The 71,784-nt window shown below is 44.0% G+C and overlaps 1 protein-coding gene and 1 pseudogene across 3 annotated transcripts; one reads left to right on the forward strand and one right to left on the reverse strand.

Moving 5' to 3' along the window:
• Positions 1-4,751: 4,751 nt before the first annotated feature.
• On the reverse strand, positions 4,752-28,397 carry LOC124247200 (FUN14 domain-containing protein 2-like; annotated as a pseudogene).
• A 15,092-nt stretch (positions 28,398-43,489) lies between these two features.
• Positions 43,490-55,539, forward strand: LOC124246504 (asialoglycoprotein receptor 2-like). 3 transcript variants are annotated; one of them, XM_046674677.1, is made up of 9 exons: positions 43,490-43,787; positions 43,978-44,284; positions 48,639-48,758; positions 48,970-49,065; positions 49,717-49,788; positions 49,949-50,035; positions 50,124-50,269; positions 54,820-54,926; positions 55,142-55,539. In XM_046674677.1, the coding sequence occupies exons 2-9, from the start codon at positions 44,161-44,163 to the stop codon at positions 55,296-55,298; spliced, it is 909 nt and encodes a 302-aa protein (XP_046530633.1). In that variant the 5' UTR covers positions 43,490-43,787; positions 43,978-44,160; the 3' UTR covers positions 55,299-55,539. The 3 variants fall into 3 exon arrangements, with proteins under 3 accessions (XP_046530633.1, XP_046530634.1, XP_046530635.1); XM_046674678.1 differs by having other exon boundaries at positions 44,002-44,284; XM_046674679.1 differs by having other exon boundaries at positions 44,070-44,284.
• The last annotated feature ends 16,245 nt before the right edge of the window (positions 55,540-71,784 follow it).

The following is a 71,784-nucleotide window of genomic DNA, read 5'->3' on the forward strand; positions in this document are numbered from 1 at the left end:
TTAAGTAAAAAATTCAGGATGCAAACTAATATATACAATACAGTCCCATCCGTGTAGCGCCCCACCCCCGCAATTGCTACATGTTTCCTTAACTCACACCAGTGATGGTGCTTTTCTCTCGTATATGCATCCTGTTTCCCTCCATGAGTTCTCTCCGTGTTTAAAGACTTTTGCATCAAAAATTCCCCAGTTGACCCCCTGGCACCTCTCCAGCCACTGTCCTCTCTCCCTTATTGCCTCAAGTTAACTGTGCTTTGGGCAATAAGAGGAGGGACCATGGCCTGGATTTGGGGGGAGGCAGACCCGGGAGGGCTGTGGTATTGTGGAGGAGTTACAAGCTTGTCAGAGGTATTAAGGGAGGGGCAGGGTGCCAAAGGCTGGAGAATTCAGGAATATTTGGGTTACAGCCTGACACGTGTCTGTGTGTGTGCCTCCGTGAGGCGACACAGGGCATGGCTCTTGACTACAGGCCAGATTGGCCTCAGCTCTGATCGACAGGCGTGTGGCGGGGGTGTTATGTTTCTTGGCAGGAGGGAAACCAATTGGCTCAAGTGATTCTCCTATAAAAATCGATGGTCTCCGAATCAGAATCCCACAGGAGGCCTGTCTTAGTTTATTTCCCAAAAGCAGCACCTGAGAGAAAGGGTTGAGAGGGAGGGAGTTTTCTCTGGACCTGATTCTAGGAAGCCGGAGTGAAGGAGTCGGGAGTGAGATGGGGAAAGGGAAAGACCAGCAGGGATGTATTGCCAAGGTTGCCACACACTTTGGGGGCTTGCCAGCATCTCCTAAGTGTACAGAATGGTCATTCTAAAGGAGGTCACCTAAAGGGCTGGCTGCAGCATTTCTCCATAGCTCTCATACCCCGTGGGAGTTAACTCCCCAGTACCTCCGGGCTGGACTTGTGCTGGCTGGGCTGGCTCCTAGTGGTGCTAGAGAAGACGCTGGAGAAGAAGGTATGGCTCGTGCTTGAGGTGGGACGCTGTCAGCAGGAGGAGCTGTCTGAGCTCGCATAGCACTGTCCACCTCTGTTGTGGCTGAAATTGGAGGTGGTCAAGGGCATGTGATGTGGGGCCCCAGAGGCGTCTGCTACAAGCCCCAAATCTAAACTCCACAAGGAAGAGTGAAGATGCACAATAGCGACCAATACATAAAACACTTAGGCATGAACTTAGGAAATGTGCAAGATGTGTATGAAAACAGCTGTAAAACTCTAATGAAGCTCATACAAAGGCTTGAACATAGCCAACTCATTCTTGGCTAGGGAGTCTGAAACCGAGGATGAAGAGGTTAAGAAGTCTTCCCTGGGCTAGAGGAAGAGAACAAAAACTTCAAGATAAGCTTTGCTAACTGCAGCTGTGCATATTCAGCAGAATCAACTGTTGTTTAAAACTGACCAGGTCTGTCAGTCCCTCCTTAGCATAGGAGTGAGCTGTCGTTTCCAGGAAGTCGAGGTCTGGGCATCAAGATTCAGCCTCACAAGGCCAAACGCAGGCTGCATGTGAAAACTAATCAGAAAAGTCCAGACAGTCAAAGGAAAAGAAATTCAGTCTTCAAGGCCAAACGCGGGCTGGTGGGAAGGTGCCAACCAGCAAGGCCACATGCTCCCCGTCCCCTACCTGAAACCCCAGCACATGGTCCCCCTTCCTTACCTAAAACCCAAGATAAAAATCCCTACTTTTTTCCCTTCAGGGAGGTGGGTCTGAGTTCCAGCTCCCATCTCGTCGTCTGGCTGCCTTTCGATAATGGTAAACCTCTTTCCTTGCTACATCCTGCTGTTTCAGTTTTTTTCTTTATTGGCCCTACTACGCAGCGGGCAGACAAACATGTGTTTGGATTCAATAACAAGCCCCCATAGTGCAATGATTTCAGTTTTTCCCAGATTAACGTAAATTCAAGGTTATCCAAATCAAAATTTCTATACAATGTTTTTTTTTTTTTTGAATTTGGCAACATGAGTCTAAATTGATTTGGAAGAATAAAGTGTGAGAATAACCAGTAGAAAAATTTTAAAACAACGACTATCAGGGAACTTGTCCTTTCAGATATTAAAATATACTATAAAGCAAATAAGTAAAACACACTTGCCACTGGCATAGGAATGGACAGATGAATCAATGACATAGAATAGACTCCAGAAACGGATCCAGGGAATTAGTTGGGGCTGTTTTGGTTGTAAGTGACAGAAATACGATGGGAGCCAGCTTAAGCGAAGAAGGGAGTTTATCAGAAGGGATGTGGACTATCTTGTGGGATCTCTGGGCTGGGGTGCAGCTGGGCCTCATGAATCAAAATGGCGACTAGCACTCTGTAGGGGACCCAGGAAATTCTCTCTGTATCACCTCTGCTTCTTTCAGAGCGTCTGCCTCATTCTTCTTTCTTACTCAGACCAGCTTCTCTGCTCTTCAGTTGACATCCTTACAACACTCCTGAATTTTATAGCTTACGTTCTTAATCCCCCTTATTTCTTTCCCCCTAGACTCCCAGGGAAGACACTGATTGGCTTTCTTTGGGTCAGCTGACTAACACTGTGCCAATAAACTGGAGCCAAGGGCAGAGTCATGTCATGGTGGCTGCTGTGGTGACCACATAGAAAGGAGGGAGAGTGTTCACAGAAGTGTGGTGATTGGGGGTTGGAGGTGAGGGTGGGCAAACCATACGATAGGAACAATAGATATCTATTGCACCCAAGTACATATAGGAATTTGGTAGATAGTTGTGACATAATAAGAAATATATATATTGGTCCCTGTCCCCAGTTCCTGACACAGAGCTCCTAAAACCCTTGTAATTTCCTGAGTGATGGGAGTCATAGGAGCATCTTACACAGAGCTCCTAAATCCTTTGGCATTTCCTTGGTGAGAAGAGCATCTTTTGTTCTAATGAGGTGACTCTTGGTGGGCTCTGGATAGCTTCAGAATCGGGGCTGGTCACCAGAGAGACCACGCCTTGATTAGAAGCTTGGAACTTTCAGCCCCGCCCCCCATCTTCCATGGATGGGAGAGGGGGTGGAGATTAAGTTAATAATAGATCATGCCTACATAGTGAAGCCTCCATAAAAATCCCTAAACTACAGGATTCGGGGAGATTCTGGGTTGGTAAACACATCCACACGCAGGAGAGTGGTCACCCCAACTCCACAGGGACAGAAGCTCCTGCACTTGGGAACTTTCTAGACCTCACCTTATGTATCTCTTCATCTGGCTGTTTGTCTGTATCCCTTATCATATCCTTTATGGTAAACCAGTAAATGAATTAAGTATTTCCCTGAGTTCTGTGAGCCGTTATGACAAATTATTGAATTTGAGAAGGGGTTGTGGGAACCCAAGGTTTATAGCTGGTTGGTCAGAAGTGCAGGTGACAATCTGGGACTTGAAATGGCATCTGAAGTGGGGGGTAATTTTGTGGCACTGAGCCCTTAATCTGTGGGGTCTGCACTAACGCCAGGTAACTAGTGTCCTAATTGAATTGTAGGACACCCTGTTGGTGTGTGCAAAGTTGGAGAATTGGTTGTTATGGGAAAAAACTCCACACGTTCTGTGTCAGAAGTGTTGTGAATAGAGGAAAGGAGTTTTCTTTTAACAACTAAGGAGGAGTTTCAAATCAGAGGAGAAAAGATGCAGTAAATGGTGGTGGGACTGTTGCCATCCAGTTCACTGACGTCATCACTTAAAAAAAAATTTGACGATGGAATAGTTTATTTCTTATGTGCTATCCGTCTCGATTCTGAATGCCTGGAATGCTACTTCTCAAAAATGGGTTCAAGTGTTACATTTCATACTAACGGGATAAAAAAATAGTAGAATTGGTACAGAAGAGCTATGGCTGCCCCTAATGTTTTGAAAAGAGGTGAAAAAAACTTCAAATTTCGAAGCTTAAATCATTTTCTATGGAATAAAAACCCAAGAGCTTCTTCCCTCCCCTGAAGTCACATGTTTTACCATAAGTAAACTCTTTTGGAATAACCGTGGAATGCATTCCACCTGTCTGGGGGAAAACACCCCGTGGATAACATCTTAATGCCCCTAAATGATTCACTAAGTCTGACGATCGGATGGTATATTGCTGTCAGTTGGTTTCCCTAAAAACCTTCCACCAAATACAAGATCTTCAGAGCAGCACACACCTGTAGCATAAATGCACGCTATATTCAGACTTTTCAGCATAGTGCTTATGTTGCCATTTTGGTCAGGATAATAATAACAGGTATAAATAGCTCCCCTTCTGTAATCTAAAACCACCTGAAAAGGAAAGTAGACCTCAAGATACCAAAATATTTCATACTTCAAGGCAAATAAATGCATTCTGTTCCTCTCCATGCAGCACACAACAACCAGGTGTCTATGCACTTGCTATTTCTTTTCCAAATCAGCAGTTTGGGACAGCCTTTGAGGATCTGCTCAACCTCCCCCGGTGAGCCATCTTGCAGCAGTTTTGCTCAGTATTTTATGTAGGGGGAGATTAGCCAAGTGAGGAGCAACCTGGGAGAAGAACTGAACGTCTGTCGTCTCTTCCATCACCATCAAGCTCACGTCAGGGCCATGTGAGCTAACCCGTACCGACAGGTGCCTATGGAAAGCCATTCGGCTTCTCCACTGTGGGGAGGAAGGCTCGGGAGAAGAGGAGGGGGAGACACTCAACGTCTCATGATGGAGCAGAGAGGCTCCTGGTCAGAAGGAACAACCCACATGTTCTGATGAAAGATGGGTTGAGAAAAAACCCACTCGGGAACATTGGAAGTAGAAGTGTCCTCCTTAGGATGCCATACCAAGCAGAAAGCCTCTGAAAACCCCCCCGGTCGCTGGAACATTCTTCTTCACGAATGATGCCACCTGCTCAGTTTTTCTTTTGACTTCAGTAGATATCTGGCTGCTCTCAGGGATTTTCAGCTTTTCCTCGGCTTCCTTCAGATCCTTCTCTACTCACTGCCAGTAACCTTTGATGCACCCAGCATGTTCTCCTTTACAAACTAAAGGAGAAAAATAATCTACTTCCCACAGCTATTGCAGCCAACTCTCCAACCTCCTGGAAAATGAAACCCGCATGCCAACCATGGACACCTCCCACCAATGGTGGGACCGCCACGCTGGACTCTTCTGCAGAGGGCCCAGCTTCCTGCATGAACATGACTGCTTTCTAGCAAATTCTACAAGGTCCAGTGGTTCAAAAGTTTCCTCAAGGTTTCCTTGACTGGACACTGCCATTTGGGCGAGCTCATCTCTCGAGGACATCACAGGGGCTCCTGTGGCCCTTTCACTCTTTTGTGACAGTGAGTGCCATGTTCTCACTGCCCTTCTCAGCAAAATCGAGGTAATTATAATTAAAATTATAATTATAATCCTTTTATACCATGAATTCCCTTGCCCCTCTTTCCCTGTCTTTCTCGCCAGGCAAAACCTCAACCCTGGTTAGATTCTTTTTCCCTCTTACTCTATTCCTGTATGTCAGCAGCTGAGGATGGCCACACCATAGGAAATAACACCAGTTACAACAAAACGCCACCACATGATGGTCTGTCTGACTTTAAAATTGTGACCAGTTTCAAGGGAAGCCCCAGCACTGCCCGGCATTCCTACAGATTCTAGTCATCAATCCTCTCCCCGTCTCTCCGAAATCCTTACCTTCTCCTCTCTTGATCGTGCCTCACTTTCAGCCCATGACCTCGCTTCCCATTTCACTGAGAAAATGGCAGCAATCTGATGAGAGCTCTCCTCTTGCTCTGTGGTGGAGGCCGCCTGGATGTTCACGAACCCCATCTCCTCTGAGGACACATGGGGACTTCACTTCCCAGCCTCCTTTGCAGGTGGGTTGGGCAATGGACTGGGGTCTGTCCTGCACTGCTTCTGAAGCAGTGTGCATCTCGGCCTGGCCATCACGTGTCATACCTGGTCCTTCTCATTCTTTCTCTCTGCTCCTCAGCTAGCCAGGTGGGAGGGATGCTGAGGAAGTCTCTGAGGAGGCCCTGATGGACAGCAGAGCTGGGGATGGAAGGAGCCTGGACTCCTGTGTGACTCCATGAAGAAACTTGTCCTGCGTTGGACTGTGATGTGAGTGAGAAATACACTTTGTGGTGTTAAACCACCAAGATTTGGTGTCATCCCACAACTAGAAGGACCTGCAACTAAGATATACAACTGCGTACAGGGGGGGCTTGGGGCGATAAAGCAGAAAAAAAAAAAAAACCAAAAAAACCAAAAAAAGATTGGCAACAGTTGTTAGCCCAGGTGCCAATCTTTAAAAAAAAAAAAAGATTTGGTGTCACAGCAGCTAAGTAGACTCATTCACTGTCCCACCTTCAGGTACACCAAACCACCGTGCTTCCATCTACACCCGTGCACCTCGCCTTCCATCCTGCTACAGGGGCCTGCTCTCTGCTCCTGTCACAGGCCGTGGAGCCTACACCCACGCACTTATTCCCACTTACCTCTCCTCTGCACACACGAGTTCTCTGTCCCTTCTGAACCATCTTAGATGCCCACTCTGTCCGACATGCACGACTTCTGTGACGTCCTGGCTTCTTTGCCTCCTTTCAGAGCAAAACTCTTTAAGAGATGCCCTTTGCATTGTCTTCACTTCCTGACTTCATATCCTGTTTTTTTTTTTTGTTTAATTAAAAACTTAATATTATGAGATATTTCAAATCTACCGAAAAATGTAGAGAAAAAGATTTTAAAAACCCAACAATTCACGACCTCTATACCCAGCATCTAGCTTTCATAGATCTTACTATTTGACCATATGTTTGCTTTTTTTTCTGAAGATTAGCCCTGAGCTAACATCTGTGCCAATCTTCCTCTATTCTTTTTCCTTCTTCTCCCCAAAGCCCCCCAGTACATAGTTGTGTATTTTAGTTGTGGGTCCTTCTAGTTGTGGCATGTGGGACGCCGCCTCAGCGTGGCTTGATGAGCGGTGCCATGTTTGTGCCCAGGATCTGAACCAGTGAAACCCCGGGCCACTGAAGCAGAGCGTGTGAACTTAACTACTCGGCCATGGGGCTGGCCCCCGTATGTATTTTTAAAGAGAGACACACACACTTAACGACACCCTTGTACCCCTCTCCAATTGCACCCTGTCCCTTTCGCTCCCTAGGTAACAACCACCCTGAAGTTAATGAATGTGGTTCTCTAGTTTTTGTATTTTAATTTTTTACGTAGTTGCCCATTACCAATGGCTAGCATTACTTTGTGTGTCTCTGAACTTAAAATAAATAATATCCTCCTTATAAATCATTCTACAAATTGCTTTTATTCACCAACATTTTGTTTGTGAGATTTATCCATGTTGATGTGTGTAGATATATCTTCACTTCCAAATAAAACCACAACAGTGCTCCGTTCTTTGGCTCCACCATACCCCCGGCCCCAACTCTGCGCCTCAGTTTTCCTTCTGACGCTCATTTAGGTTGCTTTCAAAATTTTGCTGTTACAAATTATTCAGGATTTCTATTTCTTATTTAGTAACTTCTGGAAAGTTATATATATATATATTTTTATTAATGTTATGATAGATTACAACCTTGTGAGATTTCAGTTGTACATTTTTGTTAGTCATGTTGTGGGTACACCACTTCCCCCTTTGTGCCCTCCCCCCACCCCCCCTTTTCCCTGGTAACCACCGATCAGATCTCCTTGTCAATATATTAACTTCCACCTATGAGTGGAGTCATATAGAGTTCGTCTTTCTCTGACTGGCTTATTTCGCTTAACATAATACCCTCGAGGTCCATCCACATTGCTGCGAATGGGCCAATTTTGTCTTTTTTTATGGCTGAGTAGTATTCCATTGTGTATATATACCACATCTTCTTTATCCAATCATCAGTTTCTGGGCATGTAGGTTGGTTCCACGTCTTGGCTATTGTAAATAATGCTGCGATGAACATAGGGGTGCCAGGGACTCTTGGGATTTCTGATTTCAGGTTCTTAGGATAGATACCCAGTAATGGGATGGCTGGGTCATAGGGTATTTCTATTTTTAACTTTTTGAGAAATCTCCATACTGTTTTCCATAGTGGCTGTACCAGTTTGCATTCTCACCAACAGTGTATGAGGGTTCCTTTTTCTCCACAACCTCTCCAACATTTGTCGTTCTTGGTTTTGGATGTTTTTGCCAATCTAACGGGTGTAAGGTGATATCTTAGTGTAGTTTTGATTTGCATTTCCCTGATGATTAGCGATGATGGAAAGTTATATTTTTTCTAGAAATTTGTCCATTCTGTTTACATTTTCAAATATATTGGCCCAATGTTGTTTACAGTATTTTATTTACTTTTTAATCTCTGCTGTATCTGGAGTTCCGTTACGTTTTTATCTCCATTTTTTTTCTTGATCAGTGTTTTCAGATAATATCAATTTCAAAGATACAACTCTTGGCTTTGTTGGTAGTCTCTATTGTGTCTTTGTTTTCTATTTAATTAATCTTAGTTCTCAGCTTTCCTATCTACTTTCCACTTTTTTTTGGTTATTCTGTTTTTTTCCTAACCTTTAAAGAAGGCTCTTTAGTCTTTATGCTTTTCTAATATAAAGATGTGAGAATATAAATTTTCTCTTATGTTCTACTTTTGCTGCATCCTGTAATTTTTGATGTGTAATATTTGCAATATTGTTCAATTCTACATATTTTAAATTTTTGTTATGATTTTTTTCTTTGATCCGTAAGACGTTAGATCTGGGATTTAAATTTGCAAATGTACAGGAATGTTTAAATTTCTCTGCTTGTTGATGGCACCTTACTAACTGCATTTTAGTCAATCTGTATGATATTCCTTCCTTGAAATTTGTTGAGACTTGCCTTACAGCCTGTTACTTGGTCAATTTAGTATATGTTCCAGGTACGCTTAAGTAGACTGTGTGAAATTTAATTACTAGGAGCAGGGTTTTATATATGTCAATATATTATATATATATATACACACACACATATACATGTCAATATATTATATATGTCAATATATTATATATATAATATATATATAATTTTACAATTGTTATATTTTCCAGGAGATTGAATCTTGTCATTTTATAATAAGCCCTTCTAGCCCTAAAATGCCTTTTCTGTGGGTTCAGCACCACTGACCAATGACCGCTCTGAGAGCTTCGATGCAGGCTTGGGAGCAGCAGCCAGGCCTGGCAATGAGGTCCAGGTGGAACAGGAATGCAGGGCAGAGAGAACATGGTGGGAAAAAGGGGACGTGGTGTGCAGGTTGGACTTGATGTGCTGGGTGAGATGAAGGATGTGAGGCTTCAAATGTCGACAGTTTCTCACCTCCTGGCATGTGTGATGCCAGTCCATAGTAGGTGACCTATTTTTTGCTCCTACTGGGGGACAACAGCCACTTTACATTAGGTGTCAGACTGGGGCAGTGGGACCCGGAGAGACCAAGCACACAAGGAGATGATTACCGAGCGCATGGCCACCTCCTGTACTAGTCAGAACTCCCTGTTCGGAGTGACAGAAACAAAAAAGAGAATTTATTGACTCATAAAACCAAAACCTTGTGAAGGACAAGGGTGGAGATGATCTTTGAGACTCCTGGAAGCAACGCAAATGCTGTTAGGACTCTCTCTATCTTTCTCTACGTGTTGGCATCATTCTCTCAGACCCACTTCTCCCTGAGGACATAACCACAGCTGCTGGCAATTCTGTTTTAACATCCTCAAATCTCCAAAAGGGACTTCCAATGCAAACATGTCTGCATAAGTCAGCTTCAAACTCTTTGCTTGGAAATCATATAAAAGAAATAAAGAGAATGAAAAAACCATGGAAAATCCCTGTTCAAAGAAACGTCAAAATCCCAGCTGTGAATAGGTAGAAACTGTGATTAGAAGAAAGGAAGTAGGAAACATGGCAGGAGGGTGATGGGGCTGCAGCCTTCTGAAAGTCTGAAACACTTCCTGGAGGTGATAGTGACAATGGCCCTGATATCAGTTCCCCTACATCAAACCCAGCATATGTGGGGTTAAAACCAAAGCACTGTTTCCCTGCTCACTCCCTGGTTCCCTGGTTCCAGAATCCACTTCCACCATGGAGACAGACACAGCCAAGGACAAGCACCTGGGTTCCTTGTCATCTCCTCCTCCTTCCTGCAAACAGCCTCCCAAGGCCCAACGCAGGCTGGTAGGAAAGCTCCAACCAGCAAGGCCACTGACTCCCCCCGCCCCCACCCCATCTACAAGCAGCCACATTCCTCACAAACCTTTAAAACCCCTCACCTCCCCTCTTTTGGGGAGATAAGGTGAAACAAGACAAGTTTGAAGGCTCACTCTCATCTCCCGGCTGATGTCATCTAAAATAAAAACCCTTTCATTGCAATAAGCCTGGCGTTCCAGTTTTTATCTGGCCCATCTTGTGTGGCAGGTGAAGAACCTATGTCTGTAGGCGATAACAATCTGGCGAGCCAGCCAGGAGGCTCTCGCCTGTGGCTGCGCAGCCCTGGGCCCACTGGAATTTCCCAGGAAGCAGTCCAGCAGCTGCCTGGGTGATTTGCCCTAGAGACTGTCCCCAGTACTTTCTGTCTGGCCCAGAACCGTGACCATAGGTACATTTTCTTATGGCAAAGAAATAGTCTCTAGATTTGTTTGTTTCTTTGTTGTTCGTTCTGAGGAGTCAATGGACTCTGAAATAGGGTAAATTGCCTTGGGGGCCCCCATGAACTTCCTTCCCTTCCTCTGGGGTCCCTTCCATTCACGGAGGGGCCATCTGGGGTCCTTTCCATTCATGGAGGGGCCATCGGTGGTTCTTTCCATTCATGGAGGGGCCATCTGGGGTCCTTTTCCTTCACAGAGGGGCCATCTGGAGTCCTTTTCCTTCACGGAGGGGCCATCTGGGGTCCTTTCCATTCACGGGGGGGCCATACGGGGTCCTTTTCCTTCGTGGAGGGACCATCTGGGGTCCTTTTCCTTCATGGAGGGGCCATCTGGGGTCCTTTTCCTTCTCGAGGGGCTATCTGGGGTCCTTTTCCTTCACGGAAGGGCCATCTGGGGTCCTTTTCCTTCATGGAGCGGCCATCTGGGGTCCTTTTCCTTCATGGAGGGGCCATCTGGGGTCCTTTTCCTTCTCGAGGGGCCATCTGGGGTCCTTTTCCTTCATGAAGCGGCCATCTGGGGTCCTTTCTATTCGTAGAGGGGCCATTGGGGAGCAGATTCAGAGTGGGAATAGTTGTAGGACTTTCTACCCTCAATCTTGGAATCGATTCACTGATGTCTGGCTTTCCTGAGTCTGGATCTGCGTGTCTGTCTGTCTCTGTGTATTGGAATGGGAAACATGCTGTCTGTCCCCAAGCAGAGCCCAGTGGAGTTGATTCTGAGTAGATGGTCTAATTATAGTTATAAGCCAATGCTTAAAAGAGATAATTTTTGGGGCCGGCCCTGTGGCTGAGAGGTTAAGTTTGCGTGCTCTGCTCTGGCAGCCCAGGGTTCGGATCCTGGGCGCGGACATGGCGCTGCTCGTCAGGTCACGTTGAGGCAGCTTCCCACATGCCACAACTAGAAGGACCCACAACTAAGATATACAACTACGTATGGGGGGTTTGGGGAGATAAAGCAGAAAAAAAAAAAAGAGAGAATTTTCTTTTGTAATACTGCATAGCCACAATATTCTTTAAACTCCAGAGAGAAAAATGGCCAAACAATGGATCTTTACGTTGGAAAGTTTTTAGGGAGCTCTCGTCATAAACAGCTGTTTGATTAAAAAATTTTTTTTTTTTGCTTTTTCTCCCCAAATCTCCCCAGTACATAGTTGTATATTTTAGCTGTGTGTCCTTCTAGTTGTGGCATGTGGGATGCTGTGTCAACATGGCCTGACGAGCGGTGCCATGTCTGCGCCCAGGATCAGAACTGGTGAAACCCTGGGCTGCCGAAGCAGAGCGCGTGAGCTTAACCACTTGGCCACAGGGTGGCCCCTAGACAACTGTTTTATTGGTACCTATGAAAAGACCAAATTAAAAGGAAAATACAATGACTAGTCTTAAAAACTTAATCAAACTTGGGGTCTCACCTTCTTCTCATGGTCTTACAGATGCTAATGAAAACATTAACAAAGAGAAGTCAAAACTGAATGAGTCACAGGACTCATCCCAACAAGACGAAAATCTTTAACTAGTTATTAAAAAGGAAAATGGGTTAAATGGAACAGACATAAATAAAGTTAAAACAAAGGCTTTATTAAAACACTGCCTAAGGTTGGGTGGGCTAAAGGGACCCCCCCATGGGACCCCCAACATTAAAGGACATCAGACAAACCTGTTCTATTCACCCCAGTTTGAAAAATTTTAAAAAGTCAAGAGGCAGAAATCACAGTGGGAAACCTGACCAGCAGTTGTTTGGGGCAAAGTTAGGCTGCTCAGGTTGATAAGACTATAGAGACTACAGTACTTAAGCTAATATTATACGAAGAGGTTATGTCAACTTTGCCTGAATTTTTTTTTGGAATAAATGTTATGTCTAGCTGAGAATGCTTTCCCTACATAATATTGTAACACCAAAACTTTTGAATGGAATTCTAATATAAGTTATAATTAGAAATATAAGAGTTGGAAAAATTAAGATAAAGATTTGTAAAAATTGGTATATTTAAATGGGCTTTATATAAAATGATTATATCTCTTTTGCCTGATTGTATTCTAGATTATGTTGTGGGGACAAACATTATGTCTCATTTAGGAAACTTTTGCCTGCCTGATATTGTAAGTGCATGTAAATCTACTCTTCAGGCTCTGTTAATTAAACATACTAGAGGAGATCTCACTTAAAATGGCCAAAATGGGGCAACATGAGTTTAACCAAACTGATGTACATAATTGGAAAAAGCCAGCTACAACAACAGGAAGCCTGTTTTAATCTTTTGAGGCTTCTAAATAAAATCAGAAATACTTTACTGCCTCTTTAAGAGAAAATAATTAACTAATTAAACGTGCCAGCGGCTGAAGCCAAATCTGCTGCTTCTCTCTGTTCTCTAACTGAGCTTCCCCACTTCAACTCCCCCAAAATTCCTGATCTAAAATTAAGCAAGTGAAAATAAGTAAACTTTTGAGACAATTTGGAATTGTAATGGCCATTCTGGGGAACCTCTGTTTCAGATCAGTCTACCTTAGGGGTCACCCTTAAAAGAGAGGATTAAAAATATCTCATAATGAAATGCAGTCTTTGATTAATATGCAGAAACTTCTAAAAGATAAAGTTATTTAACATGATATAAAATGATCTTTGGTAAATAAAAGCCTGTTTAAGTTTGCTGGTTTGATTTAAAATAGACATGTCCTTCGAGTTATCAGCATTGGATATGACGCAGACATACAGCCTGGGTTTACTAGTCAAATGAGCTCATGTCATCCCTCTTACAAAATTTGTCAGCAAGAGTAATGACTTAGAATAATAGCTGATTTTGTTTAATGTCTCATGAGGTTTTTGTAAATATAACTGTTGAGAACAGGTAAACTAAATCAATGTAAAGGACAAAGGTTTTTGGAGAAACTTTTTAACAATAATTACGTGTTGTGATGTAAGTACTTAAAACAACTTAAGATGATGGTTAACTGTTTTAATGTCACATGAAATTTTTAAGAGTAATTAAAACATAATTTTTAGGGGCCGGCCTGGTGGTACAGCAGTTAAGTGCACACGTTCCATTTCTCTATGGCCCGGGGTTCGCTGGTTCGGATCCCGGGTGTGGACATGGCACCACTTGGCATGCCATGCTGTGGTAGGCATCCCACGTAGAAAGTAGAGGAAGATGGGCACGGATGTTGGCTCAGGGCCAGGCTTCCTCAAAAAAAAAAAAAAAAAAGCATAATTGTTAAAGCTGGGTAAGGCTTTTAAAGTACAATAATTATGTTTTATGGTCTGTGTACTTAAAAAAACAGCTCCCAAAATCTTTTTGGCAACTTAAAACTTTAGAGTTTTACTAAGTTAAGTTAAATAACAAAACTTGTTGAATATCTGGGTCATTTTTGGAGAGGCTGGAACACAAACATTATTTTGGAACATGTCTAAGTTTATCTACTTTTGGCTTCTTATTACAGGGGAACTAAAGTGTTTGAGTCTATTGATGAACACATCTTGTATTTTATTACTATAAAGTAACATATTTCTAAAAATTATAAAAGGTATTTGTAGTTTGTCAAACTATAGAATGCTAATATAAAAAAAGTTTATAATTGCTTACTTGGTTTTTACTTTGAAATTAAGGTTTCTAAGGGTTAAAGATTCTAATTAATATATGTAATTAAAACTACTAAAAATTAATAAGGAAAAAAACCTTTGTATACAAGGAAAGTAAAATATATGTTTTCAGTAAAAAGATATAAAAAATAAAAGTATTTTTCCATGTTGGGTTAAAAAAAAGAGATAAATTTGTCCTGACGTACTAGAAGGGAAAAAAGAAAACCTGGGACAAATTCTAAATGTAGAAAAGTAAGTGACAAAAGGTTTATAAGGGTAAAACCCGGAAGAGCTTTATATATGTTCAAATTGGCTGAGATTTAAAAAAAATTTAATTAAGTAAATAAGTTTTAACGTCAAAAGTAAACTGGTACAAAATTCAAACTCAGTCTTCTCTTTCTTAAAAAGATAACTTTCCTAAACTTTTTATCTGCTCTTGATAAAAAATTATGAAAGGTTTTTTTTTTTTTTTTTTTTTTTTTTCTATTTTAACTCTGTTTTCCCTTGGCTGTTTCTGCTGTCACTTTAAATAGATACCTGAACATGGTTTCTCAGTAAACATTGTTTCCTAGTCTGAACAGGTCTTAAACCTTTTAATATTTTTGACAATCTCCTCCCTCATGAAAAGATTCAAGTCCTGAGTAGAAGATTTCTTTTGACCTGGAAGAGGAGGAGAGGTTTCTCTGGGGATTTTCAGAGGGCCCCTGAGACTCTCAGAGGAATTTTCTCTCTTCCTCTAAGAAAAAATACTAAATGAATTAGGCTTATTTGGTGTGTTAAATTACATGGGAAGCATTGTCAAATGAGTAATGATAAACCTTCTTAAATGGTATTATGTGAGTAAATATTATTAACATAAATGTTTAAAAAATTATATAATGTTACTAAAATTCTGATCTGTTCTGATTGTCAGCCACGATTCTGGTTGTTATCTTGGAATGTTATGTGTCACAAAAATAGCCAAGTTTCTTTGTTAATTGCGATTTTAAAATATTTTATTATTTACAGACAGTTATTTTACTCTGACGTTTTTGCAAATATGTTTCATCTTCAAAAAAATTCATGGAAAGGACTCTGGCGTTTACTCTAGAATCCAGGTTTCTGATAAACTTTCAGATCGTAAAGCTAAACTGGGTAAGAAATTGCAGAACTCTAACGGAAAAACTGATGACCTCATGAAACTGCTGACAGAAGATTAAAATCAAGAACCAATTACACAGGACTAAATAAACTGATGAGAATAATTGTAATTTTTATGACTTCTTTAAAATATTGCTGATTTTTTAATGTTTTGTGTTTTGTTTTCTCAGATTTAAGGAAATCTTTTCCTTTTTTCTCTTATGCTAACTATAACTTATAGAAATTTGGTGAAATTATACATTTGTAAACAAAATTAAAACATTTATCTTTTTCTCTCTATTTGATCTCTCGAGAATTTAAAAACTCCTGGTGAGTAAGTATTCTTATTTTCATGCCTATATAGTTGTTTACATAAGTTCAATAAGAATCTGTTCTTATAACAGGACACAACTGGAAATACCGGTTATGTTACCAAGGCTTTCATTGGAACATCGTATTTGAGAAAAACATGCAGGCTTGGATACAACAAGACAGTTTTTGAGAAATGAAGGTTGACTCTCTGGAATAAAGCCACTTGGAAATATTGGCCTGGTACCTTGCTTATGGGTTTTCTTGCTTATGGGTTACCAGTGACCTGGTAAGGTTGAGTCAAAAATGTCACTCCCTCTGGCAGGTACAAGGAACCCAAGGATATTTTGGGGACCTCAAAAGAGAGGAATTCACCCAAATCTGTAGGTATTGCAGGTGAAATCTGATAACAAGTTCTTGGTCTGGCTTGCCTGGCCTTGAGAGGCCTTTAAAGTTCAATCTGAGATTCCTTATAAAAAGTTCCAGCAAAGCATATTTAAAAGAGCCTATAAAGTCAATTACTATTCTTGCTGTACTTATGTAAATAATTGAGACAAATTTATTAAAACTAAACTTATTTTACAACCCAGTTAGCCTTAATTTGGCTGTGCTTGGTGAAACTGAGGGTGATTTTAGAGAAAAAAATTATGTTTCAATAGAGACTGTAATACACATTCATGAATATTAGATTCTGGTTCCATTAATTGTCTTTGAGGTTTTGGTTTTATATCTGTAAACTGGACTGGATCCTAAATTCTTCTAGTCTCCTGAAATATCTGAAATAACAAATCTCCAAACTAATGATTTCCATTTTTTCCCCCATCATTTTCATTTGGAATTATTGAGAACTAAACCTGCCCTTTTTCCTGAAGCCTTAAAAACTGAAGCTGGAGGACTTGATGTAAACCTAGGAGAGATTCCTGCCTGCTGCTGTGTGAGCCACTCATAAAAAAAGGTACCTGAGGGCCCAATGACACCATCAGAGACATTTCAAGCTACAAAAAATGCTTTGACTCTGACTTCTGGGAATCTTAATTGACTGTCCCCTGGGCTCAGGAAACAATTAATAATTTGCTCCAACCATTAACCTTGTTTATTTCTTTTTGTTTCTCTAAAAATGCTTCTTATTAAATACCTGGCTACTTTCTTACATGATACAGGCCTAACTTTGGGAGTACACCTGCATCACCGCCTTATTAAAAGACTGATTCAATGAGGTGAAACAACCTATGCCCCAATTCAGCAGGAAGTACCTAGACTGGTTGTTACCCCAAATCCCTCAAGATTGAGAAATGAACATAAAATATGGGGGAATTGATGCTGGCCCTGATATCAGTTCCCCTACATTAAACCCAGCATATGTGGGGTTAAAACCAAAGCACTCTTTCCCTCTTACTCCCTGGTTCCCTGGCTCCAGAATCCCCTTCCACCATGGAGACAGACACGGCCAAGGACAACCACCTGGATTCCTTATCATCTCCTCCTCCTCCTCCCCAGGCCAAATGCAGGCTGGTGGCAAAGCTCCAACCAGCCAGGCCACTGACTCCCCCCACCATCTACAAGCAGTCACATTCCTCACAGACCTCTAAAACCGCTTGCCTCCCCTCTTTCTGGGAGACAAGATGAAACGAGACAAATTTGAGGGCTCACTCTCATCTCCCGGCTGATGTCATCTGAAATAAAAACCTTTTCCTTGCCATAAGCTTGGTGTTCCAGTTTTTATCTGGCTCCTCTTGTGTGGTTGGTAAAGAATCTATGTTTGTAGGCAGTAACAATAGGACCATCCTGGCGTATCCTTGGGGTATAACAAGAAGCAGGAACTGGAGGGAGCAGGGCTGGGGGCATTATTCTATTCACTGTCTGTTCATGGAGGGAGAAGGGTTGGGGTTCCACAAAGAATCTCACGGTTGAGCCTTATTTAGAAGAAGCAGCCGAGGAGAGAGCCTTTGGGTTGTGCTGCTGGGAAGAAAACTGTGCAGACAGTTGGCCCAGGAAAATCCAACCCACTCAATGATGAGTCTAAAAAAGTAACTAGTGCAGCACTAAGATATACCGAAAGAAAAAAATGTGGAAAACGGCAGTAAAATCCACTAAGAGATGAAGAATACACACCAGAAAAAAATTTGCCATGGACCAGTGGAAAACTGTGACTAAACATTTTGCTATGAATTAAAAAATTAATTAAGCAATCATCCTGATGAAGGAAGATAATAAGGCAGAAATGCAAGAGCTGAGAAAAGAGATCTTGGGACAACAGGAGCAGACGAAAGGAGAGTGGCTGAATTTCAGAGAGAAATGGAAGAAAAACATCACAAACTTTAGAGAAATGAAAATGAAATTGGAAGGAGCATCAAGGAGAAGAGACACTGTGAAAAACACTGTAAAGGACATAAAGGATAGAAATGAGAAAGTGAATATATGAAGTGGAAATGAAGGTAGAGCTAAAAAGAATAGGAGAGAAACTATATATATATAATATATGTATATATAATATATGACATGCAAAGGAGATCCAATATACACATAGTTAGAATCTCTGAGGAAGAGACCCAAAACAATTCATAGGACATATATTTAAATATGTAATTCAGGGAAGTTTTCCTGAGATAAAAGAGACTTGAATCTATATATTGGAAAGCTATATGCCAGGGAAACCTGATCAAGTTATTGAATTTTAAAAATAAAGAATTTTTTGATGTATTCAGGAATTGATAAACAATAATGTACACCCAAAATTATATAATGTTGTAAACTATTATAATCCCAATAAAATTGCTTAGAAAACACCCCCAAAAAACAAAACAAGACAACACAAAAACAAGAAAAAAAGAAAGGATTTACTGTTGTAAATTTACTGGGTCATTCTGAGGCAAATTTAGGTTTGAGAACCACATCTAAATCAGAGAACCACATTCAAATTGGACTAGTTTTACAATAAAAAAATATTTTCAGGGACACTTTATGGAGCCTTTTTTTTTCCCAAAGGGAGATCTTCTGTGCAACTTTGAGAGAAATTTGAACTTTAGTGTGCAACGAATTGATCGAAAAGAAAGAGCCAGCCTTGATTCTTGCCCTGGCTGTATACCCCCCAAAGCACACAAGTGGCTCTGTTTATCTAATTGACATTCCCAATAAGGGTAGTTTTAGGGAATTTTCAAAAGATTTTTCTTGTGATACTGTTAGAGGATCCTTCTATAGGTCTCCTAGTGTTAATAATAATCCCATCAAGCCTACTGGAGAATTCTTGGGAACCCAGCCCCAAATAAAGAAGTGTTAGCAGGTAAAATGCAACATATGCACATGACCTCTGATATCAGAGAGGTCAGGATGCAACAAAACCATTGTTAGAGCAATCCTGTTTTGTGTCTAATAAATCCAGCTTTCACTTGAAAAAAATAAAAAGAATTTTTTGAGCAGCCAAGAAAAAGGTCAAGTCACCTACAAGGGGGTAAAGATCAGGCTAATCTTGGATGTCTACAGACCCACTTCAAATGCCAGAAGAGAGGTTGCGAGGTACTCAAGGAACGGAAACATGAGTCAGGATTTTATAAAAAGGCCATGGACAGTTTTCCCTCCTTCTTCCCCCCTCCTCCTGGCAACCACTGATCTTTTTACTGTCTCAATAGTTTTTATGTTTCCAAAATATCATATAGTTGGAATCATACAGTATGTAGCCTTTTCAGACTGACTTCTTTCACTTAGCAATATGCGTTTAAGTTTCCTCCATGTCTTTTCGTGGCTTGACAGCTCATTTCTTTTTATTCCTGAATAATATTCCATTGCGTGGAAGCACCACATTTTGCTTATCCGTTCACTTTTTGAAGGACATCTTGGTTGCTTCTAATTTTTGGCAATTGTGAATAAAGCTGCTATGGACATTCATGTGCAGGTTTTTGTCTGAACATGAGTTTTCAACTCACTTGGGTATGTAAATACCTAGGAGTGAAACTGCTGGATTGTATGGTAAGCCTACGTCTAGTTTTGTAAGAAACCGCCAAATTGTTTTCCAACGTGGGTGTACCATTTTGTGTTCTCACCAGCAGTGAGTGAAAGTTCCTGTAGTTCCACATCTTTGCCAGTATTTTTTGCCAGTGTTTTGGATTTTTAGCCATCTAATAAGTGTGTAATGGTATCCCACTGTTTTAATTTTAAATTCCCTAATGACATATGATGTCGAGCATCTTTTCATACACTTATTTGCCACCTGTATGTCTTCTTTCATGAAGTGGCTGTTCAGATCTTTTGCCCATTTTCTAATTGGGTCATTTGTTTCCTTACTGTTGAATTTTAAGAGTTCTTTGTACTTTTGGATAAAATTCTTTTATCAGACACATGTTTTGCAAATATTTTTTCCAAAGTCTGTGGCTTATCTTTTCATTCTCTAAACCATAGACAATTTTGAACATGCATGATATGAGGAAATACTGTTCTCATGAGCTCTTCTTGAAGAAATTGCTAGAGGATGAACTTGAGTCAAGCAGGGATAACTGAGTGAATCTTAGTAAAAGAAAGGTAGTGAATGTTGAATATATTTAACATAGAACCAAGAATAAAACAAAAATTTGGTGGCAGAGTTGAGAGAAGGAAGGAGGAAAGATGAGGATGTAATCTACTCATCGTTCATAAAAAACAGATTTGAAAAGCTGGGTAATTTTCTAGGAAAATGTTATTTATCAAAAGGGTCCTAGAAGAGAGAAAATATAAACAGATATTTCTCAAAAAGAAATTCAGAAAGTTTTCAAAGAGCTACTAGCTTCCCTCAAAGGATCAGACTTAGATGGTTTCACAAAAAATTCTAACAAATCTTTACGGAGATTATTCGGATATGGTTCCAGGGAACAGAAAAAGAGGGGAAATCTCCAAATTATTTTAACTAAGGTAATACATCATTAATTCCAAAGCTTAATAAAAATTATACAAATATTACTTATTTTAGTTATAAATATTGATGCAAAAATCCTAAACAATATATTAGCACATGGAGTCCAGCAGCACATTAAAAGAATCGGGACCATTATGACCAAATGGATTTTATTTAGGAAATGCAAGGATGGTTCAATATCACTATCACCATTCCACCCATGCTTAATTTCCATACAATAATAACAATATAACACTTGATATAACTTGTACACACACTTGTGGTATACACTTGTACACACATAGTACAACCATTTTTCATTCCAATGAAGATGCCCAAAAAAGAGGAGACAAAAAGTCCTATCATTCCCCTTATCTGTCTCTGAGTGATGTTAATTTCTCCTCTAGCTCAGTCACAACTGCACCTGGATATTGTGTGACCTGAAGAGTAAAATTTAAAGTTAACCACCACCAACATTCTTTATACGAAATAGGAGGGGAAAAGGAAAGGGGAAAAGGAAATAATTGGTTAATGTATACAAAGCCGTAACAAGTAAGGAAGAGGACATGCATATCTGTTACACTCTTTATTTCTGTCATATTTACAGAGCTGTGTTTGTATTTATAACTTCCTTCTTCCCTACCTGTTCCACATCTCCTCTACCCTCAGCCAGCACCTTAGCAGAGAAGAGGCCTTTTTCTGGTGGGAAACAAAAAGACCTTCACTCCCATAGAGTCTGATTCCCTGATTTTTCTGCCTTTATTAGGTTGTTGTAGTCTTCCATTAAATTTAACTACAAGGTGTGGATGCACGAAGGGGTGTCCATGAAGCCCCTGAGTTCTAGATATGCTCCTCCCTGCCCCCATTGTGTAGGAGTGACCCTATTTCACCTTGACAACCAGGATCAATCTTCCCAGACAGTATAGTAACCTCTCTTTGTCTGTGGCTCAGGAGCTGGAGGGGCCCAAAATGGCTGCGGGGAAGTCTCAATTTCCAGTTCAGTAGAACCAATCGTGCTTCCTCATGGAAGCGTTTCACCCTTGGGTATCAGGCCCCTAAAGGTGGTAGAACAGAAGCCAAACACAAGTAAGTTGTTAAAAGTAATAGAGAGGGGAACCTTTTGATTTCTGGAGCTGTGAATTCTGTCTATGGGAGGAACTGTTCAAAATCCATAAAGCATCCTGTAGGATAGCATCCCAATCTTACAGGGTGTTGTCTCCCTGCTGGCACAGTTATGCAGTGTTGACTAAGTCACTGCACCGTTATATCAGGCAGGCTGTTTCCGGGCGACGAGGCACATAGAAAGATCAGTGAATTCCAGGGGTTTGACGCCAGTGCTAGACTTCCTTTGCTGTAAAACGTGTTGCTCGCTTAGGAGTACAGTATGTTGTGTATACCATGACAGTGAATAAGGCTTTCTGAAAGTCCAAGCATGGATGGTGTTGCTGGCAGAGGCACTGCAGGGAGTGAAGGCAAATCTCTATGCTGAATAATGACTGAATATATATGCTGCCCCCTCCATGATGTCAATGCCATTAACCTGCTGAACTGCTACTGGGTGGGTGCCTGATTGGTCTTCTCCCATACCCATCCTCAAGGTCCAGCCTTTGTATTCTTTACTCTACATTATACCAGGGAAGTTTTGGTGTCACCTCAATGTCAACCAGTACAGACCACTATTGAGGCCAGATTTTAATCAAGCAACCAAGAGCTGCATTCATTTACTTTGACTGACCCAGTGAATCCAGAATCTCTAGGAAGTACACCCATATCAATAAAGTAACTAAGTGGCACGCAGGTCTGTCTCTCTAACCCAGTGGCTCGAAATGGACAGTGGTTAACGTCTCATATACATTGTCAAGGGCAACCTAATCAGATCATGAGCATGGAATCGAACTTGATCAGACCAGGGACAGCTTCACAGAGCTGCTTTGGCTGTGGGTCACCCCAGAGCGCCTCAAGGTAGCCATAGGCAGACCTCCACAGTGGGAGGAGTATACCATGGATGCCAAGAGAGGCCTGGACAGGTGGAGGACAGCCAGGTATGCATCTCTCAGGGAGAGTGGGGACAACTATCATGGACTGCAGTGTTCTCCTGGCCCACTCTGGACATTTGTGACCGGAGACATTGAGATTGTCTTCCCTGGGCCCAAGAGACCAAATGCCAATATTACAACCATCAGTGAGAGTATAATCACTGTTTTTTGGAGGGAGGTTCTTTGGGGAATAAAGGCACAGAAAGGACAATTTATTTGTAGAGGCCAGCCTACACCTGTGTACAAATGCAAAGACAGTCCCCACATGGCAGGCTTTGCTTATCCAAAAAGCAAATCTTTAAGTTGGCCGTTAGAGCCTATGTTCATGAACTTTGTATTACACTCTTGTCATGGGCTGATTTGTGTCCCCCCAAATCTACGTGTTGAAGTCCTAACCCCCAGTACCTCAGAACGAGACTGGATCTGGGGTTAGGGTCTCCAAAGAGATAATTAAGTTAAAGTGAGGTTATTAGGGCAGGCCCTAATCCAGTGTGACTGAGAAAGGGAAATGTGAAGACACAGGGAGAAGACGGCCACCCACAAGTCAACGAGAGGCCTGGAACCCATCCTCCCCTCACCGCCCTCCGAAGGAATCAGCCCTGTCAATGACACATTGATCTCAGACTTCTAGCCCCCAGGACTGTGAGAAAATAAATTTCTGTTGTTTAACCTCTCCAGTCTACGGCGCTGTTACGGCAGCCTGAGCAAAGGAAGACAGCTCGCTTCCTGCGTGGATGCATGTCAATCAAATACACGGTCACCGCTGAAGATCCGTAAAGCCATAAAATAACCAATCCACCAATAAAAATTTCTCTCCATACAAATGAGGATTATTAAGAAATAAAATCCCAAGTGTGAGGAACGCATCCAGCAAGATTTGGACTAACGCGTTGCCACTTCGGGATTCCAATCTGACCGATTAAATTCCTCATTTGCAATATGTCAGCACCAGCAAGGAAGGCCAGTATTAGATGATACCAGTGCTCTGAACAGCGACACCATTCAGAGTGTTAACAATGAAAGTCAGCCCGGGTCTCCTTTCAGGACTGTCCCCGGCCCACCCCTGCAGTTTCTAGGCCACACAGCAGAGGAAATTCCTTCTTTCCTCCAATCTAAGCTCCCATCCTCACAGGGATCCGCATTCCATCAGCCAGAAGGCGGAGGAGGCCCTTTGCCATCAAACAAGCTTGCCTTGTATTTTTAGTGGTTTGTTTTGCTATAGAGAAATTCCTGGGGTGAAAGGAGCAGAAGTTCAACAGGCAGCTTTTAACTTTGGTTTGGAGCCGCGGCCCTCCTCCCTGCTGTGCTGCGGTTGAAGGCTTTATTGCCAGGGTGACCGTGCTGTCCTGCCGCCAGGCTCCACAGCAGGGCTGTGCTTTCTGCTTTTTTGGAGGAAAAGAGAACAACTCACAAGCCTAGAACACAAAATCAGTTCTTTAAAATTCAGTCCAATTTACAATAACATTTTTTGATCTAACACTGGAGATCTTGTCCTTGGATACCGTTTAGACACAGAGACATATTCCAATGTCCCTTAACAAGAGGGTGTTTCTCAACTGAGCAATATGGTTTGTTGTTCAAGGGAGGCACTAAATCCTTAAACAAACAGGTCATTTATGTACTCTGGTTAACTATATTTTTATTGCAAACATTTAAGGACATCATAAAACAGAGGGTCAGTTTCCCACTGGTGGAATAAAAACTTAGGTTTGTTTTAGGAACAAATGAACTCTTCAGTATCAGCAGTTTCTGAGTTTGGGGGTTTGGGAAGTACATTTAAAAACAAATTAACCTGTTATAAACACTTAAAACATAATTCCACATCAGAAGTACAACCTACACAGACAGCCGTTGGTTTCCAATGCGAAAGTTTGTATTTTTCATTAAGTAAATAGCTGTGCGCTTAAGAAAAAGTCATTTCCTCAAATAAATCAAGGCTTTTGATATTACCATTGGTGACAACATAGATGGACCTTGAGGGCATTATCCTAAGTGAAATAAGTCAGACAGAGAAAGACAAATACAGTATGATTTTACTTATATGTGGAGTCCAAAAAACACAGAAACAAAACCAAAAAACCAAGCTCATAGATGCAGAGAACAGATTGGTGGTTGCCAGAGGTGGGAGGTGGGGGTTGGGGTAAATGGATGAAGGGAGTCAAAAGGGACAAACTTCTAAAAAAGAGACGAGGATGTAATGTACAGCATGATGACTATAGTCAACAATCCTGGATTGCAATTTGAAACTTACTAAGAGAGTAGATTTAAAGGTTCTCATCACAAGAAAAAAATTTGTAACCACATACAGTGACAGATGTTAACCAGACAGTGTGGTGATCATTTTGCAAGATATACAAATATCATATCATTATGTTGTATATCTGAAACTAATATGTTATATGTCAATTGTACCTCAGTAAAAAACAAAAAGGTTAAGACAAATGCACAGATAACCAATCAGAGGCGGAATGTCATAAATTTCACAGGAGAGAGAAAATGTTACGGAGGTTTATAGAAGGAATTCAAGTACACTCATGCATCTTAAATTTAAACAAGTTTATTTTGAAGCTTAAAAAAAAAAAGGCTTTTGAAAGACTCTGGACAGTTCGGCTGTTGGGGAAGAAGACCAGGCCAAGGACGGCAAGCAGACTGGGCATGCCCAGGGAGGACCTGAGGGTGGAACAGGGTGCCATGGGGTGGGTGTAAGGTGCTGAGACTGAGGGTGCACGGACCCCCACCTGGCACAGGTGTTAATGAGAAGCAGCAAAGATGTAGCAGGAAGCAACAGAACAGCCCAGCTGGTGGCCACACAGCCAACACTGGGCAGGCGAAGCAGGAAGCCAGGTTGTCCAGAACAGCCAGTATGTGGGTGTGGCCTCCAGGCAAGAAAAGGGCAAAGTCAAGAGAAAATACCTCCTGCTCTGTTAATGCTCAACTACTTTTGGGCCCCAAGTCTATGGGGTGTCTGGTTCCAGCCTGAGGGGCTGCTATACAGGGGAATCCAGGTCTCAAATCAATAAGCCTTCTCCAAGGACTTACTCTCTGCTAAATTATATGTTGGGCCCTATTGAGATTCTAAAACACGATAGGGTGCCTGTCTTAAAGGAAGGAGGAAACTCATTCACTGAGGGTCCGTTAGGTGCCTGGTATTTTATAAACACTCTCTCAGTCCTTACCCTGCACTCCACCACTCCTGGGCGCAGCGAGCAGGAAGGGCATCGCCCCCCTCCGGGAGTAGACGCTGGGCAGGCGGCCCGACGTGGGCGAAGCCGTCCGGTCCCGCTTTCCGCCCAGCGCGAGGGCCTTCTCAGCCGGGCTCTCCCACCACCCCCAGGTCGGTTTGCATACCATAAAACCAGTTCCAGCTTCCGCCTCAGAAATTTGCTAAGTGAAGCTGTAAAAGTATGATGGATGCTTGCACCTAACCTTTATAGAAACAGTTCCCAGGGGTCCCTGAGGCAGCTCGTGCAGCAGGTGCGGGGGCTGCCAGGGCGCCGGCAGGATGAGGCTGGGACACCGGGCGGCTGCTGCCGGTGGTCCTGCCTCGAGGTAGGGGTGGGGGCTGTCTTCCCCAGCAGGAGCCACGGGGACGCTCTCTCCTGTGCGGGAGAACCAGATGGGGAAGAGTGGAGGTGCAACCCATAACCCCCGGCTCCAGTCCCCCCCCCCGGCCCTGCCATTTCCTAATTTGACCGAGAGAGAGAAGGGGCAAAGGTGTGGTAGAAGCTGTCAGTGCATGAAGTACTTTGGTGGAAAGTAAAACTCAAGAGGTTCCCTTTGACTGAGCTCTTGTAAACCTGGGACTTATAAACTCACCCGTCCTGGTCTCTGAACCTGAGTTCCATATATCTGAGGATCACACGGAAACGACCACCTTCTGATGCCATGCTGCCTTGACCCCTTCAAGGGCTTTGCAAACCTTTTTGACTCAGAGATCAGTACCAGATAACCAGAAAGAGTACAGGATTCGAGCTAGAATAAGTTAATAAAAGTTAATAAAAGAAAAATGAGGGGGCTGGCCCCGTGACCGAGTGGTTAGTTTCCTGCTCTCCGCTTCTGCGGCCCAGGGTTTCGCCGGTTCGGGTCCTGGGCGCCGACATGGCACTGCTCGTCAGGCCACGCTGAGGCGGCGTCCGACATGCCACAACTAGAAGGACCCACAACTGAAAATACACAACTATGTACCCGGGGAATTTGGGGAGAAAAAGAAAAAAATACAATCTTAAAAAAAAAAATTGATCAGAGGCGAAAGTTACCAAATTGCTCTCAGGAGTTGATTTGTTGAAAACTTTTAGCTATGAAATGATCTCTTTACTATTTCATGTTTGACTTCGGCTATTTGGAGAGAGGCACGGTGTTCGAATGGCGGGCAGCCGGGTCTCAGTCCTCGCAGACTGGAGCATGGTGCAGGTGCGACCACACGGTGGCGCTGCCCTCCTGAATGTTGGGAACAGAAGAGCAAAAGAAAAGAAAAAGCCAGCTTCTCAAATGGCGAAAGAGTAAACCCCTAAACCTGAGGTGACTTTTAATGCCTAGTGCACTAATTGAAAGTATTACAGAAACACGCTAAAATGGAAAAACTCAGTTTTTTCCTTCCTATGTAGGGAAAACCCCAGTTCTTCCCTACTGTGTTTCTTTCCTGTGAGGCCCCTTCACTTTTATAAGAAAAACTTCAGTGTGACTCTTCTGGTGACCAAATGCCTGGAGGTTTTTCCCCCACAACAAGCAATTCACTGTCTACCTGGAGACAGTGTCAGATCCCACAGGTGATGGGCTCAGCCCTACAAGACTGCCCCCCCAGGGGCCTACCCAGTGGCGCAGCGGTTAAGTTCGCACATTCTGCTTCTCGGCGGCCTCGTGTCTGCCACGCAGATCCCGGGTGCAGACATGGCACCTCTTGGTAAGCCATGCTGTGGTAGGCGTCCCACGTATAAAGTAGAGGAAGATGGGCACGGATGTTAGCTCAGGGCCAGTCTTCCTCAGCAAAAAGAAGAGGATTGGCAGCAGTTAGCTCAGAGCTAATCTTCCTCAAAAAAACAAAAAACAAAAAACAAAAAAATCAAGACTGCCCTCAACTCCCACACACATACACTTCAGACACCAGTCACAAACCTAGGTTATCGCTTGTGCTTCTGACCAGTGGCTACGGATCGGAGGTTCCAGAGACCCCTACCTTGGGTTCCGTTAATTTGCTAGGGCAGCTCACAGAACTCAGAGGAACACTTACATTTACTAGTTTATTAAAGAATATGAGAGAGATGAGCAGCCAGACGAAGAGATACATAGAGCGAGGTCTGGGAGGGTCCTGAGCGCAGCAGCCTCGGTCCCTGTGCAGTTGGGGTGTGTCACCCTCCCGGCCTGGATGTGGTCTCCAACCCGGAAGCTCTCTGAACCCCACACTATTGGGATTTTTTGGGGGTTTCCTCATGTAGGCATGATCAATTACTAACTCCATTTCTGGTCCCTCTCTCCTCTCTGGGCGATGGGGAATGAGGCTGAAAGTTCTAAGTTTCTAATCATGGCTTGGTCTTTCTGGTGACCAGGCCCCATCCAGGACCCACCCAGAGTTGCTTCATTAGAGCAAAAGATGCTCCCAGTGCTCTGTCAGTTAGGAATTTACAAGGGTTTTAGGAGCTCTGTGCCAGGAACCAGAGCAGAGACCAATATAGATATTTTCTATGATCTCACACATGCGTAGGTCAAACGTCACAAATTGAACACGCACGAGCAATCAGAACAAACATTATCAGCCCCCAGAGCCCCGTCGTGACCCCTTCCAGTCTTGGCGCCCCTCTCTGACTTCTAACAGAATAGGTTAGCCTCACCTGTTTTTGCACTTCGGTAGAAGGAGCCACGCCGAATGTACTCATTTGAGTCAGGCTTCTTTGACTCATCGTCGACTGTGAGCTCCATGTGCATTGTCGCCCGTTGTTGTAGACGGCTCACTCCCCGTTATGGCGCCCCATTGTGTGAATAGATCCCAATTTGTTTATTACTCTACTTCTGATGGGCATTTGGGTAGTTTCTCATTTTTGGCTATTATGAAGCATGCTGCTATGAACATCATACATGCGTTTTGGTGAAAATATGGATGTATTTCTGTTGGGTACGCCCCTAGGATCGGAATTCCTTGGTCATGTGCCCAGGTTTAGTAGAGGCGTGCAAACAGGTTTCCAACATGGTTGTACCATCGTGTGCTTCCACGAGCCCTCTGTGAGGGTTCCGGTTGCTCCATATCCTCACCAACATTTTTCCTACCACAATAATTCTAAAACGTCATTTCTTCAAACAAAAGTTGTTAGATCAACTAACATTTCTTGAGGGCCTTCTATGTGTCAAGTGCTTTTCTAAGTGGTAAGGACAGAGTACTGAGCAAGACTGTCAAAGGTCCTGCTTCTCTGTAGCCTGGGATCTCAAGGATCCTGTGGGGTCATCCAGTAAATGGAACATGTTCGGCAGGCGCTGAGGGCAAGATGAGGTTCGAGCGGTCTCTTGGGGGCCTCTGGCTGACAGTCAGCCTCCCCTTTCTCCACCAGCAACTTCCACAGTCCCAGCAGGGCTGAGTGAGTTACAAAATGCAAACGATTGTAAAGCTGGTAGACGAACCCCATTGTTCCATACTTTCTGATGAACTGTTTCCTCAGACTTCTTCAGTGTTTGCACCAAAACACTAGCTTTCCTCTATCTCGACTCTCACAGCAAAATGGAGGAGGGGAGTGTAGGCAGGTTCTTTGCAGGGTGGTAGCGACACAGAGGTGAAAAAGCTGTGGCTGGCGCAGAGGGTATTGGTGCAGCAGGGGAGACAGACGGTGACCCAAAGCGATGGGAGCGGAATATGCCTGGCACGGAGAGGCCGCCGAGGAGGGCGTGTTAGCGAGCTCCCCTTGGTGAGTCAGGGAAGGCCTCCTGGTGGAGGAGACTCTTAAGTCATATCCTGGAGGATGAACTGAAGGTTGCCAGATGGCTGGGCTGGGATTCCAGGAAAGCAAGGAGCTTGTGAAAAGAAAGAGAGAAATGAAACAGCTTGTCATGTTCTGGTGGCTCCAAATGGCTTCCTGCAGCTTATAAGAGGTCAGCGTGTCTGGAGGCTAGAGATGACGACAGGTGGAGCTCGAAGGTGGGGCAAGGAGTTTGGACCTTTCTTATTCTTGTGCTTCTCAAACTGATGTGTCTGTGAGGCAAGGGATTCCCCAGGGGGGCCTGGTAGCGAGAGTATTGGCTCTGCAGTCAAATGGACGTGGCTCTGCATCCTGACTCAGCCACTTACTTGTGAGTGACTTTAGGGAAGTTACGTCTGTAAAATGGGGATGATAGTGGTACCTTCTCCACAGGCTGTTATTAGTGGGCTTCCCTGAGATGATGGAGGTAGCCCACATCATCAGATGCCTGGCACATAAGTTCTCAGTAAATGGTAAACTAGTGTTGCTGTATCATCAGTTGGCGATGTGTCAGTGCTCTGTTTCCCCCTGGAGAGTCCATTTTGACTCAATAATCTTTAATTTAGAATGATTTTTATATTAAAACAAACACAAATATATTAAAATCAAGACTGTTTGGTGTAGCAGTGGGTCTCTCGGAGTTCACTCTCCTCCCACATGAGGTGAGCAGAGGTGGGACAGTTTGGAGAGCGAGGCTCCGGGCGGAGGTTCCCTGAGGGCAGTTGAACCCCTCCCTGAGCACCCTCCTTCACTCCGGGCTGGTGCACTTATGAATCCATGTTTCCCTCTCGTTTGTGGTCTGCTTGAGGACGGGTCCCTGTCCATTCCTGCAGATGTGGCCTCAGCCCTGAGCTGCACACCGCGGGCATCTGATCCCACCAGCAGGACCCTCTTCTTGTATTGGCCTCATAACGTCTTGTGATCATGTTGAGGAGACAGAAGGCAATGTGGCTCAAAGAATCTGCGGAAGGTTCCTGATGAGGGCCTTTCTCACATCCTCTTTGACATTTCACGTCTCTAATACGCCAAACGTGGTTGACAATCCCAACCATTCCGCCGCCCAGGGCAGCTTGTGGCATTTTAGGAGCACGTGTGTCCTCAACCTAGTGGTTCGCCCACAAAAAGTCCCAGGTGACGTGAATTTTGTAATCCAGGCAGGGAGAAGGAAGCCTCCATCAACAGGCTGCAGACAGGCGGATGCAGATAAGAGCAGACCCAGAGGTTAAGGGAGGCAGGCTATCAGCCGGGGCTTCCAGGGGCGAGAGCACAAGACTTTACAGCAAAAGAAGGAGCAGTGCAGAGTTTAACACCCGGCTGGCCCCTCTGCACAGCTCCCTCTGGTGGGCTCCGTGGGTCAGGCAGGGATGTCGTTACTCACAGGAAACAACAGACCAAACAACTGGGAGACTTTCTGGCGTTTGAGCTGCTCTTTTGGAGATTTTAATGGGGTTTCCTGTCCCCGGACTCCCTTTCCCAGTGCTCCATGCAGGGACGTGGGCGTCCCCCCACAGCCCCCAAGGGATCCTGGCTTGGGAAGGAGACGGGAAGCGAGGCCTGCGCGGATAGTGGGCGGGGACTAGCCGGGCAGGGGCAGCGGTATCTCTTCAGGAAGATAGGCTCACGGGATTGAAGTGAGTGTGTGTATGTGCGTGTGTCCCTGCCCGGATTGTGTATTCAACTTCCCACCTGACATCTACACCTCGGGTCTAACGGGCACCTCGCACTGGTCATGTCCCACGTTGGATGCTTTTTTGTTACAGCCGAGGGATTGTTCCTGAGGCCTCGCTATCCCTTCGCATGGTCGCTCCCCGACCAGGGCAGAGCCGCTGCTGCTTCCTCCAAGATCTCCTTTTAATCTGACCTCTTCTCCCTGTCGTCACTGCCACCTCCTAGTCCCACCTACCATCATCTCTCTCCTGGGACTTGTGGACCAATCCCCATCCCCCAACCTCTGCTCTGGCCCCTAAAGGTCCGTCCTCATATAGCAGCATGAGGGACCTTTAAAAATGGAAATCAGACTATGTCCCTTCCTTCTTTAACCTCATCAATAACTTCCCACTTCAAGGAGGAGGATAAAACTCAAACTCCTTTCAAGTCCCTGAGGTCCCCACATAATCTAACGCCTGCCTTCCTCTCTAACTTCTGTTCCTCTGGCCCTCTTCCTTTCTCACTTCAGCCTTCCACTCTTTCTCAAGCACACACAGCTCTTTGTTGCCCCAGGGCTTTTGCACATGCTGTTTCCTCCAGCTCATTGTCTGGCTGCACCTCTGAAGAAGATACCCCCTCCATCACTCTTTTCTTCAAGCTCTCAATTACTCCCTGAAATAAACTTATTTTCCATTTAATGCTTGTCTATTATTTGTCTCCCTTTTAGAGAGGAAGTTCTCTGGGGACAGGAGCCATGTCTGTTTTGTTCATCACTATTCCCAGCACTTAAATCCGGGTCCACACCAATATGGAGCCCAGGACAGGAGTCCAGATGGAAGTCCTTGGCCCGTTCTCCCTTCCTATCCCACCCCCAACTCCTCCTCACTGAGGGACCTCAAGCACAAAGGTGTAGACAAAAGGGCAGCCTGTGCCACCACACTGCATCCTCACACACCAAAAACAGACCCTCTGGCTACCTCCAAGCAGAGCCCCTCGGAGGTGAATTCTGCCCTTGGGGAGACCCATCTGGCAAAGAGAATTGCGCAGGCCCCGTATGTGGGCAGGGAGTTCTGGGCTCCCAGGGCTAGTCTAGAAGGCCCAGGTGGGCATGGCCCCTGACCTGATGGACTCCTTTGTGGTGGAGTGTTGCTTGAGGAGGGTCGCAGAGGGGTCTCCTGAAGAGTGGGCTCGATGGCCTGGGGGCTGAGGGCAGAGCTGCCCACAGCACTGTCTGGCAGAGAGAAGGCACTGACGGAACGTTTTTGCATAAAGTAACTGCGTGGCTGGGAGAGTTGTCCTAGCCCCTGCCCCCTGGGCCGGAGGCCGAGCTGGACTTGGAGACAGTAACTCTCCTCTGACCCCTCCTTCTCTGGTGCAGGTGACACACACATGTGAACACACACACATGTGCACTCCCAGACAAGATTTCTCTGTTCCACGCTGCCATTGGCTGAATGATGTCTTCCCCAAATTCGTATGCTGAAGCCTCACCCCCCAGTCCCTCGGAATGTGACCGAGTTTGGAAAGAGGGTGTTTGAAGGGGTAATTAAGTCAAAACGAGGTCACTGGGGTGGGCCCTATTCCAACAGGACTGGTTTCCTTAGAGATTAGGGCACAGACACACACAGGAGAGGCCATGTGAGGACATAGCAAGGAGACGGCAAGCTGCCAGCTGTCTGGCAGGAGAGAGGCCTTGGGAGAAATTGCCAACATCTTGGTCTGGGACTTCCAGCCCCTAGACTATGAGGAAATAGATTTCTGTGGTTTAAGCCAGTCTGTAGTACTGTTATGGCAGCCCTAGTGAACAAACACACACACTTGTCTTCAGTATCTTGTCCAGATTCATCATCCTGGATGGGCTGTGGGACTGCAGGCTGCTGGACCCTGGACACACCCTCTCCTCTTTGGGCCTCAGTTTCCCCTCCTTGGATGGAGGCAGCTGAGCCTAAGGTCCCCGCCATCTGGGATATTGTATGATTCTATGACTCACATCTCTGGTCTCCCCCAAGAGGTCTCCCCAAGGGGCTCAGGACCTCCCCCCAAATCGATGCTTAACGAATATCTCTGTAAAATACATGAGTGAACAAGCCAGAGGGGCAGAAAGGGATCCCACGTGGGAGAGACAGGCATGATTTGGGAGCACGCGATTCCCACGGGGCCCCAGCTCTTCACGTTGGAATTGGGCTTAGGATCAGGTCTGGGACTGAGGTTGGCATGGGGCCAGAGGTTGGCCTGGGGTGGGAGTCAGGGATGGAGCCATGTTGACTCTCCTCTGAGCCGAGTATTCTCCCCTTGTCCCTTCCTGTGGCTCCCCTGGGTTTCTCATTCTGGTGACATAGGAGTGTGTGTGTTGGGGGATCTTTCTAGAAGGGGTCAGGGGTGAAGGTTGCTGTTTCCCCTCTGCTCCATGCCTTCTTTCACTTCCTGCCCTTGAAGTTCCCCAAATTATTGACATCTCCAAATCCGCAGCCAGGGACCCATTTTCTGCTCCCATCTTCCCACCTGAGCCACAGGAAGCTGGGCCCAGGCTCCCTAACTCTTGTGATGGCATTTACCCCAGTGGAGTAAAGGCAGACGGAGCACCTGAAGCTCAGGGGGAGGCGAAGAGCTTTCTCTGCAGCAATAGGAGGAGGCAATAAGGAGTAAGGGAATAGATTTTTATTGAGCACCCACTGTGAGATGGGCTTTGTGTAAAGGCTCAGTGTTAGACACTTTTCCTTCCATTAACCCATTTCTTTCCCATAAGAACAACACAAGGCAGGTATTATTATACCCATTTCCAGTTGAGGAAACTGAACTTCAGAGATCTTAAGCAGCTTGTTCAAGGTTCTCTTAGGGCGGGCAAGTGGCAGAACCAGAATTCAAACTTGTGTTTGACTCCAAGGGCCATGGTCTTCTCCACACTGCCTTCAGACGGGGGCGGGGGGGGGGGGTGGTGGTGGGGAGGTCACTTTTACATATGTTGGAGCCTTGCCTTTTTTCTGAGCATGGTGCTGAGCATGGAGATGGAGGAGGGAGTAAGGTGGTTCCTGAGCTCAAAGAGCTGGAGTCCAGACAGGAAGAGAGACATGTAAACAGACAGTGAGAAACAAAGGCCATCCGTTCTCTCACACCACACGTGCTTACTGGGAGCAGACCTCGTGCAGGTACAGTTCTAGACTTGGGGATTTTGGACTGAATGAGATGAAGTCCCTGCTCTCACTGTGCCTGGGTTCCAGCATGTGTAGAAGGATAGTAACCTAAATACCCCAAATGTATAATGTGTCAAATGGTGACAAGCGTTATGGAGAAAAAGAGAGCAGGGAAGAGGGGAGGGGAAGGTTGATGGCAATGGAAACAGTGGGAACATGGTGGCCAGGGCAGGATGCCCACCTTCTCAGCCTCTGAGATGGGTACTGGTGGAGCTGTGGATGTTCCATCCAGTCTATTTGCTCAGCAAGAGCGGAGTCAGGGTGGGCTCCACTGTGGTGTTCTTGGCATGGATGCTGCATCCTCTTAGACAGCTTTTCCTGGACCCCAACCCCTTGGCACGTGGACCCTAATGTCAAGGTGAACTTTTTCTTTTTCTTTTCTTTTTTTTTGAGGAAGATTAGCCCTGAGCTAACTACTGCCAGTCCTCCTCTTTTTGCTGAGGAAGCCTGGCCCTGAGCTAACATCGTGCCCATCTTCCTCTACTTTATATGTAGGATGCCTACCACAGCATGGCTTGCCAAGCGGTGCCATGTCTGCACCCGGGATCCGAACCAGCAAACCCCAGGCCGCCAAGAAGCGGAACGTGTGCACTTAACCGCTGCGCCACCGGGCTGGCCCCTCAAGGTGAACTTTTGATGTTTGTGGTGGTATTTGTGTACAGAAAGGACTATTTACATATGTTGGAGCCTTGCCTTTTTTCTGAGCATGGTGCTGAGCATGGAGATGGAGGAGGGAGTAAGGTGGTTCCTTTGGTTATTTTGCTTTTAAAAAATTAATAGTCAATTTGTTAAAATACATTTTTTTTAAAAGATTTAATTTTGTCCTTTTTCTCCCCAAAGCTCCCTGGTACATAGTTGTATATTCTTCGTTGTGGGTCCTTCTAGTTGTGGCATGTGGGACGCTGCCTCAGTGTGATTCGATGAGCAGTGCCATGTCCGCGCCCAGGATTCGAACCAATGGAACACTGGGCCACCTGCAGCGGAGCGCACGAACTTAACCACTCGGCCACGGGGCCAGCCCCTAAAATACATTTTAAGACTCATTTTCTTTAAGCTTCCTATAAGTTCAGTTTATCAGTGTGATTATTTTGTTTATAAATTGAGCAAAATCAGAGCCACTAATTTTACTTTCTCATTAGTTATTGCATAACACAAGTTGAAGATCCAAAACTTAAATAATCCATCCGTTTCACAGTGCAGTTAAAGGCTCAGAGACATTGTAAATTGAATTTATACATTTAGTGTATTTTCTTCTAAGCATTTAAAAATGCCTGACCTAGCAAGCAAAAACTAAGCAAGTAAGTTAATTTATTATTCATAACGAATCTCAAGGTCTCTTAAACATTCCAGTGCTGTTTAGAAATATCACCAAATTATTTTGTACCTTTTGACTGAAACCACAAGTCTAAGATCAAGTACTTGATTTTATATTTTAACTTGATATCACAAGGCTAGTTTCAAATTCTTTAGTATGCTAAATTTCTGTACACATTACAATAATATAGATTGCTCTTAAATTTAAAGCAAAAGTATTAATACCATGAGTTTGATTGACTTTGTCATTTATATATTTAGTTTCAAATCTTCCTGGGTTTGGAACACACTTTCCTGAAGGAAAAGTGTTACCATCCCCTGTCACTGGGTTGATGCTTCTTGTTGGTCAGAGTTCTGAGGTTCCCTGAGTTTCCTGGGTTCCATTTAATATATCCCGTAGTTTTGGGGGATGAGATTTGAATAGATAAAATTGTGCGCAACCACTAAGATTACAACTGCCTTCCTTCACTTTACTTGTTGGGTGAATGCAGAATTCTTCACCATTTATTCAGTCGGAGCAACATCCAACTCTGCTAGGCATCCATGTGATGTCTGACTTGTCATGATGCTGACACCATGAGGGGACACGATCTCTTCTTAGTCCCCATGGCGGTCTGTACTGCATTCCCTTCTGGGCAAGTTCCTTTTGCTCAGCCAGATGACTTCTGTGGTAGCCCATTGACTTGTCCCCCAGCATCATCCATGGTTCGCTTTCACTTGCGGGGTTACAGGAACTCTTGAAGGCCTTGTCCAGTCTTCCAAAAGCTGTGGGGTTGCTGAGGGGGGACTCCCCTCACCCTAGCTGGGGGGGGGCGGTTCTTTCAAACTTTGTTTGAGCAAAGTAATTCTGTGGTCTCTGGTCCTCAGAAGCGCATCCCTGTTACCATATTTGTGGATCCATCCCTAAGCTTCTGAGGGAGATTGCCTAGAAGCCCCACATCACTGAGTAGTGGGCTCCTTCTCCCTCCTGGGTGGGGAAGAGGGGAGGATAAGGCGCCGCCCTCCTGCAGAAACTGTGTTCTCTACATGCGCTCCCTTCTTCCTTCCAGCCCACTCTTCATTTGTTTGCATTTGTATTGAAACCTCATTCTCTGTTATAAAGAAGAATATCCACTTTTTCCGACTCACAAAACCCACTTGTTTCCATTTACGCTCAGCCTTCATTGAACCTGGTAGTTTGTAATCTAGTCCTTTGCTGTTGCTTCTGTGTGTTTGTGTGTATGTGTGTGTGTGTGGGGGTGGGTGGGTGGGTGTGGTGTGGTAGGAGGGAAGTGGCACAAAGGGGAAGTGAATAGAATTCTTTTTCCATATCTCAAGTTATTGTTAGAAGTAAATACTACATCCTTATCCTGTTCTAAGAAAATTCCTGCTGTGAAGCAGAAAGAAGGCTTGAGATACTCTTTAAATTCAGCTTATGGGAAAATAAAGTGATGTTTTTGAACTTCGGGCTGTGACTGCTGTAGTAAGGGTTGCAGAGACATTGAGGAGGATGGATGGGCAGGATGTGTAATTCATGCATGTGGCAGGAGAGAGGAGGCAAGACTGGTCCAGGGCTTTCCATGGAGAGCACACGGAGGAGCAGGTTGGCTGCAGGTGATGGGAGGCGTGCATACATTCCAGAAGCATTTGAAGGATTTTCAATAAAAATACCGAATAAAAAGATGTCAAAATATGTCTGAAAATAAAGAATATGGACCGGGGAAGTGGAAATAAAAATAGAAAGTCAAGATATGGAGGAAAAGACAAACAGAAAGAATGCAGGCCACAGGGACCTACAAAGCAGTTGATATTTAGTCTCTGGTTTCACGCTGAGATTCCTGGAAGCTAAAGTGAAAAGGGAAAGGCAGTTACATAAATCTTATTATCAGAGAGAAAGAAGTATACTGGCTTTATTTGGGGCACTGACAGAATATGGACAGTAAGTGTTTTGAGTTGTTATAATTCTTGGAGCACAGTAAGCTCCTAATACTTGTTGATTGAATACACAAGCAAATTAATATTCATTTGCTTCTGAAACTAGCTAGGGACCAGTTTCTAGATGAATACATTGGAACAGGAGACTAAGGCTTTGTACAACTTGGGGAGATGTTTTCTCTTATTTCTTAGGTTATTTCTTCTCCATATTTTCTACTCTTTTTCTGTAATTCCTAAATGGATTTTGGATGTAGTGGTTTTACCTTACATGTCTCTTATACTATATTTTCGTCATTTCTATGACGTATATTTTTTCACATTAACATCTCTGAAACATCTCTGAAATCAGGATGTCTTAAAATTGATGGCATCTCACAATTGCCTCCACCCAGGTGATAATTGTGACCCAGATGTCATTGCCTATGCATGTCCAAACTTGGGTGTTCTTCCTGAAGGCTTGAGCGATCACTGCAATGCCTCGATGGTTCAGGCAATTAACCACTTCAGGATCATTTATGAAAAGAATGTGAGTCCTGAGTCCTGTCTGGGAATCGTCCATCGACATCTTCTGGCAAGAAAAAGAAAGCTTGCACAATGGCTGTCAGCTGCTTGGAAGAAAATCCCGGCTATAATAATGGAGAACTCTTTTAAGAAAGGCTGCATCAGCTACACGGTTGATGGCAGAGAGGACAACATTCTGTGGGAAAACACGGACACTGACAATTCTGAGTCTACAGTGATTCAGAAGAATTGGACTCTGAAGACAAAGAAGTTTTAGGAATAGTTTAATTTATTTTACTTATGGTTATGTATGCACATGAGTGATATAAGATAAAATATATGTTAAACTAAGTCTAAAAAAGCCCTTCTAGTAAGTATACCATAGTAATTCTAAGTGACATTATTTTTTCATTGTTTTTCCCGAGTGGCACATGAATAATGAAGTATCTTACAATTGATGGCATCTTATATTTGATGAGATAGAGTAAGATTTAAATTACTCTAGATAATTTAGAAAAGATGTTCTTTTCTCCGTTTCTCCCCCTCTTTTGTTGTAAAATACACACAACATTAACTTTACCATTTTAACCATTTTTAAGTGTATAGTTTGATGGCATTAAGTACATATTGTTGTGTAATCATCACCATCATCCATCTCCAGAACTATTTCATCTTGCAAACCTGAAACTTTGTACCGATTAAATAATAACTCGCCATACCCACCTCCCCCCAGTGCCTGGCAACCACCATTCTACTTTCCGTCTCTGAATTTGACCACTCTAGGGACCTAAAGGAAGTGGAATCGTATGGTATCTGTCTTTCTGTGGCTGGCTTATTTCACTTAGCATAATGTCCCCAAGCTTCATCCGTGTTGTAGCATGTATCAGAATTTCCTTCTTTTTAAGGCTGAATAATATCCCCATTTGTATATAGATTTACACACACACGCACCACATTTTGTCTATCCATTCACCTGTCGACGGACACTTGGGTTACTTCTGCCTCTGGCTTTTGTGAATCCTGCTGCTGTGAACATGGGTGCATAAATCTCTTTGCTTTGGTTCTAAGTTTTGGGAAAATTTACCATTTCTGTCTTGTAAATCACTGATTCAGTTTCCTGCTATTACCAATTGGTTCTTCACATCTTCCATTGTGTTTTGAAATTATCAATCATCATGTTACTCCTCCAAAATTGTTTTTCTGTTATCAGTTGTTCTTTATTTGTGACTTCCTGCTCTTGTTTTATAGAAGCAGGATTCATTGAGTTTGAAGGCATCATCCTGTTGTCTCCTCATGTTCAATGTAGTGGTTGAGAAGTGGAATCCATTCTCATTCTTGTTTCTTTGTAGGTGATTTTTTTTCTCCTCTCCAGTAGCTTTTAGAATCTTCTCTTTATCGCTGGGATTCTGAAATTTCACGATGGTGTGCTTTGTCGCTTAGAACTCCTGTTAGTTGGATGTTGGTTCTCCAAGTTGATCTTTTAAGTTGCTTGTGGTGGTTTTATGAGGCTAATAAGAAAGAGCCTTTTCTTCTCTTCTTAAATTTGAAACCAAGTGAGAACTAAGACACAGTAGACAGATAAATGGATATCAAGGCGTTAGCTTTATTGCTGATAAGCAGAAAAAGGAGATTTGGCTTAAAACCTTAGAGCAACATGACTTGTTAATATTTCATCCAAGAATTAGGCAGACATATCTACCTAGCCACAGGCAGAGCTGGGAAAAGTAGGCCTTCCCTGCAGGGACGGGCTCAACACTGCCTGGCAGAAAGTAGATTACAAGATAGGCATGGAGACACAAGAGAGAGCTCCCCGGGGCTGAGCCAGGCAGGCTCAGTGAGTCAATCTTCCTCCCCTGGGGAGGAGTGGGTGGGGGGGGGGGTCTGGAGAAAGGCCAAGAGAATTTTCCTAGTGGGAAATATACATGGAACATGATGCCAGGGCAAAAATACCCCTAATTTAACTATCTGTTTTCTTATTAGAAAAATTTTGAAAAATCTGTTTGCCTTTTTGTTCTTTTTTTTTTTTCCTGGAAGATTTCCTAAATTTATCTTCCAAAGTTTCTATTAAATTTTTTTGGCTTTAAATAGTAACTTTTTTTATTTTCAATAGATCTTTCTTGTTTTCTGAACAAGTATCTAGAATATACAAGAAATTCTGGCTAATCAACAAACAGAATTCTGGAAACCCAGTAGAAAAGTGGATAAAGGATATGGAAAGGCAGTTCGTACAAGGGAAACTAGCAAATAGATGAAGAAATGTTCAAACCCACTGTTAACTGGAAATGCAAAATAAAGAGAACAGTGCGGTAGCCTCAGACTGGAAGCAATTTGGAAGTTGAATAATATCGAGTGTTGGGAAGGATGAGCCAAAAGAGGGCGCCCTCAAACGCTGGTGGTGGGAGGGTCAACTGGCACAACCATTCGGGAAGAAGCACAGTCTGGCAGGACTCAGTGAAATCAAGCACGAGAATACTTTGCGACCTCTCAATTTCGCTCCTGCATGGATTTCATGGGGAAATTCTTGCCTAGATCCGCCTGGGAACATGATGAAGCATTAACAGCAGAGATAAAACAGGAAGATAATTTCTATGTTATTAATATTTTCATAGAAGAGGCAGAGATGGAAGATGTGGTGAGGAGATAGAGAAGGTGGGGGAGGATGAGGCAAACAAAAAGAGAAAGGGAACAAAAACTGTACTGAAAAAGAGTATTGTGGATACGATCCCAGCAGTGTAAAATGTGCGTGCACGAAATTAAGTAGTAGAATATTCTGTGACCTAGCAATTTCATTCTTGGATATAGTTCCAAGAGAAATTCTCACCTCAGTCCATGTGGGAGTATGAGGAGAACATTAATCACGGTGTTGATGGAGGCAGTTGGGTGTTGGCAACAACCTAGGGTTCATTATTAGGGAACTGGATAAATAAGAGCTGATGGATAACGTGCCACTGAATACTTGTAGCGGTTCATAGCAACAAACCAGACGTACAAATAGCAGCAAGGATAGATCCTAAACATTTATTTTCGGGTGAAAAAGGTCAGGAACAAATACGATTTATAAAAGTTCCATTTATGGATATAAAAAACAGACACACAAACTACACCATATATTTTATAAGGATACGTATTTAAGAATATATATTGTTCCAGTTACCTCCAGATCCATAACATACCAACACAAAACTTCGGTGGCTTAAAACAAACAACTATTTATTGTTTCTCAAGATTCTCTGGGTCAGAAATTTGGGCAGGGCTAGGCCAGGTGGGCCATGTGGTATCAGCCAGCGTTACACACTCAGATGCATTCAGCTGTTGGCTGGGCTGGGCTGAAAGCTCCTAGAAGGCTTTGTTCACATGCTGGCGTTCTCAGAGCTCCTTTCTGTGATCTCTGTCTGTTTCTGTCTGTCTGTCTCTCTCCAACTGTGTCTTAACCCCCCGCCCCAGGCTCCCCACAAGGTCTCTCTTTCTAGCAGGATAGCTGGACTTCCTTATAGCAAAACTGAAGCTTCCGGGTCTCTTGAAGGCTAGACCCAGAACTGACAGTGTCACTTCTAGCACTTTCTATTGGGCAAGGCAGGTCACACGGTCAGCCAGATTCAAAGGGAGGGGAAACGGACTCTAATTCTGGACGTGTGGTGTGACTTGTCCGTACAACGAGGGAAGTTGGTGGCCGCCATCTTTGGAGACTATCACATGTAGCAAACACGCCATTTTGGCTGCCTGTGGAGAGTAGAGGAATTGGTGTGGGGGAACAGGGTGGAGGAGGGAAAGTAGTAAGACAAGAGAAAGGTCTTGCTCAGACCCCTGAGGAAGACTGGGTGTCACGAACTCGGAATACAGCTAACTTACCTTCCGTGCCTGAGGTACAAAAAACCCAAAACCCAAAATCAACCAAATAAAACAGGATTCCATAATCAAAATCAGGAAAAGCCCATCAAAAAAGTAACAAGACAATATGAAAACTTCAGAAATAGTCCAAGTATATGCCAACTTTCGGTAGGTTAAAGTGATGACTTTCAAAGAGGGAGAAAGGGAAAGATGCAGAGGATGTGTCTCATTTTCTCCGGCTTTCTTACCAGTGCCAGGAGCAGGGCTGTACCCTGAAACATGCAGTCAGTTCAGTCGAGGTCGGCGGCCGGTGAGAATCCCCATGTCCCGGATGGCAGTTGGTAAACCTTGACAGGCAGCAGATAATCCATTTGTTAAGCTCTTGCCTGTATCTTGGAACTAAACCCACATACCCCGCAAGACTGGGGCTTCCTGGCAGTGTTTTCCAACTTTGAATTGTGACCCATTAGTGGATTGGGAACCTCAACTGAGTTGGTCATGAAATAGAATCCAAGTAGTAAGGTAAACATTGTTTCATGACCCTTTCATGTCAATAATCTATCTACAAATTCATTCATTCATTCCATCACTCCTTCATTCAATAAATACTTGTTGAGCTTCTACTGTGGGCCAGGCACTGGAAATTCAGAAGAAAGTAAAACGTACAAATGTGAGTGTTTGGGTGCAGGTGCATGCGTGGGCGTTCAGGATCACATTGTAACACTCTTACACTGGGTTACGGTCAAAACACAAAGCAGCCACCACTGCCTTAGCGGCTTCATACTAATGTCAGGATCCGGGAGTTTGTGGCTGCCTCCCGTGTGTGTCGGAAAGTTACCACAAGCAAAGCACGGCCTCTGTTCCAATCCCTTTTTGGCACCGGGGCAGACATAGGCAGCTTCATAAGAGAAACTCTGCCCATAGCCAGCAGCCCAAGTTTGGAGGGTCAGAAAATCAGGGAAGAAAACTGTGTTTTCTTTCCCAAGTTGCTAGTGTGGGTGTTGGTGGTTAGCTCACCACAGTCCTCCGTTCAGGGAGCCCCGCCTTCCTCATAGGACTGTGAAGACCCCTCTCTGAGGGGCAATTTCCCTACCCTCCGACCCCTCCACCAGGGGCAAGTCACTTCGTCTCCCTGAGGCTCTGTTTTCCTCCCCTGTGGAGCAACCAAAGTACCCCTGTCCAGGGGTGTTGTGTTGCGAGGGTTACATGAGAAAATGTCGGTAGACCATGGGGAAGAGTGTCTGGGCACGAGGACAAAGGTGTGTGTGGCCAGGGCCATGGAAGGGGCTTACTGAGGTCGAATCCCTCCTGCCTGTGAGGGCCGCCTTTCCCTCCTCCCCCTATGCTTCCAGTTCTTGAGGGACTTTCCTCTGAGGAGAATGAAGCCAGTTGGCCCAGAGCTGGGAACCTGAGTGGTGGAGCCCGCAGGGAGCTGGGGCCTAGGCTCAGATGCCACATTGGGCAAGAGCAGAGAACCGGCCCCTCTGATCCTAATCAGGGATATTTGGAGACACCAACAATTCTGGGCAATTTAGAGGCAGGAAGTGAAAGCGGGAGGGGCAGAGGGGAAACAGTGAACTGCACCCCTGCCCTTCCTGGCCTGGCCCCCTCACGAACTGCGCAATGAGTGAGGTGACTGGCATGCGGGGAGGGAGAGGGACAGACCAAGACACCCCCTTCTCTGGGAAGAACAGAGCCAGTCCTGTCCCCCACCCCCGCTACGCTTTGCCTGAGTTCCAACTCTGTTTTCACTTCTATTTACTGTCCAAAGTCCCTGGGGCAGGAGATGCCAGCTTAGAATCACTGGGACACTCAGACACACGGGCTCAGGGCCCTGGCCTGGACGACCCACTCCGTTCCTCTCTTCTTCTCATCTAGTACCACCTGCCCCCCTTCTCCTGTCTCCAGCCCCTCCTTTGCCCTGGGGCCTAGGCTGCCTGAGGGACCCAGCAGTCAGCCCTCCATACCTCCAACAGGTAACCAAGGTTGGGGAGGCAGGTGGAATTGGGGATGTTTGGGATTAAGGGGACCCTAGTTCAGAGACAGAGGGGGCTGGATGGGAAGATGTGGGGTGGTTTGGTCCATGAGAGCATGGTGGGAAGGCTCCTGGCCATGTCAAGGTCCAAGCAATCTCCTGAGAAGGGATGGGACCCAACTGTATTTCAGCCCCAAACTCACCTCCAACCTCAGACCCAACCCAAGCCGTCGCTCCGACCTGCTCAGACCCTACATTCAACCTCATCCTCCACCTGAATTAGCATCGGAGCACAAGCATCAGCCTGAACTCAGCCCCAGCCCCAAGAGCAGCCTCAACCTAACCCCAGATCCAGCTCCAGCCCTGGACCCAGAATGGCAAAGGACTTTCAAGACATCCAGCAGTTGGACTCTGAGGAAAATGACCACCAGCTCGGTAGAGGAGAGGGGCCAGGCTCTCAGGGGCGCCATTCCAGGACAGAAGATCCATTCTGGAAAGGCAAGTGTCCAGGGTCTGGGGCTTGGCCCCAAGACTGTCTAGCTTCTGATCACTCTCTGTCTCTCTAAGGTCTGTCACATTCACTCTGTGACTAGGGGTGGGGCCCCTCCAGGTGTGAGGTGCCTGACACCTCTGCTTGCCCCCTGACCGCACCTTCCTCTCCACCCCCAGGACCCCAGGAAGTTGTGTGTGCCCAGAAGTGAGGCAATAACTGGAAGCTGGAGACGACTTCCTCCCTTCTTCCTTCAGACCTGAGCAGTGTGTGCATGAGTGTATGCAAGGGAAGCACATTCAGCCAGGAGAGTGTGTCTGTGTGCAAGTGGGGGGTGTGGGGATGGATAGGCAGGGGAACTGGCACAGAGGGATCCTAGAAGATTCTTGCTCCTCCCAACCCTCCTGCCTGGATCCTTGTCTAGCAAATCTTGACTGAAGCCCTCAAGTGTCTGGGAAAAGGTTTTAAGGCGAGAGAGATCTGAGTGGTTTAAGGCTGAAGGGCAGAAGCCAGGGGTGGGGGTTGGGTATCAGGCGTGTGGGTGCTGGTGATGGAGCGAGGCTCTCTGGAGACAGGAGGGCTTGGGGCTCGGAGCTCAGGAAGGCAGACTGGTTAGCCTGGGCTGGGAGGAGGGACCCCTCATTCCTGAGGCTGGCAGATGGAGGGAGAGCTGGTGCTGTTGCAGATGAGGGTGGGTGCTGGGCAGGGCAGGAACAGCAGGAAGGACAGGCATTCTCAGCCACAGCTCTCCCTTCCGGGGGTAGTGGGCTGGCAGGCTGTAGACTGCATGGGGCAGAGGCCAGACCTCTGCGTCCCTCCCTCTGCATCCTCAGTGCCCACGTGATGCCTGGTACTTAGCGAGACTCAAAAATGACTTTGGATATTGTGGAATCTTCTGAGGGTGAGAAGATTCAGAGTTTAAGCAGGAGGCTTGGAAAGAGTCCAGAGGGTTTGGATTTCATGGCAGAGAGTGTTCACCCAAAAGGGCTGATGAACAACACGGCAGGGCAAGTCTGAGGCAATGCAACCATCAGTGTGTTTCTCTCCAGCAGCCCCTGCTGCCTTCATGTGAGCTGACGCCAATCACCTGCTTACCGGGGACCATCTTCCATTCTTCCTGGCACTTGATATGCCTACAGTTCTTAGCAAATCTGGAAATGTTTTGGCTATTGTTTCCTCAAATATTTTTTCTGCTGCCCCCCCTTTCCTTCGAGGACTCCAATTATGCACATATTAGTGTCTCACAGCTCATTGATGCTCTTTCTAGGTTTTTAAAAATTCTTTTCTCTTGGTGTTTCTGTTTATATAGTTGTTATTGCTGTGTCGCTAAGCTCACTAATCTTTTCTTATGCATGTCTAATCTTCCATTAATTCTACCCAGTATATTTTTCACTTCAGTCATAGTTTTTATCTCCAGAAGTTCAACCTGGGACTTCGAAATATCTTCCTTGATATTTTACTTAATTTTTGGAACATATGGAATAGAGTCATAATATCTGTTTTAATGTCCTTGTCTGTTAATTCTAACATCTGTGTCAGTTCTGGGTCCATTTTGATAGATTTATTAGTCTCCTTATTTTGAGCTGTGTTTTCCTGCTTCTTTCGATACCTGGTAATCTTTGATTGGCTGCCAGACATTGTGCCTTTTACCTTGCTGGGAGCTGCATACGTTTGTATTCTTCTAAAGATTCTTGAGCCTTGCTCTGGGATGCAGTTAAGTAACTTGAAGTCAACTTGATCCTTTTGGCTCATGCATTTATGACTTTTTAGGTAGGTCTGGAGCACCAGAGAGGCAAGACTTTCTTGGGTCCTCTACCCACTGCCCTGTGGGTTATGAGTTTTCCAGTCTGTCTGTGAGAATAGGCACTATTCCTGGCCAGGTGTGAGTGCCAGGCACTGTTCCCTAATCGTGTCAGATTGCTTTTCTCCTGCCCTTGGGGACTTCTCCTTACACACATGTGCTGACGGGTACTCAGCTGACGGCTCAAGGGAACCCTTGTGGGCCGCCGGGACTCTGCATGCAGCCCTCTCCTCTCATTCTCTGTCCTGTGAAGTCTAACCACCGTGGTCTCCTCTGACTCCATCTCCTCAACTCGGGGAGTCTGCTGGGTTCCGCCTGGATTTCCCCTCCCTGCCCCAGGGCCTGGAAACTTTCTCCCAGCACCAGGCTAGGGCGATCGTGGCACTCATCTCGTTTGCTTCTTGTCTCTCAGGGATCATTGCGCTTTGCTGCCAGATGCCCAATGCCTTGAAAATGGTTGTTTCTTAGCGTTGCCTGTTTTTTGTTGTGGTTGTCTCTGGGAGGAGGGTAAATCTTGTCCCTACTATTCCATGGTGTGCAGATCCTTTCTTTCACTTTCAAACTTGGGTAAGCAGCACTTTTCATGTTTTAACTCATTTCGTTCTCAGAACAACCCAATCAGATGGCCACTGTTCTTTCCCCCATTTTTTTTTATTGTGGTGAGAACACTTGATAGGGGATCTCCCCTCTTACCAGGTGTTTAAATGCACAATACCTCATTGTTAACTATAGGAGCAATGTTGTACAGCAGATCTCTAGAACTTATTCATCTTGTGTGACTGAAAGTTTATACCCATTGAAAAGCAACTCCCCATTTCCCCTCCTCAGCCCGTGGCAACCACCGTTGTACTCTGCTTCCGTGAACATGACTCTTCCAGATTCCCTTTATGAGTGGACATGAGAAAACTGAGGCACCGAGAGGCTGAGGGACTCGGCCACGATCTCAGAGCTACTTGGTGGCATAGCTGGATTCCACTGCGGGCGGTTTCAGGGTAGAGGTGCAGAGACAGATTGCTGAGCTGACCCAGAGTTGGGGGTTTATAGGTCATAGGTCAGATTGGGAAACAGGACAAGGGCCTGCTCAGTGGACAGTACTGGAGAGAGCAGTCAGGAGCTTGGCAATGGAGTCCCACCTGGGTTGGAGAGGCTGTGTTCAGGGAGAGCTTCTGGAAGGCAGCTATGCTCACCAATGCCACTAGGGAGAGCTTCTGGATGGAGAGAAATGCAGGGGATCAGGGAAGACGTGTGGGGGAGAGTGAGAGGCAAGGGGGAGGCTGTGCTGAGAGGGAGGTGTTGGAGATATGGCCTCTCTGGGTCAAGATGAGTCCCTGAGTGTGGCTGACGTGGAGGAAGGTGACAGTCATTGGTGTGAGGAGGTCAAGAGTTCGAGGTGGTCACTCTCAGGCACAGTGTCCAACTCAGGATAGTGGCAGGAGATGAACTGGGAGGAAGATCCTGGGTCCTGACTGAGCCTCCCAGGCTGTGGGGTTCCTGGGTGTGACAGCAACAAGGAGAGAGGGAAGGTGAGGGTCTGAGGCACAGAAGGTGGAAAGAAAGCAGGAGCTCAGGGCTGGGAGGGGTGCCAGAGCTCCAGGCGCGGAGAGCCAGCAGGAGGGGCAAGGCCGGCTCAGCGCGTGTGAAGACGTGGGTGCGCGTGCGTGAGAAGGTGTGTGTCAGGGTATATGCGCATGTGAATGTGTGCTCCGGTGTGTGAGAGGGTGCGTGTTAATGTGTGTGAGTGTGGGTGTATGTTAGTGAGTGTGTGTTTGTGAGTGAAATGAAAAATGCGTGTGTGAGAGTTTTTGTGGTCAGAGTTCAGCCTGATCAAGGGGAGGGAGAGGTGTCTGTGAGATGACTGAGGGCCGAGGGCAGGGGGTTTACAGCAGAACAAGGGCTTCTGGGGCGGCGAGGGCAGAGGGAAATGGGAGATGAGGAGGGAGCATGGGGCCTGGAGGGCGGCCCTTGGGGAGTGGTCTGTAGTGGAAGGACCTGGACTTAAGGATCCCAGTGGAATTTGGGGTCATGGGGCAGCTGTTCCAGTTTCGGGTTTGTCTCAGGGGCCTGGGCTGGGGTTTTGGGAAGAGCACAGGGCTCGGCCTCAGCACAGGGGACCCCAGGCTGAGGGAACAAGGGACTTAGAGGAGCTGAGGCTCAGAAGCCAGAGGTGACGCGAGCCCTCTGCTAGTGGTTGCGCAGAAGGGGAAACCCACTCATGGATCTCATTTCTCAGGATGTGTGCCTAATAAGGCCAGGTCTGTCCCGTACCCCTTCTGTGTCTCCCTGTCGCCTGGGTCCAAGATGGGGCTTCCACAAAGACAATGTGATAACATGTGCCATGTGCATGTGTGTTGTGTGCATCTGTGTAGGTGTGTGCATGTTTGCACGTGTTCATGTAGGTGCGAGTGTGCAAATGGGCGTGTGAGCAATGTCTGGACACTGGGGTTAAAGCCGCCCGACCCCTCCAACACCCCCCAGATACTGTTGCCTTGGATGCTCCCCCTTGCCTTCAGTCTCTGGCTCCCCTCCCTGACGCCTGGGTCCTGACACCCCTTCTCTTGCAGGGACACCTCCTCCGCAACCCGTGCTGCTGCAGCGTCTCTGCTCCAGGCTCCGCCTCAGCCTGCTCATCCTGGGCATCAATGTCCTGCTGCTGGTGGCCATCTGTGTGATTGGGTCCCAAAGTGAGGGTTGCTGGGGCCAGCAGGCATGGGGTGATGATGGGAGCGGAGACAGGGGCAGTACTGGGGGCAACGAGAGCTCTGATAGGGGAACGGATGGAGGCATCGGGGCAGTGCTGGGGTGGTGAGGAGGCAGTCACATGGACGGTGATGGGCGCTGTCATATGGGACACAGGCCCTCCTCTTAATTCTGTCCCTATTGTCTCCTGACAAGGAACACAGCTGCAAGTGGAACTGTGGACCTTAAAAGAAACTTTCAGCAATTTCTCCTCAAGCACCCTGATGGAGATCCAGGCTCTCAGCTCCCACGGTGAGCAGGTGCTCCCCTGAGGGGAGGGGCCGGGGTGGCCGGCTGGTGGAGGCCCCTGTTTGTCAGCAGGGATTTGCTGGGCTCCTTGCTGGGCCCCAGTGCTGAGTCTGCAATAGGGAGTGTTTGGGGTGCTGTGGGGGTGCAGACTGGGGCAGATAACGTAGCCCGAGAAGCTGGGCAAGGCTCCCAGGGGGCGCTGACCCCTGAACTGAGGGACCCTGAAGGATGAATAGGGATTAGACAGGTGAAGAGGATGGGGTTAGTGCCAGGTAGAGAGAACAGAATCTGCGAGGGCCGGGGGTGAGGAAGACCATTGCACATCTGGGGACTGTAAACACTTCTGGTGTGGCGGGAGCTAGGTGAGTTGGGGCCAGGCCGTGCTAGAGCAGTGAGCTGGTGAACCCTAGTTCTGTGAAAGTGGGACCTATTGAAGGGGTTTAAGCAGGAGTGAGAACTGAGCAGCTCTGTGCCTCAGAAAGCCTCTGTGGCAGCGAGGGAGACTGGGCGGAGTCAGACAGGCCACGGGGCAGAGGGTACCATGTCCCAGGTCAAGGTGATGGTGGCCTGGACTGGTGCCCCAGTGATATGAGGATGGATGGATGTTAAGGAGGCAGAACAGAGGGAAAACGGTTTAGCTTTCCTCTTTTTCAGGAGGCAACGCTGGTGACAAGGTGACATCTCTGGAAGCCAAGCTGGCGAAACAGCAGCAGGAGCTGAAAGCAGGTCAGAGACCCTCCCTTGAGTGTGTGTGTGTGAGTGTGCATGTGTGTAGGGTGTTGTGGGTGTTGTGTTTCTCCAGCCAAGGGCTGGAGTCCTGTGCTGGGTCCTAGTGGGTGGGACACCCCCACTGCCTATACCATCGTCCATCGCTCTGTCCCCCTAGATCATGCCACCTTGCTCCTTCATCTGAAGCACTTCCCAGTGGATCTGCGCATCCTAGCTTGTCAGCTGGCATTCCTCCAGAGCAACGGTAGGCACAAGGGGCGTCTCCAGTCCCTCTGCGCCTGTCCCCCCACCGCCGCTGAATCTCATCTCCCTCTGCCCCCTAATCCCCTCAGGCACAGAATGCTGCCCCGTTAACTGGGTGGAGCATGAAGGCAGCTGCTACTGGTTCTCTCACTCTGGGAAGACATGGTCCGAGGCTGAGAAGTACTGCCAGCTGGAGAACGCCCACCTGGTGGTCATCAACTCCAGAGAGGAGCAGGTGAGCCCATACCCTTCCCAAAGGCAGGAGGAAACCTCGGGGAGGCAAACTCGGAGATGCTGGATCAGGCTTGCTTTATTATTATTTTTTAACCTAAGGAAGAGTCCAGAAGCAGACGTCTCTGGCAGAGCTCTGGGAGGTTCACAGTGGAGCAGCCGTTGATTCTTAGAGGTGGGAGATCACAGCCAGGATCCTGGGCGAAGGGGCATGGGTGACCAGGTGATGAGGAGCAGGTCAGGAGACAGAATGCGAGGCAGGATGAACGGGGCCAGGACTCGGATGGAGAAGACAGTGGAGGCGTGAGTCCCCACTTGCTGTGTGCTGGCCGTAGGCTGTGTGGTCACTTGGGTGAAAGGAGCAGAGCGGGCAGGATTCCCAGTGACACACCTGCCATGGGTTACTGCGTCTCTCCAAAGCACCCCAGGGCCCCCTGCCCGGGGTTGCCACCAGACCACAACCCCGAACACTGAAGTTCACAGGGAAGAACCTACCTGTTAGAAGAGGTGGGGCATTTTTTGGAAAAGGAGGAAATTAACGTAACATTTGCCAAGTCCTTACTCCTACCAGGCACTTTCATTTATTCACTTCTCTAATCCTCACAGCCTACGGGGCGGGCACTCATTATCCCCACTTGGAGGGAGGGAGAGATGGGGAACCAAGCAACTTACCGCACAGCCAGCAAGTCAGAACGGAGCTGGAATTCAGAGCCCCTGTGCCTCCTTTGCCAGTGTTTTCAACTACTGCATGCTGCCAGAACAATCGAATACATATATATTTATGTAATATATTTAATTTATATGTTTATATATAATTTATTTAATAATATACTTATATCGAATATAAATATTTATAATTATAAATGGTGGAATGGTCACAAACGTATTTTTGCTTTATTGACCAGGTTGAAATTGCCAATACTCAATCAGTTTTGACCTATAAAAATATCAGTTTCATGTGGGTCGACCTAAGACCTCAGTGCTTCGTGATTTGGCCACACGTTCATGACGGCTATGACTTCATGGTGGATCGGATTGTACCTTCATCCGTTCAGTGCTTTTTGCCTGGAATTCATCTTTTTTTTTTTTTTTCTGAGGAAGATTAGCCCTGAGCTAACATCTGCTGCCAATCCTCCTCTTTTTGTTGAGGAAGACTGGCCCTGAGCTAGCATCTGTGCCCATCTTCCTCTACTTTATATGTGGGATGCCTACCACAGCATGGCATGCCAAGCGGTGCCATGTCTGCACGTGGGATCCAAACTGGCGAAGCCCGGGCCACTGAAATGGAAAGTGCACACTTAACTGCTTGTGCCACCGGGCTGGCCCTGAATTCATCTTTATAGGATGGTCCTTGATTTCTTTTCTCTTGCATTTGCTTAATGTCTCTCTATCCATCCTCTCATTTCCAACGTTTTTGAATCTCGTAGTGATTCTTAGCCTTGGCTGTATATTGTAAGCTCTTGAGTTAAAAAATTATTGACACCTGGTCTCACACTCAAAGATTCTGATTTAATTAATCTTGGATTCATCCTGGGCATTGAGATTTTTAAAAGTTCCCCCAAGTGATGCTACGGTGCAGCCAAACTTAAGGTATTTCTCCTATAGGTTGTGTGTAAGTTTTATTTTTGATTTTTAAAAATGGAAATTTTTCAATTGAAATTGAATTCAATCAAAAAGAAATTGAAATAAAAATTTTTTCTTTCTTTCTCTCTCTCTCTTTTTTTTTTTCTGGGAAAGATTCAGTCTGAGCTAACATCTGTTGCTAATCTTTCTCTCTTTTTTTTCTCCTCAAAGCCCATTACGTAGTTGTGTATTTCAGTTGTAAGCCCTTCTAGTTCTTCTCTGCAAGCCACTGCCACAGCATGGCTACGGACAGGCAAGTGGTGTGGTTTCACGCCCGAGAACTGAATCTAGGCCCCCGAAGTGGAGTGTGCTGAACTTTAACCACTAGGCCATCAGGGCTGGCTCAAAGCTTTTTTTTTTTATAAAATAGGTGAACATATCTCATTTACATTTATTTTTAACTAGATATCTTTAATTTTAATCCTGTCTTTTTTCCTGTTTTATGTACTTCTTTTGTTTTCTCACATTTGCTATGTGAGCTGTATTCTTTTTGTTTTCTCCTCTAGGGTATTTTGGACAGCATGTAGCATATTTTTAGTTATACTAGTGGTCAGTTTCATGGCTTTGAATGATGGGCTGAAACTTATTGGCTTCAAAAAATAAGAGTTTATATAACCTTCCATATGAAAGAAGAGTAACCCAGCACACTTATTCTTCTTCACATGCCTCATTCTTTAATTTTTTTAAATTGGGATTTAATTGACATATAGCATTGTGTAAGTTTAAGGTGCATGACGTGTTGGTTTGATACATTGATGTATTGTAATATGATGATTGCAGTAGTGTTAGCTAACACCTTTATTATGTCAACTAATTATCATTTCTTTTCTGTGTTGAGAACAATTAAGACCTAGTCTTTTAGCAACTTTGAAGTTTATAATGCCTCATTTTTTTCTCTCCTAGATTCCTTAAGTGTTTTGCGTGAATAGTTGGAATCTTTTCTATCTTTGAATTTCGTTAACCTCCTTCAGATATATCTCGGTGTTGCTCATTCTCTCTGTATTTTTGCTCTGAGGCCAGGAGAGTCCTTTTAATACGTAAAGTCAGGTTTTCTAACATTTGGGAAGATTTTTTTTAAGTCATATTATGTTTGATTTTTTTTTCTTGTCCATTTGTTCTCTTTTCCTCTGGAGCCTGTCATCCAGAAATATCTCCACTGTCTGCGCCCCACAGCCGACACCTTCTTGCTATTTACTTCGCTCTTTCTCTCCTTTCCTCTGCATTCTGGGTCCTTTTCTCAGGCTCATCTTTCATATCTCAGACTTAGTTTTCTGCTGAGTTGCTTGTTTTTGAGATAGCTCAAAATTTTTCTCTTCAATTTCTTTACTTATCACTGTGTTATCTTTCTTCTTTGACATCTTCTTTCATATTTTATGTCATTCATCTCCTCTTTAATTTTTTTTGAGGGTGTAAAGAAGCTGTTCCCCAACATCCCCTTATGTTCTGAAACATGCCTTGTTTTCAAAGTTTGCTTTCACCTCTCTTTTTGATGTCACAGTTGTTTCTTCCTCCTCTCTTCCTCTTGATCCTCACTATTTTTGCGTAATTTCCGCGATAATGTTCCCCTTCTGCTGCTTTTATGAATGGGCACACTTCTTTCTTGCCTGTTGTTTACCCGCGAATAGGGGAGATCAGTGCTCCTGGGCCAGGTTCTCTCATCATCTGGCACTCCTTGATTCCTCCCCTCCGTCTTCAACACAGAGGCCTGAATATTGACGATTTGTATTCTTTGTTCGGTTATTCAGCTTCTTGTGGTGACAGGAAGAAGGGACTGCGGCAGCAGACAGCAGTAAATAGAATATCTTGTCCTCCAGGCGCTTTCCTTCCAGCTCTGTTGACTCCTGTGAATTTGGGGATCAGCCCTACCAGCCTCTGAGGGCTGCCCCTTCATGCACAGGACAGTGTCCTATTTGCAGGATTCTAGAAGTCAAAGATGCTGTAGTATCTGCCCTCAGATGAGGAGACTAACTGCAAGCTTAGTTGTGTCTCTAAGAAGTGAGAGGGGAATCAGGAAGTTTTCCTCCAATCACAGTTGGAGACCCTTCGCATGCTGTCAAAGGGAACTGCTAGGTGTGCATGTTGGTCACCCATCCTTCCCCCTCCCCTGCTACCCTCCTAAACCATGGGACTTAAGTCCCCCAGGAAGAGCCATATACATGAGAAGGTCACTTGAGGGTCTGTTGTCTTAGGGGGTGTGCATGAGTCCTGGGGAACTATCTCAGAGACCAGTTTCACCCTAGCCCCTGCCAACTGGGTGACGGGGCTTCCCCTCACACCCAGGGCAGCCTCCTATTTTCAGCACAGACTGCCAGACCTCATGTAGGCAAGTCAAAATGGGGCTCTGGGCAGCAGGTCCAAGCTTGGAAGCTCCAGGGCCTGGCAAACCTCCAGAAATGACAGCTACACATAGAAGCAGGAGCAGAGGCAGATGTGCCTGAGAGACAAGTGAAACTGAGATCCTTATTGGGTGCTGGGGTCCATGGGGATGCCAGGGGCAGGGGTGAGAGTCAGGATTCCAAGAGTTTGAGGTTGTGGGCAGAAGACAAGCAGAGGACTAGAGTCGGGTAGCAGCCACGAGTTGGGAATGAAGTGGGAGGCCAGGTCAGGGGGCGGTGTTCACAAACTCAGGCACTGGACTGACTTTCTGGGCTCTACCAACTACCTCGAGCTCCTTAAGCCCATGCGTGAAGTGTGAATCATCTGGGTGCCCAAATTAGAGGGCTTTAAGAGAATTAAATAAGGTAATCCTTGTAAAGCACTTAGGATGAGATCTAGCCCAGCACCTTTACAGAAGAAAAGGCAAGGAGCTAGTTGTGTGGGGCTGATGGGTCTGCCTGGGGCCAGATCAGACTGGGGAAGGCTGAGGGAAGCCCAGCTCATGCCTTCATGGAGGGACAGGGACTAGAAACTTCCCTCCTGTCTGTTTTCCAGAAATTCATTGTACAGCACACGAGCCCCTTTCATATCTGGATAGGTCTCACTGACAGCGATGGCTTCTGGAGATGGGTGGATGGCACAGACTATAGGTATAGCTACAAGTAAGTGCTGCGTCTGCCCCCCATTCTGGTCTTGGTCTTTTGCCCCAATACACTCCCACCCAGCCCTCAGGGACCAAATTCCCCAGACTCCCAACCTCCAAAGCTGTAGCTTCTGCTCCCTGAACCCCTCTAACGCTGAGCTTTTCTGAGGTGGGGGTGAGAGTTGCTGGGATGGAGGAGGGGCTCAGAGCTGGATCTGTGTCCTGCCTTCCTAGGAACTGGGCTGTCACTCAGCCAGATAACTGGCATGGGCACGAGCAGGGTGGAGGCGAAGACTGTGCCGAAGTCCGGCCCGATGGTCGCTGGAATGACGACTTCTGCCAGCAGGTGTATCGCTGGGTGTGTGAGATGAAGCAGAACATCACCACCTAGGAGCCCCGAGCCCCGCAGATCTCTAGCCTGTCCCCGACCCCTGCTGCCCCCAGCCTCTCTATTGGGGATTTTGAAGAAAGGAAGAAGAAAAGAGAGCCATGAGGAGGGGTTGAGGAAAGAGAGAAGGAGGTGGTTTAAGACTCTCAGACCCTGGGAAGACTGAGATCCCACATCCTGCAAGTCACAGTAATTATTATAATTTTCAGCCTCCTCAATGGAGTAGGAAAAGAAGAAACAAATACTTGAAACTCTGCGTGGACTGGTTATTTGGAACTGGGAAATGTAGGGTGCAAAGAAGAGGGAGGGGAGAGGGTCTCGAAGAGAGAAAGTTTAGGTCCTAGACAGCTGCTCCTGGACACGCAATCCCGAGGGACACAGGTCAGTGGCAGGCACTGGGGGTTGGAGGGAGGGAGGGCCTGCCTGCATCCTGAGGGGTTCCCAAAGGAAGAGCTCTCCCTGCAGGTGGGATCTCCTCCTGGAGAGCTGCAGGGAGCACCCCTGCTCCACTCGCAGCCTGGGAGCTGTGGACTGGGCTGGCGAAGGCCAGTGGGGAGGGTTTGCCAAGAGAGGGAGGGTTTCCACGTGGCTGTCTCTTTTTGATCCCAAACAGATCTAGAGTAGCTCCAGCACATGGGGTCACCAACAATTTCCGCAGTGGGTAAAGTTCACCTGCCAAGATCATTCTGAATCCGACCTTAAAAGGGTCTTAAAGCAATCTGATTTTTCGTTTTACTCTTATTACAAAAGTAAAATATATTATTAGGAAAAAATGTTTCAAATATACACACACATCTCATACACACAGGGAGTGTCCTTCCCTCATCCCTACCACTGCTCCCCAGAGCTAACAATTTCATGGATATTATATTAGTCATAGTTTTCCAAAGAAATCAATAGAAAGTATCTATCTATCTATCTATCTACCTATCTATCTATTGTCTATCGAAAGATATTTGTTATAAGGAATCGGCTCATGTAATGATGGAGGCTGACACGTCCCAGGTTCTGCAGGCGAGTCGGCGAGCCAGAGACCCAGGACGGCCGATGATGCACGTTCCGGTCTCAATCCAAAGGTCTGAGAACCAGGAGAGCTGATGGTATCGTTTCATATGAAGGCAGCAGGCTCAAGACCCAGGAAGAGCCGATGCTTCTGTTACACAAGTCCAAAAGCAGGAAAAAAGCTGATGTCCCAGTTTGAAAAGGGTTGGGCAGGAGGAACTCTCTTACTCACTGGAGGGTCAGCCTTCTTGTTCTACTCAGGGCTTCACCTGGTTGGATGAGGCCCACCCACATTAGGGAGGATGGTCTGCTTTACCAATTCAAGTGGTCATCTCATCCGAAAACACCTTTGCAGACACACCCAGCATAATGTTTGACCAAATATTTGGGCGCCCTGTGACCCAGTCAAGTTGACACATGAAATTAACCATTACAGGTTTCCTGTCAGGATGTCTCCTGCAGACGTGCATAAATGCAACACGACATCATTATGCGGCTTGCCTTTTTCACTTTACAGTGTGCCGTGGACATTGATCCACGCTATGCTATTCCCTGACAGGTTTGACCTCATTGAATTTAGCAGAGGTAGAGAGTTCCAAGTATGGATGTGCCGTATCTTATGTATTCATTCTCTGTGGTGGACAGGTGGTGGTCATTTTTGTTTGTTTTCATGCACGATATTGCAAGCAATTTTTGCTTCTAAGCTTGTACTAGGTCACGACTTTCCGATTTTTAGTTGTAACGTTTTCTAGGATTTCTCCTTCAAAATGTGTATGATTGGCATTAAATTAAAAAATTATGAAGGTAATAATACACGCAATTTAAAGTCTTGTAGGGCTAGAAGCAGCCACTCCTGCTTTTCAGAGAAATCATCTTCAGTATTTTGGCTGTTTCTTCTGGTATTGACATCTGAACTTCTAAATAATACACGTAAACGAATATCTCTTTATTTATCAATTGTTGACATTATTCCATCACTCTTTGTCAAGTAGATGGGTACAATCTTCCAGTTTAGTCTACCACAATTTTTATTTAAATCCTAGTTCAGAATCTGGATCAGTTAAGTCTGTGTCAGTATTAACTGCTGAGCCACGTAGTATAATCTGATTACATTTCCTTTCTTGCACAACTTTTGTTTCTTCTGAAGTTAATAATTATTTCATTTAAAAATTTGCTTCAGATTCTTTGAACCTATTGTGAAATCTTCCTTAACTGTAAAAACCCCTAACAGTATAATTTTCCACACATGCAAACTGGTCACATAACCAGCATTTCAGTTCAACTTTTTTCCTAGAGCCACAGAGGTGAATCCAAGTTTTATGGGACCTGAAGTGTACACAATTTTGGGGAGCCCTACTTAGGAAAAAATGCAAAATTAAACGTAAAAGGTAATATTTACTTAAGTTAGAAAAACCCCACAAATTAAGAAACTGAAAGCTACCATAAACATCACAAAATCCAGAAAAATAATATATTTTTAATAATCTTCCACCACACCTCGAAAATCCACTTCCCTATACTTTTTTGCTGCATACTCATCGCTGACTTCCTCATATGACAAAAATATTGTAAAGTGACTTTCCATAGAGAAGAAAAAGATAATTGAGAGTCTCCCCTTGCACGTTTCTTCTTTGTTACTGAGGCCAAGTGCTTCAGGGTGCTCATGTCCCACCTTCACGTCACCTCCCGAGTGAGTCTGCACAGTGGGTGGCAGAAGTACCTGAAGGCCATTCCCGCGCTGGTGGGCCAACCGCATGGATCCACAGTGTGACTACAAACCACGTATCCATGTCCCTCTTGACTCAAGCCAAACGTATTTCCAACCTAACTTCTTAGTTGGATGAAAAAGCCATCTGACACCAAGGGAAGTGTGGAACGGGACCGTAGGTGTGGAAAGTAAGTGACAGGGGTCATCTTAACTGATTATAGTTAAAATAACTTCTTTTCACAATTTATGAAAACTTATAATCATGTGAAGATGTTGCTAGGGCCCTTGGAGGCCTTGTAAGGGACCCATGTAGGGCCCTTGAGCTCAAGTTCCCTTTGGCTCCCAATCTACTCAAGTACCCCCCTACCCCTCCCCCCCCCCCCCCCCCCCACCTGCCAGTCTTGTGCTCTCAGCTCCCACTGGCTGAGGTTGCTCTCTCAGCCTGTGGCATCCTAGAAAATCTGACCTTTCTCTTTCCCCTGGGTAGGATCCTCTCTTCCCTGGATCCCTGTCTTCTTCTTTCTTGGTTTATTTCTTTGTTTTGTTGAAGCATGTCCTCCAGTAGCTTTCTGAAAAAGTGTGTAGGGGAGAGACATTTTTTGATAGATTGATCATTTGTGGGAATGTAGAATTCTAGAGTGAAAATAACCTCCCTTCACTGTTTCGTAGGCCTCACTCTATGTTTCTAGCTTTCAACATCTTGTTGAGAGGTCTGACTCTCCTCTAGGCCTGATCCTTTGTAGGTGAACATTTCCCTCTCTTTAGGATGTTCCCCATAATGGGTGTCTGAAAATTACCACCGATGTCCCCTGGCGGGGGCCTCTCAGTAGTTATACCAGCTCTCACCAGGCTTTTTAAATCTGGGATGGAGATGATGGAGGAGAAGCAGCTGAGACCCAGGTGGTTGGTCTTTGGGCCACAGTGAGGATTCTGCTGCTACTTGCTCGAAATCTGCTGGCTGTGTCGGGTGCCATCTTCGCCCCTGTTCAGTATCCTGGGTTCTTAGGGAAAACCCCAGGAGACTCCCGTCTGACACGAAACAGTGACATCACACTGTTGTTCAGTATTTTCCTCCAAATCTTAGATGTTAGGCTTTTTGCTCCAAACTTACTCTTTCAAAGACTGATCCATATTCTGAATTGAAAATACAAAATTTTTTTTTTAAATTTTGTTTTTTTCCTTTTTCTCCCCAAAGCCCCCTGGTACATAGTTGTATGTTCTCAGTCGTGGGTCCTTCTAGTTGTGGGATGTGGGACGCCGCCTCAGCGTGGTTTGATGAGCAGTGCCATGTCCGCGTCCAGGAATTTGAACTGACAAAACACTGGGCCACCTGCAGCGGAGCGCGTGAACAGGGCCAGCCCTGAAAATACAACTTTTAAATTATTACATTAAAAGTAAGTTCTCGGCATGGCTAAGTAAAAGAAGTCAATCCGAAAAGGCTACATTCTATACGATTCCAAGTACATGACATTCTGGAAAAGGTAAAACTATGGAGACAGTAAAAAGGTCAGTGGTTGTCAAGGGCTCAGGGGGAGAAAGGGATGGATGAATAGGTGGGTCACCGGGGATTTTCAGGACAGTGACACTGCTCTGTATGATACTGTAAAAGGGCATCCATGTCATTACACATTTGTCAAAATCCATAGAACGCACAACACCAAGAGTGAACCAATGTAAACTACGGACGTTGGTTACTGATAATGTGCCAATATTGGCTCATCAGTTGTAGTGAATGTGCCACTAATGCAAGAAGAGAAAAAAAGCAAGGGAAGAATAAAATGAAAATTACAATAAATATAATTTTCTGTTCTTTTGAGTTATTGGAATGACTCACTGTAGGAAGGACTAAACTTAAGCACATTCTATGGTTGGAAACAGAACATCTGATAAAGTAAAATTGCCTTTGGAAGATGAACAAATTGTGGGAGCCAATAGCTTCCTATAATAATAATAAATAAAAGCTCTTTGTACAGTGCTTTTACGAGTAATTTTTCCACAGCAAGCTATCAAAGAAAGACCTTAATAAATGCCAGAAAGGAGAGATTTTTAAGGTCTCATTCTCTTATTATATACAATTAAAGTCATATATAAGTAATAAAAAGAGGAACCAAAATGTCTTAGCTATTTGTAAATGAAGAAATACTCTTCCGTCTCACCACGATTCACAGTGAAAACTATCTAGAAAAGAACGAAATATATCAAAACCCGTGGGATACAGCTAAAGCTGGACTCAGAGGAAAATGTACAGCCTCATGTTTTTATAACTTAAAACTGAAGACTGAAAACAAATAAGCCAGTGTTTAACTTAAAATTAAGAAAAATCACCTACAAAATCACCCAAAGTGTAGCAGGAACTGAGAATTAATAAAGACAGAATATTAGAAGATTCCAAAAATTGGTAGAATGAGTAAAAGTAAAACCCATTTAAAAAATTAAACTTTCTATTTTTAGGTTATTGGAGACTCAAATGCAGTTGTATGAAATAATACAGAGAGATCTCGTGTAGCATTTATGCAGTTTCCCCCAATAGTAATATCTTGGACAAGTATTGTATAATATCACGACCAGTATCACTATCAATATTGACATTGATCCAGTCCAGTTACAGAACATTTCCATCACCACAAATTACAGAATTAGAGGACAGATTAGTGGTTGTCAAGGCTTAGGAACTGGATGTGGGGTAGGACAGGGGATGGAGGTGGCTGTGGCTATAGGAGGGCAGCACAATTGTTTCCAGTTTTTTGCTATTACAAATAAAGCTGCTACGAACTTTCATGTGTAAGTTTTTCTGTGAACATAGATTTTCTTTTCTCTGGGATAAATGCCCACGAGTACGGTTGCTGGGTCACGTAGTGATTGCCTGTTTACTTTTACAAGAAACTGCCATGCTGTTTTCCAGAATAGTTTTATCATTTTATAGTCCCACCAGCAATGTATGAATGACCCAGTTTTGTCCACATCCTCACCTGCATTTGGTTGCTGTCACCATTTTTTTAAAAGTTGTTTTAACCATGTAGGTGTGTAGTGATATATTACTGTGGCTTTAGTTTGCATTTCCCTGATGGATAATGATGTTGGCATCTTTTCATGTGCTCATTTTCCATCTGTATACCCTTTTTTAAAAAAATTAATTTTTTATTGCAGTAACAGTGGTTTATAAAATTACATAAGTTTCAGGTGTACATCGTTATATATTTCAATTTCGTTGTAGATTACATCATGTTCATCACCCAAAGACTAATTACCATCCATCCCCACACACATGTGCCTAATTACCCCTTTCTCCCTCCTCCCTCCCCCCTTCCCCGCTGGTAACCACCAATCCAATCTCTGTTGCTATGTATTTGTTTGTCATTTTTATCTTCTACTTACGAGTGAGATGGTATTTGACTTTCTCCCTCTGACTTATTTCACTCAGCATAATACCGTCAAGGTCCATCCATGTTGTCACAAATGGCCGGATTTCATCATTTCTTATGGCTGAGTAGTAGTCCATTGTGTATATATACCACATCTTCTTTATGCATTCGTCCCTTGATGGGCATGTAGGTTGTTTCCAAGTCTTGGTTATTGTGAATAATGCTGTGATGAACACAGGGGTGCATGTATCCTTATGCATTCGTGTTTTCATGTTCTTTGGTGTATATCCTTTTGACAAAATGTTTCTTCATGTCTTTTGCCAATTTTCTAACTGGATTTTTTTTTACTGTCGAGTTTGGGGAATTTTTTATATTTTCTAGTGCTAGGCTTTGGCTGGATATGCAGTTTGCAAATATTTTCTCCAAATCTGTAGCTTGTCTTTCTATCCTGTTAACAAAAGCCCATTTCCAAAAATACTATTTGGGGCAAGCCCAATTAAGGAACTGAGAAAAGTCACATGACCACATAAAATAGGTTAAATGACACTTCCTATTTCCGTAGAAATTTGGATGGATTCCCAAAACTGAGAATGATTGTTGATAGGTACCTATACATTTAAAACAGAGAGGAGCTGAGGGGTGGGGGAAATTGGGAGATGTTGGTCAAAGGGTACAAACTTCCAGTTAGAAGATTAACAAGTTTGGGGGTCCAATGTAGAGCTTGGGGATTTTAGCTAACGATACTGTATCACATACTTGAATGTGGCTAAGGAGAGTAGATCTTAAATGTTCTCACCACAAAAAAGAAATGGTAACTATGTGACGGGATGGAGGTGATAGCTAATACTATGACGACAATCATGTTGCAATATATAAATGTGTCAAATCAACACATTGTACACCCTATATTTATGCAATGTTATGTGTCAATTATATCTCAATAAAGCTCGAAGAAATCCCAGAGGTGCTGGACACATCTAGTTAGGATTTAGAGGTGGCAAAACAAACAACCACCACTCTTCTCAGCCTCTGTAAGAGAAGAGTAGGTAGTTAAGGAGATTAGTTCAAGGGAATTCTTAGACATAGGGAGAGTCAACTCTTTTTCTCTTCACGTGGTGAAGGGGGAATCCTTCTCCACATCCCATGAACCAGATGGTGGAGTCCGAAGGGAACCACTGTAGAAACTAAGGTTGTCTTCAAGGGTGTAAGACAGGCATCTCACTAACAGGACAGATGGTAGTTGAGCTGCAGATACTGTTGGACCCACTGTGGAGTGGTATTTGAGAGGGGCAAGAAGAATGTTAGGGGAGGCTGTGGATGTGTCTTCAGGAGTTTGGGGGCAATCGTGAAGAAATAGACTCATCCTTGACAGGAGAAGTCTGAAGGCAAAAACCTGAGCTGGAGCTAACCCATTTATCAGTTGCTCATTCTGCACTTGGTTGTCTGTCAGAGAATCTGTGAGCCTAGTGGACTCCATGGGTATCAGGCTTGAACCATCTAAGAAAGACCCTGCCCAAGAGGACTACATGGCAGAATGAGGCTGAAAGAGGCTGTGGGTGTGCAGCTGCAGTCTGGGGCGGGAACTGATGGTGATCATCACAGAGGATAGCCAGAGAGTTCCTCATCCTTGTGAGGGACAGATATGGTGCAGAGGATCCCATGGGGGTCTCTGAGGCACCACCAATAGACTCCATAAAAGGCCAGTGTGTGTTCCTGCTGTGAAGAGCATCTTGGTGCCACAATAGCATCAGATGATGGACCTATTTTCCTTGAATCCTCCTCTTTTTTGCCCCAACCATTGAGGATCAGAGAGGAGAAGAGAAAAGAAAGAACAGAAGAGTTCATGACTGCTGCCCTAGATTCTTCAGAAGCAGACCCCGGGATGTGGATACTTGTGGAAGTGATTCATTTCCCTAGGGAAAATTGGTCAAGAAATGGGGAAGCAGGATGAGGAAGGGAAGGAGATCAAGCAAGAGAGCAATAGAAATTGACCATGAGATGAGGATTTTTATGAAAGTGCTTCATGAGGAAGTGTTTTTAGGCAATATAAAGCAAAGTCCTGCGGTGGTGGTGGTGTATCTAGCTCAATCCCATATGGGAGCAATGGAGACAAAAAGGTCACATCTCAGAGATGTCCCAATCAGGAACAAGGGATCTGGAGTATTTATATCCTTGCACCCACAGTCATTGCTTAAGGGCTGCCTGTGGTTGGCAAGAACATAAATTCTAAGATACTTCCTGCTTTCTGTGTGTCCACATAAAGCAAGTTCAGCAGCTTGAGGGTAGTCGCTGACAAAGAGACACAGGTGCTGGTTGTTAAGAATAAACTCACACTAGGAACTAGCGTGCATGAAAAGAGGGAGGGGATCTGAATGAAGCCCTGACCGCGTCTGCTTCAGCCCAGTCCATTGCAGACCCTGAGGCGGTGTTGCGTAAAGCTTTGATTGGACATGAGATTAAAGTTTTACTTTAGCCTAGACTGGACTTTTGAGACCTGAAGTTAAGACTGACTTTATAGCCTTTCCTATATATGGTGAAGAAAAATCCAAGGAAATCTATTTAATAATGATGGAATGACATATAAGCATATGATGCCCTTTATCAGGTTGAGGCCGTTCCCTTCTATTCCTAGTTTGCTGAGAGTTTTTTTTTTTTAAATCATGAATGGGTATTGAATTTTTGTCTTGTGCCTATTCTCAGTGAATTGATACAATTATATGAATTTTCTTCTTAAATTGTTAATATGGTAGATTACATTGATTGATTCCTGAGTATTGAGCCAAACTTGCAGTCCTGGGACAGACCTCACTTGGTCATAGTGTATTGTTTTGCTAGATTCAAATTGCTAATATTTTGTTGAGGATTTTTATATCTATGGCCCTGAGAGATATTGACCCGTAGTTTTCTTGTATGATCGTTGTCTAGTTCCAGTAACAGGGAAAATGCAAGCCTAATAAAATGAGTTGGAAATGTTTCCTCTTCTTCTATTTTCCTGGAAGAGATTATGTAGAATTCATGTTATTTCTTCTTTAAATATTTGGTAGAATTCTCTAGTTAAGCCATCTAGGCCTGGAGATTTCTTTTTTGGAAGGTTTTAAACCATGAATTCAATTTCTTTAATAGTAATAGAATTATCCAGTTTGTTTGTTTTATCTTAAGTTTCTATAATTTGTGGTTTGGGGAGAATTGTTCCATTTTATGTAAGCTGTTAAAATTTTGTGCATAGAATTATTCTTAATGTTTCTTTGTTACCCTTTTAATTTCTTCAGAGTCTGTAGTGACATCCTCTTTTATTCCTGATATTAGTAATTTGTATTTTTTCCGTTTTTCTCTTTGTCAGTCTTGCTGGAGGTTTATCAATTGTGTTGATCTTTGCAAAGAACCAACTTTTGGTTTCACTGATTTTCTCTATTTTTTTTTCTGTTTTCAATTGTATTGATTTATGCTCTTATCTTCATTTCCTTTCTTCTGCTTGCTTTGTGTTTGTTTTGTTCTTTTTATAATTTCTTAAGGTGGGAGCTTAGATTGTTGACCTAAGACCTTTCTTCTATTTAATATAAACCTTTAATGTTATAAATTTCTCTCTAAGCATTTATTTAGCTGCATCCCACAAATTTTGATGTGTTGTATTTTTTTCCTGCTTTTTTCTCCCCAAGTACCCCCCAGTACATAGTTGTATATTTTAGTTGTAGGTGCTTCTAGTTGTGGCACGTGGGATGTCACCTCAGCGTGGCCTGGCAAGCGTTGCCATGCCTGTGCCCAGGATCCAAACCGGCAAAACCCTGGGCTGCCGAAGCAGAGCACACAAACTTAACCACTTGGACATGGGGTGGGCCCTGGTATGTTGTATTTTAATTATAGTTCAGTTCAAAACAGGTTCTAATTTCTCTTGAGACTTCCTCTTTGACCCATGCATTGTTTAGAAATGTGATGTTTAATTTTTGGATTTTGGAGTTTTTAGATTATCTTTTTGTTATTGATTTCCAGTTAAATTCCATTTTGATTTGAGGACATACGTTGTAAAATTTTGATTTGTTTAAGTTTGTTTTGTGATCCATGATATGGTATACCTCAATGTGCACTTGAAAATCATGTGTACTCCGCTGTTGTTGGGAGGACTGGTCTGGAGACGTCCATTAGATCTAGTTTGTTGATGGCATGTTTAAGTTCTGCATTTTTATGTCTACATGTTCTATTACTAAGAAAGGAGTGTTGGAGATTTCAACCATAATGGTGAATTTGTCTATTTCTTCTTTCACTTCTGTCAGTTTTTGCATCATGAATTTTGAAATACAGCTATTAAGTGCATACACATGTAGGATTATTATGTCTTACTGGTGGATTAACCCTTTTATCATTATGTAATGTCCATCTTTATCCCCAGTAACTGTATTTGTTCTGAATTTTACTTTGATCTTAATATAGCCATTCCAGCTTTCTTTTGATTAGTGTTTGCCTACTTATCTTTTCCCAAATTTTTACTTTTAATCTATTTATATTATTATATTTTGAAGTGAGTTTCTTGTAGACAGCATATATTTGGGTCATTTTTAAAGTCTAGTCTGAGAGTCTCTGTGTTTAAATTGATGTGTTTTTACCATTTACATTTAATGTCATTGTTGATATGTTTGGATTTAGGTCTAACATTATTTGTTTTCTGTTTCTTCCTTGTGTTTTTAATTCCTCTGTTTCCCATTTCCTGCCTACTTTTGGGTTATTTAAATATTTTTTAGCACTCCACTTTAATTTCTCTATTGTGAGTTTGACCATATCTCTTTGTGTAGTTTTTAAAAATAATTGCTCTGGGGGGCTGGCCTGTGGCTGAGTGGTTAAGTTCATGCGCTCTGCTTTGGTGGCCCAGGGTTTTATTGATTCGGATCCTGGGTGCGGACCTAGCACCACTCATCAAGCTATGCTGAGGCAGCATCCCACACAGCAGAACTAGAATGTACAACTAGAATGTACACCATGTACTGGAGGGCTTTGGGGAGAAGAAAAAAAAGATTGGCAACAGATGTTAGCACAGGTGCCAAGCTTAAAAAAATATATATATAGTTATATATTACATATAATAGCTATATATATAATATATTATATGTAACATATATGTAACTATATATAATATATATTATGTTGTCATATTTTACACCTACATAAATTGAAAATGCCAGCAGGCAAGGTTACTTTTTAAAAATTTTAATCGTCAAAAATATTTTCAATATCTCACAAAGAGATCAGAAGTCCCTCGTTTTCCCCAGACATTTACCATTTCTGTTGCTCTTGGTTCCTGGTGCTCCATGTTTTTTCCTGGTGTCATTTCCCTCCACGCTGAGTCACTTTCTTTAGTCGTTCTTTTAGAGAAGAGCTGCTGGCATCACATTTTCTTAGCTTTCCTTCCTCTGAGAATGTCTTTATTTCACCTTATTTCCTGAAGGATATTTTCACTGGACACAGAATTCTGGTTGACAGTTCTTATCTTCCATCACTTGAAAATGAGCCACTTCCTTGGCCTCACGATTTCTGATGAGAAATCAGCTGGCATTGGAATCCTTCTTCCCCTATAGGGGGTGCTTTCAAGATCTTTTCTTTGTCTTTTATTTTCAACAGTAGAGTTTTTGGAGAACTTTTATATGTTTTTGAAATGTATAATCTTGTCATAATATATTGGTTCATGATAATAACAGACCATGTATCTGTTATTGTGTATTTTTGTTTTATTAAACTTCTGAAATGTTTAGCATTACTCTATCAACAAAGAAGATTCTCTGTGTATTAGCAGAGTTACTCATTATCACTTCAATCATGTACACAAAGCATTATGAAAAATTCAAAGTAACGTGATTTTAGTAATTCCTGAGATTTCCTGGAATTCTGATTTCTTGCTCCTGAATCTCGAAGATTACTATCTGTCAGACCTTTGGAAACATCAGTTAGATCTGATGATGTGGTAAGTCACATTGTCTTTCTGGTTAGGAAGATATAACAAATATGTCAATCTTTCTACCAATTATATGTAAAGATAATGCAATTTTGATCTGAATGCCAACAAACTTTTTTTGGAACAGGGTAAAATAACTTTAATGTTCAGATAGAAGGATAAAAGTCTAAGTACATATATAATTTTATGGCCAAGAAATTTGAAATCAAATCAGTATGACATTAGCCCAAGAAAAGAAATTAAATCAGTGGGACAGACTACAAGTCCAGAAATAGATACAAATATAGTTATGAAGTTAATATGTGACAAAAGCCTTATTTCAATTCATTGGAAGAAAACATAGAACACAATATATTTTGTAGATCAGTTATTCATTTAGAATAAAACAAATCCAGACTGCTATACCCTATACAGAAATAATAAACTCCAAATGGATTAATTATTTAAATGTAAGCATTAATCATTAAAAAACATTGGAAAGAAATTTAGTAGAATGTATAAAATTGGGATGAGGAGCTTTTTCTAAGCAAGACTGGAAATCCAGAAGACATGATAGAAATGGCAATCTTTTGTGATTACATAAAAATGGGGGAGGGGGGATGCCTACCAAAAGACATCATGCTCGTAATATCCCGCTGGGACTTCCTGGGGCGTAAGGCAAAGTGAGGCACAATGCCTCAACCTCTCTTTTCTAGAGCTCGATGAAATGAACAAAGTCACCACCATTACAAACAGCCAGAGTTACTGCAGCAACATCCACACTCGAAAGGTTTTCAAACATTTGACATAAACTTTGTAAAGTGGAGATTTGAAAATAAACCTTAGCATTTTAAAGATTTAATCGTTTGCATGCTGATTCTCTGGGATTTTTTAAGTAGACAGTCCTATCATCTACCTATAGTGACAGCTTTCTTTTTCTTTCAATCTTCCTATGTTTTGTTTATTTCTCTTGTCTTTCTGCACCGTCTAGTACAGCCTCACAAAGAATTGGCAACCACGACATCTGTTATCTTGTTCCTAGCTTTAAGGAAATGCTTCTTTTTACTCTACTTCTGGGAAATTTCTTCAAATTTTATCTTCCAGTTCTTCTACTAAGTCATTCATTTTGGTTATAATATTTTTTATTTTCCCTTTATGTTTTTATGTGTATATTCTTTGATAATTAAAAAAAACAAAAAAGAAATAACAGAAGAGAATTCCCCAGAGCTGAATGACATAGATCTCAAATGGAAAAAGCCCAGCAAATTCTCTGCAGAGTGGATCAAAAAAGGCCCATACCTAGTCTCATTCTATGAATTTCAGAGCATTATGTAGGGAAACAACATAATAAAAGATTTCCAGAGAGAAAAATTTGACGGTAATCACTGAAAAAACAGAAACAAGATGCATAACTTCTAAATCGTTAGAAGAAAGAAAACAACAATAAATCTGTGAAAAGCCAGGAAAGAAAAAAAGGCAAGAAAATATAGTAGGTTGAAAACATGAAATTATATGGCAGGAATAAATCCAAACATATCAATAATGATAATAAATGTGAATAGGTTTAATTATACTAATAAATAACAAAAACTCTTAGATCGAGTAAGAAAAAAAATCCAGTTATATGCTGCTTATAAGCTATGGTTATATATTTAAAAAACAAAGCTTCAGAAACACTAAAGGAAGGAAAATATATCCAAGACAAATGCTAATAAAAATTAGAGCAAGTGAAACATTCTCTGACAAAAGAGACTTTCAGAAAAGCATTAAAAGGGGCCAAGGTGGGTATCACATATGGATAAAAGGTAAAATGCACCTAAAATGAGTCATGGATAATTGTGTGTTTAAAGGAGTGGATCTAACTTATACAGAGCAAAAGTTTATGGAACTATACCGAGAAATTGACAAAGTCACAATTCGTTAAGAGGAACTCACCTCTTAATGGAAACAGAATGACACAAGCCCCATCTTTGAGAAAGGAGAATCTGAAACCAGAAATAGAGGTCTTCCTTTACGAAGAGAATCACTTGAATTAAAGGTGAACTAGAAAGCGAGTCACTGGGACTAAACCACCAATGCTATTCTCCAGGGGCTTTACTCCGAGAACCCGGATGTTTCCCACCTCGTGAGCTAAGCAAACAAACAGACAAACAAACAAACCAATCATTTGTGAAAATTCAGGTCAGGGCCAAAGTTGCCAAGTGCTATCAAATTCAACTCTACCTTGCATTCTACTGTAAGTGATAGATTTCTTTGCCATTTTTCAGCCATTTGATGTAAAGAGAGAAAGATTCTCTCGTCAAATCATCTCACTCGGGAGCCTGCCTTTTCCCGTATGAAATGTAAACCTTCCCGTTTGTATGAACATCAAGGTTTGCGAGTAATATTTAGATAATGATGGGAAGTCATAATGTTGCTAATGTGGGAAGCAGTAATTTTGTTAAAGCATACTTATTGTTAATCCCTGTGCATATAACTGAATTTATAAATGAATTCACTTTGAAAAAACTTTCCTTTAAGCACTTGAAGTGCAATCCCTGGCTTCACACACTCTGAAAGCTCAGTTCAGTGGCTGAGGGATGTCTGCTGTTTTGAAATAGCTGGTATACATCTCTGTCTTCCAGCAGCGGTTGTTCATAATCAACTTTAATTAAGTAAAAGAGCTTCTGACAGTTTCTAGACCTAAAACATAATGCAAAACTTTTTTTTCCAATCCAGTAATCAGTTAAGTAGTGATTGAAATAATGAGATGGAAGATGTTTCTCGAACATCATATTGGCGAGCATTTACAGGTTTGTAGGTGACATTGTGGATCAATGAGTATCCTTATACATAATTGGAGGGAAGGTAAATTGCTAACGTCTTTTCAGAGCAATTTAGCAGTGTCTAAACAATTTGTTTCTACTGAGCAATTCTACTTCTAGATATCTAACCGAGCGAAATCCTTGCTTCTTAGCACGGACAGGCATATAGGAGCCTATTCACTTCAGCATTATTTATAAAAGCAAAAGAAGCAAGCATCTCAAAAATACATCATGAAGGAAGTCTGGCATTCTATGCTCTGAGACAGAATGCAGCCTTTCAAGAGGAGGTGGGAAGCGACATGGGAAAACCCTCAAGGCTTGTTTTTAGGCAGAAGCACGTTACAGAGAAAAATTTGTGTAAAAACACACCCATTACATACGTGTGTATATGCTTACAGGTATATAACTATGCACAGAAATATATCTGAAAAGATACACATCAAATTGCTATATCTGGGCTTGGGGACTGGAGAGGGGGTAAATTTCTTATTTTACTCCCTTTCCCTCACTTCTCATGCCCAAGCTATCGGTGGGTATACATCCCAAATCACTGGCCAATATGGTGCCATCTCCCCCACAGCCACATGTGCAATCAAGGGACAGGGGAGGGTGGCATCTCCTCTCACAGGGAATTGTTGCTCTTCATCTGCACCATCTGGGATTGTTGGATTTTGGAAGTTCTAGTGCCTGGTGAAAGGACCCACCCACCAGGGAAGACAGCCTTGGTTCTGTTTAAATTTGAAGATGAGACTGAGTCCTGGCTGGTTTGGGCTCCTCATAATACCACTAGGTAGGGGATGGGAATAATTGTACTTTTGGGGGTGATTGATTCTGATTAAGAAAGGAAATGGATCTGCTGCTTCACAATGAGGGAAAGGACTGAGCCTGCAATCCAGGAGACTCTCTGGCGTGCCACATAGCACTCCTATGTCCAAGCATACAGTGGTCAGTGGCGAATTGTGGTGACCCAGTAAAGACAGGACCACTAAGGACTTGGATGCTGTGGAAATAAAGTTTTGGGTCACCCCACCAGGTAGAAGAATCCTGACCAGCTGAGGTACTGGGAGAGGGTAAGGGATCATGGAAAAGACGGTGGAAGAAGGAAGCAATGATTGTCAACTGTTAAAGACGTCTCAGAGACAAAAGCATTTAGGAAAGGAAAGAATAAGTTTACTTGCAAAGAAGTTGCAAGGGAATCAGACTTTGGAGAACAAGCTCGCTAAAGAAAACCACAACAGGTAGTCAACAGAAAATTTTGCAAGATTACCAGCGTCAACGAGTTGTTAATCAGTCTGCTCATGATGGCAAACAGTACTTCTCTCACATGGTTACTGTATTCATACAAGGTCATGATATATCTTTAGCTACCAGCGTTACAAAAGTCAGGGATATAGCTGTTTTTCCCCGGAAGTCAGCAATTTATGGGAAATGCTCAAAGTTCAATTATTTTGGGGACTAGAAGGAGAACTATTTTTTTGTGAAACCCACATGCAATTTATCAGCAAAATCCTGTTGACTCTACCTTCATAATAGATCCAGAATCGGAACGCTTCTCACCATCTCCGTGCGTATCCCAACATCACCTCTCACCTACGTATTACAATGTCTCCTTACCTGGACCCTCAGTTTCCACCCTTGTCCCTTTTCTTGAAATTTACAACACAATAATCACATTGTTACAGTTCACATATAAGTT

This window comes from Equus quagga, chromosome 11 (genome assembly GCF_021613505.1).
Source record: "Equus quagga isolate Etosha38 chromosome 11, UCLA_HA_Equagga_1.0, whole genome shotgun sequence".
Classification (NCBI taxonomy): domain Eukaryota; kingdom Metazoa; phylum Chordata; class Mammalia; order Perissodactyla; family Equidae; genus Equus; species Equus quagga.

Bases quoted from the DNA above. Each gene is read 5' to 3' on its own strand.
- LOC124246504 (XM_046674677.1), top strand. From the start codon at position 44,161: ATGGCAAAGGACTTTCAAGACATCCAGCAGTTGGACTCTGAGGAAAAT. The intron at 49,789-49,948 runs GTCAGAGACCCT...CTGTCCCCCTAG, and splicing joins GCAGCAGGAGCTGAAAGCAG to ATCATGCCACCTTGCTCCTT. The intron at 50,036-50,123 runs GTAGGCACAAGG...TAATCCCCTCAG, and splicing joins GGCATTCCTCCAGAGCAACG to GCACAGAATGCTGCCCCGTT.